Raw genomic sequence first — 70,719 nt, 5'->3', positions numbered from 1 at the left:
CTCCCAGGGATATTTGAGTGTGAAGCTGAGAACGACCAGTTCCGCAGATATGGTCATGGATCAAATAACGTTTTCGCGTCATACTTTTAAGGTGTGTCTGAAGTGTCCCTCCATTGTTTGTTTGTTTCTCTACTGTTGGCATTACATTTCGTTTCGTAGCAACTGCACTGAGCAGAAACCTACAGACAACAATCATTCCAGTTGCGGCACGTTCAAATAAATAAGCACTAAACAACAAAAACGCTGAGTGATGCAGACAGAGTGAGGCAGGCAAACCATGTCAGAGAGGACTTTTTCGATGCGAGTTCACAATTCATTGGCCACATTTTTTTTTATTTGGCTCACTCAGTAAACATCCTGATCTCGTGCAAATGAAAGTTTCGTTTATGTCGCAGCCGATGGTTTTGAATCGCGTCCTTTTTCTGCTTGCTATACCATCGAAATCAAATTCCGCTGCATGGGGATTACTTGCGCTTCAAGGAAGAGAGTAATGACAAATGGACGTAATTATAACGCTCCGAACACATTTACCAAGAGAAGACGTATCGACTAAAGTGAGCTTGACACACAATTAAGAAAGCATTTCCGGTTTTTCTATATTCGTAGTCTTGGCGCACATGTCTTAATTACTTTTGGCTTGATTGCTTTGGGCTCAGAGATTCCTGAGTTCTCCGCAAAATAGCACGAAAAAAGATTGCAAACTGCTACACAGAATACACAAGGTGGTAGAAAAAACTTTTATTTTAAAACCTACGTTAAAATAAAAAGTTTGTCGTTCGTGTCTTCTTATGTCCTCTCCTACTCTGCGCTACATTATCTTGTTAAGAAAAGTTTTTTACCACAACCCTATGTGTTCGGCATAGCTCTTTGCAATCTGTTTTCGTGTTTGTTTTTTTTTTGTTTTTTTTCGGATAACTCAAGAATCTCTGAGCACAAAGCAATCGAGCCAAAAGCAATTATTATTTAGAAAAACAAGGGAAGGATAAAAACAGCGATGTTTATTTCTGCTTTTAGAAAAAGACCAGCAATATAAGTATATGCCAGCTTGACTATTGCATGCGAATTCATTGCTGGTCTCTTTTCTAAAAGCAGAAAAAAAAACATGGATATCTTTATTTTGACTGCGGCGTGCAGCAGTCTTGCCCAGTTCGCGTATTTCTAAAATAGCCGCCGCGGTGGCTCAGTGGTTATGGTGCTCGGCTGCTGACCCGAAAGACGCGGGTTCGATCCCGGAGGAGAAATTCTAGAGGCCCGTGTACTGTGCGATGTCAGTGCACGTTAAAGAACCCCAGGTGGTCGAAATTTCCGGAGCCGTCCACTACGGCGTCTCTCATAGCCTTAGTCGCTTTGGGACGTTAAATCCCATATGCCAAACCAAACCTATTTCTAAAATTGTTCTGTTTATTCTTCCTCGATCTGCTGCACATGGTACAAACAAAAAGCGTGTCATCATCGATCACTGCAAATCTAAATGATGTCAACTACGGAACTGATATTGTTAAGTTATATTACTTCAGAGGTGCTAAAAATGTTTCCAGTGACTTCCCATCCCTAAAGATTTGTACACACACATTTTTAGTCAGTATTGCCCTGTTCGGCTGAAATAGGTAAGTCAGTTAGAATTCACAGCAAGCCTTCCTATATTTGAAATTCCACCCTTCAGCACAGGCGACCACCGAAAAAGTAAACTAGCGAAGCGCCTTTCCTTTTCTCTTTTTCTCAAAGCCGAGAGAGCTTTTACAGCGCAAATAAGATTAGAGTGCCAGGGTAGGAATCCGACCGCGGCAGCAGCGTTTCGATGGAGGTGAAACTTGACAAAAAATTGGCAGTGGCTTACCTGTGGTGAAGCCTGGACATACCGGCGAAAAGGTTCATTTACGCTTGGTTTGGCGTAATGGCTGTCGCAGTCCGCGCACAATGTACTGGGAGCACCACGATAACGGTGGAGGCGTTCGGCCGTCCACACACTGCGTAGGAGGAGGCGCGCGTGTAGTGAATACGGTGCTGTCTGAAAGGTTCCTTTACAGACATGTACTGTGGTGTCCATTCCTTTCGGGTGTACACCACTATATCAGAGACAGGCATTTCCTTTCCTTAAAACCAATTTTCATTTCATTATATTTTCTATAAGGGATCAGACATCGCCCTACTGGAGAAGGCACGAGAAAAATGTTTCGGCGATCACAACCCCCCGCGATATCAAGGAACGTATCGAGGAGCCGAAAACGAGAAACTCGACCGCCCCATAACTGTGGAAGAGGTTTACGCGGCCATAAGAAACACCACCAGAAACACGGCAGCCGGAGCGGACAGAATCGACAACGCCCTAATCCGCAACCTGAGCGACGACCTCATACAAGAGCTCGTCACCTTTCTTAACAAACATTGGGAGGCGGAGACGGTTCCCGAAGATTGGAAACACGCCGAAGTAATAATGATACCTAAACCTGGTAAAAAGCTACAAATTGAAAACCTCAGGCCTATATCACTCACGTCGTGCCTTGGCAAGCTTTACGAACGGGTTGTGACTTTCAGACTGCAAAATTATATGGAAGACAACGACTGTGTACCACATACCATGTTCGGCTTCAGAGCGAAGCTCTCGACGCAGGACGTTCTCCTCCAAATACAAGAAGATGTCCTGCGAAACGTACCTCGGACGGGAGAAAATGTCATAATGGCCCTGGACATCAAGGGGGCATTCGATAACGTCAGCCACGAAGCCATCCTTACGGGCCTAGACAACCTGGATTGCGGACGCAGAATCCACGGCTTCGTCAAAGCCTTCCTGTCCGACAGAACTGCCACCATCGGCGTAGGAGACCTTCGATCGGAAAAAATTCGCACTCCAAACAAAGGAACACCCCAAGGGTCAGTTATCTCACCCCTACTCTTCACTACTCCCAAGTCGAAACACATCATCACCGACTCGCGAGGGGCCTGTCGGAACTATGAGTTGGGCTGGGCTCCCCCGCTTGCCTGGCGCATATTGGAATATAGCTGCCGATGCGAAGATCCAACTCCACGCAACCTGATTTGGGCCCCCGGTCACCAGGGCCTCCAGGGAAACGAACAGGCCGATCAGGCCGCCCGCGCACTCTCTCCCCGGGCTATCTCTCTGTCCTTGGGCGCCTACTCCCAATCAGACAATCTGGCCCTTACATTCAAACACATCACCGATTACTACAAGGAGGAGCACCGGCGCTACCCGGCCCCTTGTAAGGGACTGGATCGCGCTGACGAGCGCCTCCTCATCAAAATTCTTACTAACACTGTACTGTGCCCGGCGGTACTTAAACATTTCAACGCATCCTTTGATGGCACGTGCCAGTTCTGTGGGGAGGTAGCTGACACCTTCCACATGGTTTGGGCGTGTCAATCATAGCCATCCATCCCCCCCAACCCCAACCCCACCAGAGAGGACTGGGAGGCGGCCCTGCTCGGCTGTCAGGACCTAAAGGCCCAAAAGGCCTTGGTTCACCGGACGCGGGCGGCGTTGCTTGCCAATGGGGCCCCGGAATAGGGGCTCCACCTAGTATTGTTAGGGGAAAGGGCCAATAGGGCCTACCCGAATCACCTCTCTGTAAATATTTATTGTATTATAAATGTTTTTCACCACCACCACCACATAGCTATGATAGGCCTAGCTCGAAAACTAGAGAACATCGAAGGCATCAGGCATGCAATGTATGCTGACGATATAACAGTCTGGACAAACACGGGCTATCTCGGAGAGAAGGAAGAAAGGCTACAGCAAGCGGCCTCTTGTGTAGAGCAATACCTCGCAGAAAGAGGACTCTCATGCTCGACCGAGAAATAGGAACTGCTGAGAGTCTGGAGAGGCAAGCAAAACCGGACCGTCCCAACCAACGAGGACCTAAAACTCAACGTCTACATAGAAGGGACGCCCATACCCGAAAAGACAACAATAAGAATTTTGGGCATGTGGGTTCATTCCAACCAGCGCAGTACTCACACTTTTACCCTACTGAAAGCAACAACGCTACAAGTCGCACGCATGATCACCCGAATCACCAACAGGCGACATGGCATGCGTGAAGAAGACACACTAAAACTAGTCAGAAGCCTAGTAGTTAGTCGAATCACGTACAGCCTACCCTACCAGTGCCTCAACAAAAATGAAATACAACAAGCGGATGCCCTGCTACGCAAAGCGTATAAGACAGCGCTCCGACTACCACGCAACACGTCTACAGAAAAACTCATGGCCCTGGGATTACACAACACCTTTGAGGAGCTACGAGAGGCGCAGCTTGAGTCGCAAAAACTCAGGCTGTTGCAAACAACGACAGGAAGAGCGCTCCTGCAGAGGCTCGGATACCGCGAGCAGATGCGAGAAATGTCGAGGACGGCAACGATCCCCGACGAGCTTCGCAAGACCCTCAAGGTAGCGCCAATACCAAAAAACATGGATCCCAACCTCCATCGAGGCAGAAGAGAAGCGAGGGCCGAATTCATCGAGAAAACATACGCTCCTCAAGCCACGACCGTGTATACAGACGCGTCTTGGAGAGGAGGAGATACCAAAATCGCTGTAGCGGCGGTGGTCGATTCGTCTTTACGCGAAATGACCAGCGCGTCTCTCCGAGGCTGCACAGCTGCAGAGTCCGAGGAAGTAGCCGTTGCTCTAGCGGTGGCGGAGGGCTATAGAACCGGGCGATCACTAACAATACTTACGGACTCTCAAACAGCCTGCCGAAATTACATGAATGGAAGGATAGGTCGTCACGCGCTCCGTATACTCCTCGCAGCGAGTGACAGAATTAAAAACCGGGAAGAACAAAACGACAAGATCCGACACAAAATTGTGTGGGTACCGGGGCACACGGGGGTGGCAGGGAACCGAGAGGCCGACAGGATAGCTCGAGGATACATTACTTTCCAAGCTTCCGACGAGACCGAGGAACTCGCGCCAGCACCCAGGGAATACTCGGCCATACTACAAAACTATAGAGGAAGAAGAATGCGATATCCCCCACCGCACAAATCTCTCAGCAGAGAGGAAGCTGTCACTTGGAGACAATTACAAACAGGCTCTTTCCCAAACCTACATATACTAAACAAAATGCACCCTACGATATACACGAACAAATGTCCCTGGTGCGACGAAAAACCTACACTATACCACATCACATGGGCCTGCCAAAACATAGACGTGGTCCCCAAAATACAAAACCCGAGTGCGGAGCAGTGGGAGACTCTGCTGTCCAGCGACCGCTGCGAAGACCAACAAGGTCTGGTACATCGAGCTCAACGGGCGGCAGTGGCCAGCGGAGCCCTGGACTGAGGGCAACCGACCACTGATTAGAGGCGGACGACTTCGACAGAGAAGGCTCCTGGGGGTAGAACCAAGACGTCTCTGAAGATGCCCCCAAACCGCAGGAAAAACCATTAGTGTAAATAAAGTTTTCCCTTCCCTTCCTTCCTTCCTATAAGGCCCTTGCGGCGCGGTTCGGGTATCGACCGAGATATGATACACACAGGCTTTGTTTGCTTTCCTTAAAACCAATTTTCTTTTCATTTTCCTTGCCTTACGGCGTGGTTTGGGTGTCCACCAGATATGAGTGTTTCCTGGCGCACTGTTTGTCTTTTATTAATTTTTATATTTGTGATATTTTATTTCTTTCGATTCTTTTTTTACTTTACTTTCTTACTTATTTTCATTCTTTTTTATTACGGAGTCGGCGGCCACCTGCGCTGCGTGTGACTTCACTCGGTTTCGCGCATGCACAGGATATGGCTTTTTCAGCATACCCGGCATACGCGAAGCTCGGCTCCGACCATCGTAGGGGAGCTTTTCGCTTCAAAAGGCGCTCGTGTGGTGTGCGATGTCACTGCACGTTAAAGATCCCCAGGTGGTCGAAATTATTCTGGAGACCTCCACTACTGCGCCTCTTTCTTCCTTTCTCCTTTCACTCCCTCCTTTATGCCTTCCACCGAGGTATGTGAGACAGTTAATGCGTTAGTTCCTTTCCACAAAACGAGTAAAATTATACTGTCTCATTTGCTTCGTGCAAGCCGTTCCTGCTCTCTCGCTCTTTCTTCATATCGCTCTCCGTGACCTTAGTGCGCGAAGGAGACGGTGGCGACACCGCATCGGTGGTGGTGGTGAAAACTTTTATTTTGTGAAATAGAGTTTGGGAGCCACAGAGTGGCCCCGCTACATGGTCGGCGTCCCTAGTCCGGGACACCGCATGACGAGGCCCCGTCTCTCGCCCGTTTCACCAGAGCCCTTTGGGACTCAACCGAGGAGCAGTTGAGGAGGGCAGTCTCCCATGCCTCTCTGGAAGGGGTAGGGGAAGGGGAGAGGTGGGGATTTTGGGTACATGCCCACACCATGTGGAAGATATTGTTACGCGGCGGCCAGCCGAAGAATGAGGCGTGGTGAACGATGGCTATGAGATGGTTTAATGGCCGCTGGCCTAGCGCGAGCGCTCCGTCCCGCGCCACTGCCAGCTTCGTCTTCGTCACACTACCCGGGGCCTCCGAGCGATCGTCCCGATCGGTGACGAACAGACGGCGAAATGGCGATGGTCTTGAGTAAAGGATCGAACAATATGTAGAAGATGGTGCAGTGCTGGCCGCCACGATGAAAAAGATGAGAGAATGAGTCCCGGTCCACGAAGCATCTGCGCCATAGGGTGCCAGGAGCTGACGGCCGAGGTCTCTGGACGCACCGAACGGCCGGGCCAGGGGGCGGTGTCTTCATGTTTGGGTCTTTGGTCAGTGGGGTCTTGGGTCGGTGGAATCTTGGGTCGGTGGGGTCTTGGGTCGGTGGGGTCTTGGGTCCGTCGGGTCTTGGGTCCGTCGGGTCTTGGGTCGTCGTGTCGTGTGGTCTGGGCGGGGGGCGGGGCTGGGGTGAGCGTCGAGGTCGGTTCAGGTCGGGCGGGCTGGGGCACGGCAGTGCGGCGCTGACCAGGTACTCACAGCCGACGTCCACGGCAGGCCCAGGACGCCGAAGCTCCGTGACCAGGATGGCGATGAAAGGACCCCAGCACCTCACACCAAATGTTACGCGGCGGCCAGCCGAAGAATGAGGCGTGGTGAACGATGGCTATGAGATGGTTTAATGGCCGCTGGCCTAGCGCGAGCGCTCCGTCCCGCGCCACTGCCAGCTTCGTCTTCGTCACAATATCACAGGTCTCCCCAGAGTGTAGACATCGCCCATCCGTGTTAGCATCGTAATGTTTTATGATTGCAGGGAAAGGGTTGTGGCTTCGACAGGCTATTCGCAAAAACGAAACAGATAGCGGGCAAAAACCCTATCGTCATTGTCGGGGCTTTAACGCTCATCATCCCGCATGGGGATACAAATATACGCAAATCAAGGGCAGAGAACTTTGGGACAGCATTCTCCACAATGAGCTCGTCTTGATCACTGACCCCATCAAACCAACAAGAGAGGGCAATAGCGTGAGTAGGGACACTACACCTGACTTAACACTCACCGGAGGCCAAGTCACGGCAAGGTGGTGTAACACGGGGAGGACCTAGGAAGCGACCATAAAATTATTGGGATCGTGGTAGAAGACGGACCGCCCACACCAAAACCCAAAAAGGTCGCAGCGGTAAATTGGGATCTATTCAGGGCGAACCTTCATACCCGAGACGCACTCAGGGACATAGAATCTTGGGGCACAGACATTCTCCAGGCAGTTAAAGTAGCCACCGAAGAGGTGGAAGCAGACGAAACGCAAGAAGAGGTGGACAGGCGTATAATAGGCCTGTGGCGCAAGAAAAGGGGGCTAGAAGAAAAACTTGCTCAAAACAAGGGGAACAGAAACATACGTCAGCTCCTAGCCAAACAGAATAGAGATATCGAGTAGCACACGCTGAACTTAACCAGACAAAACTGGGGTAGTATCTGCGAGCAGATGGACCGCAGAATCAGCAAAGCCAACACGTGGAAAATGCTCAGACATCTCTTAGACCCGGACAAGACAAAGTATGAGGCACGACAACAACTACAGGAACTCGTATATAAATACGAAGGCACTAGCGACCAACTAATCTCTGAAGTGAGGGACAAGTAGTTGAGGTGCACACCACCCACACCCCTCCCCGAGTAAAAGGGCGCAGAGAATCCTCTTCTGGATGGACCCATCACCATCGGAGAGGTTAGGGCGGAGTTGAACATACTCAGAACTAAACCGGCGGCAGGAGCAGACAGAATCAGCAATCGCGTGCTGAGGAATTTGGATGATGCATCAATTAGAAACCTAACAGCGTACATGCAGGAATGTTGGGACAAGGGCCGAATCTCACCTACGTGGAAAGAGGCCAACCTAGTCCTTATTCCAAAACCAGGTAAAAAACTAAGTCTCGAAAACCTGAGGCCCATTTCGCTTACCTCATGTGTAGGTAAGCTAATGGAGCACGTTATTCAAACGAGGCTAAACCGATTCCTAGAAGAACAAAAACTTTACCCCGACACGATGATCGGATTCAGGACACATCTTTCTGCATGCGATGTTATGCTTCAACTTAAAGAACAAGTGCTAGACAACGAAACAGCTGATACCAGAGTAATAGTAGGCCTAGACGTGGCCAAAGCTTTTGACAACGTTGACCACGCAGCCATACTAGAACGCTTAGAAAATCTAAATGTAGGGGGAAGGGTATACAACTACGTGAAGGACTTTCTTTCAAACAGAACAGTTACTATCAGCCTAGGAGGGAAGGAAGAAAAAGGCATAAGGCTAGGCAACAAAGGTACTCCCCAAGGCTCGGTCCTATCACCAACACTCTTCAACATTGCAATGATTGGCTTACCAGAGCAATTGGCGGGTATAGAAGGACTCAAGCACACAATATACGCGGCCGACCTCACCTCCGGGTTACCAGAGGCAGTGACGCGTACATCGAAGGTACCCTCCAAAGAGCGACCGAGGAAATTGAGTCGTACCTAAAACAAGTAGGACTCCAATGTTCTGCCGAGAAATCGGAAGCGCTCTTCCTCGGCCCACAAAAGAGACAAAGAAAGCCCCATGAACATGGGATAACGCTAAAGGTAAACGGTGACAAAATACCCTCAGTGGAGATGATTAGAGCACTGGGTCTTAGGATACAGACAAACGGTAAGAACACCGAAACGATACAAAAACTCGAATCGAGTGTAGGCCAGACGTGTAGGATACTCAAAAGAATAGCAAATAAACACGCGGGAAAGGAGACGAACCTCTTAAGACTAGTTCAATCATTTGTAATCAGCAGAATCACATACGTGGTACCATACCTACGGCTAGCCAAAGCGGAAAAACCAAGATTGAAATCCTAATTAGGAAAGGCGTCAAAACCGCTCTCGGCCTCCCCCCCGTACACATCCAACCAGAAAATTCTGAACATGGGGATTTCAAACACACTAGACAAGCTCATTGAGGCTACCAGAGTAGCGCAACAACAACGACTCCTGCGCAGCCATTCGGGGCTAAAAATACTACAAAAGCTTGGCTTCGAACCTCGAGAGCGGCTGAAACACACGGAGAATATCCCAACAGACATAAGGAACAAAAACAGAATCCCACCACTTTCAAGGAATATGCAACCGGTACACCATGAGGGTAGGCGAAAGGACAGAATGAAAGCTCTGCAGAAAAAAATTAGCCAATAGACAGGACGTGGATTACACGGCCGCGGCGGAATATGAAGGCAGAACGGGTTTCGTATCCCTAGCGACCAAGGAGGGCGGAGACCGAGTCTCGTGCTGCAGCACCCAACAGAGAGATGCAACAGCGGCTGAGGAGGCAGCCATTGCGCTGGCTTTAACTCAACGGAAAGTCAGGGTGATTATAACAGATTCCAAATCGGATATCCGCAACTAAATGCAGGCAAGGTATCCGTCGAAGCAGTGAAAACTCTGACTGCCGGCCCGACACCGGCAGAACTAATTAACCTTGTTTGGACTCCGGCCCACGAGGGCCTCCGGGGAAACGAGACAGCGCACGCATTGGCCCGAGGACTCACACACCAGGACCCCAATGCGGTCTCGTCGAGCAGAGAGCCCCTTCAGAGAGACGAGGAGCTGAACACGTACCAAGATATTCTTAGCCATTACAGATTAGGAAGACAGACACTACCTGGAGGATGCTAAGGCCTCAGCAAAAAGGAAGAGGTCTTATGGAGAAAGTTACAGGCGGGAGTTTTTCCGAACCCACTCGCACTAAGCAGATGGCATCCGGCGATCCAAGACCCGAGGTGTAAACAGTGTAATGAAATAGCAGATATGATCCACGTGATGTGGACATGCCCTAGCCACAACGAACCAGACAGGAATATGGAGTCCTGGGAGGCTTTAATGGCCAGCCAGAAAGAAGAAGAACAAAAAGAAGTCATCCGTCTGGCCCTCGACACCGCTGAATCCCAAGAGATAACAGCCTGCTGAAAGGGGAGGAAGATGACGGCGGTCAAGACTCGTCTTCATCGCCATCTGATTCCTTGACGGGTGCAAATAAAGTTATTTCATCATCATCATGACTGCAGGACAGAGTAGAGTACCTGTCCGCAGGCGCCTTAAAGTTCGCTCCTCCGTCTTACTCAGCCATTTTGCAGGGGCCAGGAAAAGGCGATGGTTGTCGCTATAATGTGTTAATATTTCCCTGAATCGCAGCAGCGACTGGTTAGTCTCCGAGCCAGAAGAGCTGGAATGAGAAGCCCGGTGAGTAAGCGCTCGGGCCGCCGCGTCAGCGGCCTCATTACCTCATCGCGCGTCTTAGCCGATGAGAAAGCGGAGCGCCCTCATAGTGGTCGTCGCCAGGCTAGGGCGGAAGCCTTAGCGCGTCACTATGGCAACAAGCATGGTGCTTACTACGTAGATGTAGCCGGGCCAAACCACGGGGGGTGGTACACGGCCGCGGTCTTACATCAAGAAATGCAGGTGGATGGGCTCTCTTTTCGAGCCCCAGGCACAACACAAGCTGAAGAGGTTGCCATCGCCCTAGCTGCTTCTGATTCAAAATACAAACACATCAGAAGAGGCTCGTGTTCTGCGTATCGCAATTATGAGGCTGTCTTGATAACTTGATAACTTGACTGTCTTGATAAGCTGAACGGATACTAAGGAACTGCAGCCGAGATACCGATCCTCCTTCTCGCTGCATAAGTTGGACTCCGAGCCATCAGGGCCTAGCAGGCAACGAAGCTGCAGAGGCGGCGGCCCGACCACTCATTTACCGGGCGTTCCCATTGGCTCCTGAGCACCTGGAACCTGAAGGTATGCAAAGGAACTGGGGAAAGCAAACGAACGCGCTCTGCTTCGACTATTCACTAATACAATGCTGTGCCGGGCAGTACTAAAACACTTCGATCCCGTGCCCCGTGTTCACTGCCGGGTGCAAACACTGTGGGAGACCTATCGCATGGTTTGGGCTTGCCAGCGCAACTCACCTCTCTCCCCCCACCTGAACCCTTCCAGAGTTGAATGGGTGGTGGCCCTGCTTGGCTGCTCGGACCTGCAGGCCCAAAAGGCTTTGGTCAAGAGGGCTAAGCTGGTGGCTTCGACCAATAGGGTCCCGGAAAAGGAATCCACCCATTGCGCGGCTCTTTAAAAGAGCCTCAACTCTTTTGTTAAATAAAGGCTTTTCGTCATCATCATCATAGTAAAGCGCCGGTGCACCCTGCGCGCTTATAAAAGTCCAGCAGCGGCAAGCAGTGCTAGCGCACATAATTCGCACTTTATTAACTGCGCAAATCGGGTGTAATTTTTTATGCTAGATTCCTTTCAATAACACGAAAACGAATTCCTTCAAGCTGTTGCAGTTTTCAGAGCGAAAAAAATAATTGTTCCAACAATACCTGTTCATGGTTTACGAGAGTTTAACGTCCCAAAGGAACTGAAGGTATGAGGGACGCCGCAGTGAAAAGCTCCGGAAATTTCGACCACCTGAGGTTCCTTAACGTGCATTGACATTGTACCGCACATGGGACTCTAGAATTTAGCCTGCCAGTATTTTAAAAGCACTCTCAGACTAACGGTCGTCAGTTTCAGTCGGCCAACACCATTTCGTTCTAATCTATATTGGTATGCTAAGGTTTAGGTTTAGGGGGTTTTAACATCGCAAAGCGACTCAGGTTGTGAGGGACGCCGTAGTGAAGGGCTTCGGAAATTTCGACCACCTGTGGTTCTTTAATGCGCTGGCATCGCACTTCCGCAAGTGGGTAGGGAGCCAAGTATAGCATTCGGCTGGTTTGCATTGGCCAGCCTCAAAGCGCCTTTGCATCGTAACCTCCCCCCCCACCCCCCCCATGCTTATTAGGTACCCGATGACCCATACGGCCCACCTGATTTCCAATCGTGCGGAGCTTCTTCAGGGTTGCATCAATCTTTCGGTTGCAGTGAATACAGAGTCCCTACAATTTTATCTCATCGCGGTCAGGAATGCGGCCACTGCAAGGGCGAGGGCAATTTAGTGGTACACATTGGGTTGGGCCGGAGCTGTACGAATTCTGATTTGATCGGAGAGCATTCGAGGAAATAGCGATCAGCAGATCCGTTCCACGATAGTAGTCACTTGTTGCAGGTTGGCCTCGATTTGCCATAGCGGCCCGTGCGTTGCCGAGAGCATGATGTCGTCGGCATAAAGGGCATGCCTGATGCCTGAGACATCGTTAAGCAATGGGGAGAGGGGAGCCATAGTGCAATTAAAGAGGGCAGGGATGACCGCTCCCTGTGGAGTTCCTCGCGTACCGAAGGGGTACGGGCCATGTTCCCGGTCGTGAATACGTATATAGGTTTGCAAGTCAGCAAGGAATATTCGGATGTACCTAAACGCGTTGTGTCCGCAGTTCGCTACAAGTGTGTGAGGATGATATTGTGGGTTACATTGTCGAAAGCCCCTTTGAGGTCTAAGGCGACGACCACCTTGTCGCAGCTGGGGTATTTGACTGAAGCCAAGACTTCCTTGTGGAGTTGGAGCTTGACGACCTGCGCGGACAGGTGTGGGCGGAAGGCGCGCATGTTTCTGCAAAACTGTGCTTGAGTTCTAGGTATCGAGAGGGTCTGTCCATGAACATGGTTTCCATAAACTTCCCCACACAAGAGGTCAATAAAATGGGTCAGAAATTTTCAATGTTTACGGCTCTTCCAGATTTTGTGTACTGCATTAAAAATGGAACAGGAATTGCGGGGGCAGTGAGATGCGTCCATAAGGACGCTTATCGGGCTTTATGGTTCTATGATGGTGATACTGACTTATTTTTTCGTGCAAAAAAGTGAGGGGAACCCGCCGCTGTGGTTCATTGGTTAAGGCGCTCGTCTAACGAGCCGGAGCACTCGGGTTCGAACCCCATCATGGCAGCCGCGTTTCGATGGAGACGGAACGCAAAAAAATTCGCTGTGGCTTAGCTTGGTTAAGCCCGGTAGTTGCGAAAGCAATATCCGTACCTACGCCATGGTACAGCTCGTAGTGTAGCTGGTGGTGGTGCTTATGGTTAGACTTGTGGTGATGCATCGGTTATACAATACAATCCAATCCAATCCAATCCAATGTAATCTACTCTAATCTAATGTAATGTAATCTAATCCAATCTAATGCAATCAAGGTCAAATGATGGTCAATGGTGGTCACCGCCGCGGCACGATGGTGGTCACCGTCGCGGCACGGCAAAGGCGTGAAAGTGCAAGTAGTATTGCTTTGGTGGTCACCGCCGTGGCACGATGGTGGTCCCCGCCGCGGCACGGCAAAGGCGTGAAAGTGCAAGTAGTATTGCTTTCGCAATAAAAGGCGTCCATGCGCCGTGCGATGTCAGTGCAGGTTAAAGATCCCCAGTTGGTCGTAATTATTCCGGAGCCCTCTACTACGGCACCTCTTTCTCTGTTTCTTCTTTCAATCCCACCTTCATCCCTTCCCTTACGGTGCCGTTCAGGTGTCCACCGAGATATGTGAGACAGTTAGTGCGTAATTTCCTTTCCTCAAAACCAATTTACCAATGACAAACTTAAGAAAGCAGGAAAAACGGGAATATCCGGAAGGGAAGGGAAAACTTTATTTACACTAATGGTTTTTCCTGCGGTTTGGGGGCATCTTCAGAGACGTCTTGGTTCTACCCCCAGGAGCCTTCTCTGTCGAAGTCGTCCGCCTCTAATCAGTGGTCGGTTGCCCTCAGTCCAGGGCTCCGCTGGCCACTGCCGCCCGTTGAGCTCGCTGTACCAGACCTTGTTGGTCTTCGCAGCGGTCGCTGGACAGCAGAGTCTCCCACTGCTCCGCACTCGGGTTTTGTATTTTGGGGACCACGTCTATGTTTTGGCAGGCCCATGTGATGTGGTATAGTGTAGGTTTTTCGTCGCACCAGGGACATTTGTTCGTGTATATCGTAGGGTGCATTTTGTTTAGTATATGTAGGTTTGGGAAAGAGCCTGTTTGTAATTGTCTCCAAGTGACAGGTATTAAGTTCGTCCTGCTTTTCTCACATAGCCAAACGAACAAGCCAGCAGCCGCCGCTGTAGTCAAGGGGCACTTTCGTTTTGTAGCGACGCTGTCGCCACAGCCTGGGTAGCTGGGTTTCTCTTCATTTCGCCTCAAAACAGGTGGACTTTAGTACTTGCTTAAAATTTCGTGTGCGCGCTAGGTTTCGCATTTCCTGCACAGGTTGCTAACGGCTGTTGCGGGACGCTGCTGGTTCGGACCGGACCGCTCATGTTGGGCTTGTCCCCAAACAGAGGCGAGATTGTGGCATGCCAAGCCCAAGCACATAAAGTAGTAGATAAACCAGTGTTTGGATGGCTGCTGCGTTTACCTATAAACCGCGGAAAGACCCGTTTAGCCTTGAATGTATAAACCATCCTTCATGCGTGCACTGTAGCGACTTCAGCCGTCAAAAAAAAAAAACAGAAGCAAGAAATAGCTTTTGCATCAACCGCTAGCGTTGCTGACCGTGACTGACAAGTTGCTCGGAGCATAGAGAGTCGCAGAGGGCCTCTGTAAATTGTTATGAATTGTGAGCGTAATACACCATGTCGCGATATGTAAAACAACTGTCGATTGGTTTATTGGGGTTTCATGTCCCGAAGCAACTCAGGCTATGAGGGACGCCGTAGTGAAGGGCTCCGGAAATTTTGACCACCTGGGGTTCTTTAACGTGCACTGACATCACACAGCACACGGGCCTCTAGAATTTCGCCTTCATCGAAATTCGGCCGCCGCGGCCGGGATCGAACCCGCGTCTTTCGGGTCAGTAGCCGAGCGCCATAACCACTGAGCCACCGCGGAACTTATTTCGTCTCCACAAATTTGGTGACTCCGAACTTCGCGTCTTCGTTCTCTGCTCCTGCCCTGCGCTTTGCATCAGCCGCTTCGCTAGGCCTACCACTGCCCGGAGCTCGAGACCCCGCCTCCCTTCCAACGTGTAAGCCCTGGCCATGGATCCCTCCACTCCTGTGGCGTCTACGCCGCCTCGCACGCTACCACCTCATGAGTCCGCGGTCTCCGCCCTCAAGCTCCCCGACTTCTGGTCATCGGACTCGGAACTTTGATTCCTCACCATCGAGGCCTTGTTCCGCCGGCACCGAATCATGTCCGGGTCACCAAATTTGTGGAGACGAATCGCAGGCACCAGTCATCGTCGGGTCTCCACAAATATATTCGGCTGAACGCGCTCAGCCAGGCTGGAACGGAACAGCGCTGCGCCGGCCTTGCAGTTAAGCAGCCACGAAATCCAGTCTGCGCGTGCTTGGCAGGCGTACTGGGACAGTCGTCGTCCCAGTACGCCTGCCAAGGACAAATTACGGAAAACAAAAGCTCAAATATCAGATTCCAGTCATTCTCAATAACCCATCTCTAAGTGTCATGTTTGATTTCCCAAAGAACAAGTTTAAAAAAGACATCAAAAGGTTAGTAATTAGCATTGACGCAATATAATTTCGGTTTTACTTAGCTTAGCATCTCTTGTTTTCATGTTAAATTGTTTGTGTGTTTGCGTTTCTTTTTGCGACCTCCTGCCATGTTTATATACTACCTTTGATATGGTGCACTGTCTGTTTTATTTATTATTGAAATACTGCCGCTTGCTGCAATGTTTTTTTGTCCAATATCATATTACTTTAAATTGTTTTTATGTGCTGCACACTGCTGCATGAACTGTTTTGGGGAACTGTGACCTCGTCAGGCCTTACCGCCTTTTGTCACAGTTCCCTCTTTCATGTATTTGAAGGAAAATAAACCTCAAACCTCAAAGCTGTGCTGCCGGACCACGATGGCACGCTACAGGTACTTAGTTCAGACCACTGAGCTGAGGCCATTTTGCTGCCATACAGTACCTTCGGAATGTGTAGCTGTTTCACAAATCTATAGTTGCATGTTTTAATTAATAGGCGAGGTTTTAAATGAACCGTTTTGTTCTACTAAGCACGCAGGTTTAGCCTTATCGTCAATTGTGTATCGAAAACGAGAGGGAAGAAAATGTTTGTATCGCCGGTAATTGGAGGGGGGAATACAGAATACATATATCAATAAATGCTGGTTGTGATTTCAAGATGAAACAGTCGGAAATAAATGTAATGAAAAGCATGCGCAACTAATTGATTGAGGGCCAGTGAATCACACAGTCTGTTCGATCTGCGGGTAATTACTATAATGTGGGCGGCAAGACAGGCTAGGTGCTCGCGCCGTCGGCTCGATTTGACAAACTGAACGGATAAGCAACGGACATCCCTTGCAATAAAAAGAAAACATACCGCCGCATTTATTAGCCGAAAGTTAGGTCAATGTTTGACTTATTCTTTATCGAAGGCGCATTCTGTGAAGCACCGTAGGAGTCCGTTTGCAACGTCCGTGTCTTGGTCTGGTTACGTTTGGATCCTTTGATGCCCTTTTCAGAGCCCGACGACACACACACATTCCTTAGCTTCTCCAAACGTGGGCGCACACGCGGTTTTGTGAAGGATCACCCTCGGGATTGTGAGAGCTCGTTGGTTTAAATCCGTCTTAATGCAGTCAGTGCTTTTATACCTCTATCTATGAATCTGGGGAATTAAGCCGCGTATTGTTTTGGAGATTGTCTGAAAGAAATTGGATGAAAGTTTAGAACTTAAAACCGGTTAACAACGGGAGAAAGTATACGTTCCTTACTTGAGTATCCTTAAACTTGGGCAAATTGAGATGGTAGATTTGCTGCTATTGAGGCCGAATGTGGTCGGTCGCATATGTTTGCACGGACCACATCGTCACGCTAAGGTAACGCTTTGGGGTGCGCTTGTTATGAGCGGCGCCTTCGCCGTGGAAATCCGTTCGCGCTAAAGACTTGTGCGTCCTCCTTTTATCTGTAGCGGACCTCCGTCAAGTTAAGAAAATGTTAAAACTGAGGGAGCTCAAAAATGTGCCGTAGTTTTGTTACCTCGTCGCTACATGCAACGATTGAACTAGGTCTTATTCTGATCGGCGTCAGCTTGAATAGAGAAAGAAAAGAAAATGTGAATAACTGGTTATATACTCCCATCTAACTGCAGGTAATATGTGCCACACTCCTCTTTCTGAGACAGCATGCAGTTCACCTGACTGCAACCATACGACAGCAGAACAGCATATCTTGTGAACTTGTTTGCATATCTAGGTCCGAAGGTTTCCGATGTGTGGCGTTACGCACTGACCTACGCTGTGTAGCGAGTGACCGTTGTTTCTTCCTTACGGCACGCGGATTATTTTCGGCATTCTCGTATTTTGTCTCGTTGATTAAATTTTTTGTGCGGGGTAATTCATCATCATCATCATCATCAGCCTGACTACACCCACTGCAGGGCAAAGGCCTCTGCCATGTCTCTCCCATGTGGGTTAATTACCTGTTTTCATCTTCAGACAGCGCATCCATATTGTCTGTAGTCAGAACTGATGATTCGCGCTTACGGTTAGTACGCACACACGGCGCATTCAGGCGTAGGAGAATTAGAATAAAATAAATAGAGGCGGGTGATAAAGCAGCAAACCAAATCGTGTGCAGCCGTAAATTTCTTTTCGATTGTCGCCGGGAAGCATATGAGAAGGCTTTGTCTTCATCGTCGTTATCGATACTAATCAAGTGTCGTTTTTGCTCGGGAATCACCAAACGATGTTTGTTTACGGCAGACGTTTCGTAGGTGTAAAGGGGCTGCCGTAAACGAAGCTGTGCGAATGCATTCTGCTAGCGAGTAGAATGCATTCGTACCCGTTATTCAGATTATTCACCTCACCATTTAACGGCAAGTAGCATTATTCTTTGACGCACCGCTGCCAAAATTCAGTTCCTATTTGTTATTTATCCATTTATTATTAGTTTTCTTTCTTCTTTTTCTTTCTTAATCATTTTCTACGCCTTTCTCCTTCCATGTTTCTATCCACAATTCCATTCTCTACACAGAGTAGCATGTGCGCGAATTTTTCATGCCCGCTCAATATTGTACTTATCAATAAAAGGGTTTCTGTCTGCCTCTGTCTCACCAGTTATTCGTGTAATTAATCGTAACTTTACCTTGTGTGGGAGGTATTCCGTCAACTCCAGTGCTTCGTAACCTCTCTTCGTTCGAGCGACAATAAGATTATGAAATCTCTTGAGCCATCTAGAAGCAGCTATAAATTACCGCTGGTACACACACTAGCATCATCGTTTTCATTGCTTTCTTTCGTTTTAGTTTTTTTTTTCTGCGGTCCCCTCTTTCGCGTATAATGCTGCTGGGCATTCGATCAGCGTAATGCAGTTGCTGACCAGGGCTAGCGTCTGTTGATGGTTACTTTTCTTACGGTTGCAGTCCTGCGCCTGTTTGCGTGTTTAATCGGGCCTCTACATCCGTGGCCTCCAGGAGTTAGCATAGTGTGCAAGTACAGGAACTGCAGGAGTCCACAAGCTGCACATATCGCATGTATTGCTTTACATTGCACTGCACTTAATCGCATTGCATTGCATCACATTTTATTTAGTGTCGTCGTGCGTTTATGTGAGCCCTTTTTTACGGCGTGCACTGCTTTTTTACGGCCCTGCTTATGGGGATTTAGCATTGCACACACCCCTGGACTATAGTGACAGTATCGTCTTCTACGAGCATTCAGAATAACGGTGATGATTCAGCTTGCTTTGATTGTGTATTGTGTGAGAGAGATGACAAATAGCACTCGGAATTGCGCCGTCATGAACGGCCCTTATCTCGATCGAGTCGACTTGTGGAGAAAACACACCGGACATTCCGTATATGTTGCGCCTCAGATGCTGCCTCTCTGTACTGGGGAGGCGGGCGCCGAGGGAGGACGTCCGAAAACCTCTCTCTCTCTCTCTCTGTTTTGTCCACGTATGCTTGGCCTTCCTCCAGAAGCAGCGGTGATGACAAACCTGTTAGGTTGCCCAATGCGAGGCGGAGGACAGGTTGCGGGGCCGGCGTGATTTAATGATTCTATTCTGTTGCAGCGCCTTATTATTCTTTTTGCACTTCATCACTGGCCCCCAAGAGACGACACGCGCACCCTCTCTCTCACTTCTGTTCGTTGCTGTGATGCGTTAGTTCACTTTATAGGCTCGTAATCACCTTGTGGAATTTTAATTGACGGTACCAATTCTGAGCTTTAAGGCTAGAAACTGTAAATAAATGAGAAGGAAAAGGAGCTGAGTTGTCGGTTTGGGAGAAAAATTGGAGCACCATGCGAGAATGAAACCAGCGTACCCCGCATGAGGTCAGTTTTCTTTAGTGAAAGTCTAAGAAAGATTATGTGATTCTTGCAGGAGAGCGATGTAGGAGTGTGGCTTAGTAGATGAGAAAGAAATTGGCAGAGTAAATTAGAAGATAAGTTTTGAATAATTAGCTAAATGACACATCACCGGCATTTTATGAGGGAAATGCAACTAGTAATCTGAAAATGCAATAAAAATAACCGGTTTGTTATACCGCGGGGACCTACATTTTACTACGCCCCCGGTAAACCAGCTAATGGCCTGCAGTATACTCCAAAAAGAAGACATATGCGAGCGAAATAAATTACAATGTTCTAGCATAGAGTGAACTGCATTTTGCTTGTTGCAGAATTCAAGTACGTACAACCCACCACATCTAAACTCTCCTCGGACCCGAAATAGTTTCAGATCGCTCAGAATCGCCTCTCTTTTTATTTTTGCGCGGAGATACGTCGAATCGCTTTCTTGGAGAACAACGAATAGGCGGGCTGCCGATCTAATAGCCCTCATTTTCAGGTTGGCGCACTTCGTTAGTACACGTATACAATTACCTTCCACGGCGTAGCGCAGGTCTCTCCAAAGCCCGAGGCCCGCCGCAGTGGTGCAGTTGTTGTTGGCGTTCGATTGTCTAGCCCGAGGTCCATCCCGGCCGCGGCGGCCGCATTTCGGTAGGGGCGAAACTCAAAAGACACCCGTGTGCTGTGCGGTGTCAGTCTCAGCTGTGCGTATTGTCGTTTGCGGGACGCCTGCAGCTTGTTGCATTTCCTTGCGGACGAAGTCCGCTGTTCCACGGGGTGTAAGGCTGGGAGATCGCAGCGATGGCGTAGAGGTAGAGCATCCGCCTCGAGTGCAAGAGGACCGCGGTTCGGATCCCGGTGCCGCACAATTCTCCACCGGAAAAAAAAAAAGATCCGCGTCTCACACGAGTTGAATAATCGAGGTGCGGCCTGATCTCGATGACCACAGGCGACAGCGTACTCCTTCACCATAACAGGATTCGATCATCCTGGTTTAGTATTTGGCGACAACCTCCTATATGAACAAAGCTAGCATAGGTTTATAGTTTGATGGGCGTTAACGTCCTAAAGCGACTCAGGCTATGAGGGTCGCCGTAGTGAAGGGGTCCGAAAATTTCGACCACCTGGGGTTCTTTAACGTGCACTGACACTACACAATACACGGGCGTCTAGAATTTTGCCTCGATCGAAATTCGACCGTCTCGGCCGGGATTGAACCCGCGTCTTTCGGGTAAGCTGCCGAGTCCCATAACCAGTGAACCACCGCGTTGGTCGAGGAACTAGCGTGGTTATGATGGGATGTTATGCGAAGACAATATGACCGATGGCCGTTCAGGGTAACAGACGGGATTCGAAGAGAAGGCATGCGTAGCAGGGGGCGCCAGGAAGTTGGGTTGCCGATATGAGATTTACGAAGTTTGAAGAGATGAGATGGCCGTGGCTGGCACAGGCCAGGGTTAACGGGTGAGATACGGCAGAGGCCTTTGCCCTGCAGCCTACCTCGGCTTGCGAAAATGCGGTGAGAACGCCCTAGATGTTACCCTTTACAAAATCTATAAGCGCACGTCCAATCAAAGGCTCATTGCTCTAGGAATGACCAATATGTTTGAGGAGTGGCAGGAGGCGCACTTAAACAACCAGTACCTACGCTTGAGCAGATCGTCCACAGGCAAACCCCTCCTAAATCGCCTGTACATTGCTTGCAATGCGTAAAACAGGGGAGCGGACCGAAGCTGCAGAGGACTGGTGCTACGCGCTCAAAGTTCGACCCCCGCCACAAAACATGACAAGTCGCATCGCGCATCGCAACAGAACACTGTATGGATCTAAAGTAAGCCAGTAACAGAATCATTACTGTATAAGTTTACACGACTGCTAAGCCATTTGTACCAGACGTGTTGCATTATGGTAGGATAATAAAATAAGTCAGATTTATTTGCATCGCAATGATGTTCGGCGGCCCCCGAACAACGAACGCTATGGCTCTCGTTACGGAGTCTTCTACAAGGATGCTGCTGGCCCATACCACGGAGGTTGGTACACGGCCGCGGTCATCCACCAGAACTCATACATCCAGGGACTCGCCGCGCCCCAAACATCACACACGCAAAGGAGGTCGCCGTAGCGCTCGCCGCTGCACAACCTGATTCCAGGGTTATTATCACCGACTCCCGGGGAGCTTGCCGAAATCTAGAACAAGGGCGAATTTCTAAACGTGCCGCCGAAATCCTCTACGGATGCGAGTACCGGGATTTACCGGACAACTGTATCACCATCTGGGCCCCAGCACATGCGGGACTAGAGGGGAACGAGGCCGCAGACGCCTCAGCCCACGCTTTAACCACCGGCCATTGCCTCGACCGCCGCCGCTTGAAGAACCAGAACCCAATCCAGCCCTTACTTACAAAGAAATTGCTAACTAGTGCAAAACACAATACAGCCTTTTTCTTCTTCGTTTGTACACCAATAGAGTACTGAGCCCGGAAGTACTGCTGTATTTCAATCCCGCTTTTAGCGGAGAATGCCCGCACTGTGGGTGCACCTCTTCGGATGCGTAGAATGTGGTATGGTCTCGCCCCTCCAACCCCGCCTACCGCCCTTTCCCTTAACCCTCCGAGAAAGCTTGGAGGCTGCTCTGCTCGGCTGGTCTACCTTAGAGAGTCGACGTTCTCTCGTGGCAACGTCCAGAGCTGCCACTGAAGTCACAGGGGTCCCAGGACTAGGAACCCCTCCTAGCCTTTGTAAAGGGCTGGCCCTTAAGGTTTGCCTCACCTATTCTCGCGCATGTAAATAATATCAAATAAATATTTTTCACCGCCACCACCTGGAATTGCACAGTACACCGGCCTCCAGTACACGACGCACTCATATGTTACACCGCATCCAATCGAGCAGTAGGCTGACAGTGGCCGTCGCGATGTGTCGCTCGAAAACAGGCTGTTGGTCATCGGTCTACCAACTTCATTCTCACACCAACGAGACAACCTGCGCGTCCTCCCGTCAATTCGCTCTCGCTCCCTCTCCTGTTGTTGCACTTGAGAGCCAACTCCAGCGTTCTAGAGACCAGTAGTGCTGTGTCATTCGTGACTAACAGCCCAGAGTGCCCTCACAATCGGGTGATAAGGGTCGCCAGAGCAATTCAGCAAGGCGAAAAGACTTAAACAGTCTCGCCTACATAAGAAGCAGCAAAGAATAAAAGAAGCTATGAAAAGGAAACTTCACAGCAGCCTAATCTGATACAGAAAGCTTCGGTTTGGGTACGCACTGCTTCAGCCACTGTGTTACGTATTCTGTGTGTTTCTTAAGATGTAAATATTACAGTGAAGTTATGTCCTGCGCACAATAAATACTACGAAGTCTCTTGCAGCAATATGAAATCCACGACAGAACAAGTCGTGCGCCGGCAGTGAAGTTCTGGAACCAACAGCAACTGGACAGTTTATGAAATCTCTAAAAAGAATTCACTTCCACGCAAAAACAAGGCGCGCACAAGCAAAAAAAAAACTCTAGAATGTACGCAAGGCCAAGCACATCACCAAGATGGAGCAGCAGTCCGTTTCGAAGTCTGCCTGGGCATACCCTTCCCTGAAATGAAGAGTGATTTGGCTGAAATCGGATTTTCTAGAAAGACAAGACTCATAACGGCGGTCTACCATACGACTATTCTATCGGGGCGAGTCCAGTGTGCAAGGATTTGTCAAAATATTCGTGGAATTATAGCACAGCTGTAATATTTCGAAGATAATTAGAAGCTCAATTATTCATTTTTTTTTTCAATGTCCGCTCTAGGACGTCTGAGAGCAGTATTGAGCTTTTAAAGTGATGAAGCGATATAATTGTTTAAAGATCATCACAGAGGTGACAATTAAGCGCGGAAACTGAAATACCTTTTTACTCTAACCCTGTTTTAAAGAGCATTGTCTTAGAGTGTATCTGATTGAAGAAATAATTTCTACATGTCCAGAGGTGAATGTCATAGATTGCCATTCTTTGTACACCTCGAGAGGTCAATTTTACGTTCTCTTTAAAGTAAGTCGCGTCAAAATACGCCGAAGTGTGCAGAACAATCTATAAGCGTAGTATTGAGCCTAGGCATAAACTGTTTCTACAACCGTTTTCTAAAAACTCTAAACAAGAACTCAGTAAAAAAAACATTAAAAAATGACCAGGTTATCACACGATGTGATGTGACAAATCTGCGTTTGCTATAATAGTTGTAGATTTCGTTTTTGCATTGAAAGCCATCCCAATTCGTCTTTGAATTTGACTACTCCAGAGCACATTCGCAGAGTACTATGCACCGGGGCTTCACGTGGCGACACAGCGCATGCAAGCCATAATTGTGCCTCGGGCTGGCTTCGCAGTCACTGGGCACAGAAGCATCGGAAGCATGCAGAGCGATATTTTCTTCGTCTACATTGCGGACTTTTACATATAATGCTTTCGCATTCCCACCCGTTCCTAGTTCAGTCACTTTCTTACACTGTGTTCTGACTCTCATTACATTCTGGAATTCTCTCCTTTTTAAATGTTGCGCATGTAAACTTGAAGCCTACCTTTGCCATTAGTTATGCGCCACCATTTTCTCTGTTACTAATCACCAATCCGTGGCATCTGGGGGTATGTGCCATTTCAGAACATGCGAGTAAGAGCAACACGGGAGCTAGCGAAAGAGGCCCAGACATTCAAACAACTGTTTTTTTTTTCACTGTACCTACTATTTAATCCGCGTCTTCGTTATCATTTTCGGGCTCTCTCTAATACACTGTTCGACCTATGGACACATTTTAACATACGCCATATTTAGTCATACCCACGCTGTACGTTTATGGTGACAAAAACATCGGTCCTTTTTTTTTTGGTATCAACTTTAGGTGTCTATCTGACGAAAGACGGGCGCAAGATATATGTAAGCACGGCAAAGTAATAATGTAGGTGCATTATGCCTCTCTGACGAAAACAATGTTTTTCCGTCCAATGCATCTTTGTATTTATATTTCGAGGGCTCCTAGTGCCAGAGCATTTCATGCCCCCAAACGAATGCGCTAGTTGTCAAGCGCTGGGTGCCTAGATGCAGGCCAAGTATCGTTCCCTGCCAGATCGCCCTTTCTTCAGATAATCGATGAAATTGGCTTTAAGTTAATGACACCGTTTGGCCCTTTCCGTATCAGCGTCATCATCGGATTGGGTACTGGTGAGAAAATGCGAGAGACAGACAGAAGAAAGCCGCAGCGGATACGAAAGTTCTCAGAATGGTTCAGCGCAAACTCGGTACTGGGAATTAATCAAGCCTATTTGAACAAGAGGAGTCAGTGGTACCTCCAGAAAAATCAGTCAGTGAGTAATTAAAGGTTCCAACGAACGGGAGAGTGGCATTCGTCTGCGGCTGTAAATATTCTACAAGTATTGTTTTTCTATCCTTGGATACTGTTGTTTCAAGAAATTTATGCCGCTGCTCATTGAAAAGCGTCTATGAATGAAAAGGCTCTTTGTAGTTTGGACAGTTGGGGCTTACAAAGGCCGGTTAGTTTCGGTAATGGCACCGTGAATAACAAAGACCATTATGTCTATGAATCGGAGTTCTGAAGCCAGTGGCCCACCCTGTGAGGCAAACTCCTTTTAATTCCCCTCGCTCAGCATTATCTTAATTCATCAAGAACCAGCTTACTTTGAAAGTACACATAAATTTTAAATGATATTAAAGCCAGAGGTCAATTTTTTTTTCAACCAGGTCATGCATTTGTTGCTAGAGGTGTCGGTCGACATCACAAGACTAAGAAGACGCATTTCGCCGCCCTCAGTACTTCACATCTTTATGAAGGAAAGAGTTCAGGACGGTTGTTTCCCGCCAACTGCACCGGCACAGGTAAGTGCTTGTCTATTATTTTCTCGAGGCCCCGTTTAAGTACAAGCAGCACAGGTAATCTGCCCACTTTTTGAAATGAATGGTCTAACTCTGGATGGGCCTTATCCAAAGCATTTCCCATATTGGGTCGATTTTCTGTGCTGCTGGGGATATATTCTGCTAGTTTCAAGTACACAGATGACCAAAAGACAAGTGTAAACACTGGATGCTTTGAAGTTCCCGCATCTTTTGCTTTTTTTGCTTTACGATAAAGCATATACTGCTGTACTTTTTTATAGTACACTCTGTCTTCCTGTATGCGCTATGCTGCCTATCTATTCCAGTTCTCTGATCTCATGGCTCCATGAAAGAAATCCCTTTGTCTGCTCGACAAAGCCTTAGAGGCTGCTGCACTTGTCTCATCGATGCTGAAGAAGAGGTTGATGTTTTTAATTAGTTATGATAAACTTTGGGGTATAGGAACAAGATGTTCTGCAGTGCGGATGGTTGCTGTTATGCATTTTACACCTGCTGCGGAATATTCTTCATTTCGGAAAAGAAACCTTGGAAGCGCGCGTTGTCGACTTTTTGCTCGAGCAATTTCAATGCGTAGTGACCATACCGTCTTGTTCATCCATTTGTTTCGCCACAACTTTCTTGTAACGCTCCAACGGGTGAGATTTCTGGAGCCGTTTGCTAAAACTGGCTCAGGAAGTCTCCACAAGTCCGAAGAAAGAAATGGAAAGAAACAGCAATGAGAAATTGGTTCTTGTTTCAGGCACGTAGGTTACATACTTTTACTGGAATGTGAGGACAACATTGTAGTCATTATGGCCAGAAACTATGACAGCACTGAGCTAACATGTTTTGTAAAGTGCTGGTCGTTCTAGAGCGCACGCAATGCCAGAGTTTTTCTGCCAAAACACTTTTCCGTTTACATCGGTGGCATAGTATTGGTCTACATTTTGATTGAAGCTGTCACCTACTATGAAAATTCTATCACGGACAAAAAGCGGGGGTGGCCGTATTTAGCACAATCGGTCAAATGTGCTGTTTTTAACACCTGGACAATCCAACAAAATGCTGGAGACAAGCGCACACGTGCTAACCGCTTTTTTTTTTCGTGAGTTGTCGGTACCTGCTTCTCAACACGCAGCAAACAGCTATGCGCAGACTCTCAGCCTTACTCGTGTCTGTTGTTTCTTTGACAAAGGAGAAAACATCGCGCAGAAATAGAGAAGCAACCGAGGCGCCAGTACTGCCATAGAGATTCATGTAAGTATGCGAGAACTCTAATGTCACCCACTGCGAAAATAACGGTCTTTTTAGCAATGCACGCCACCAAGTAGGAGCGGAGAGAAGTATCCACTTGTGCTATGAGGAGGACTGAACGTCCTATAAAAAGTACACCAATGTAACTTTTTAGCGAAAAGAGCAGTCTTTACAATATTTCAGCAATATGTTTCTTGTTTTAGGAATACATTATGAGCCAAAACTAACAACACTCCGCTGTTAGATTTTTCCTGGTCCCTAATGGGTTAACGGTTACATGCCAAGGGGCAGAGGAGGTGGATGGCGAGAAATTTGTGGTAAGCACATCGTACGCAAAGGGCCGCGGAAAGCCACAGCAGTCCAAATTACCAGTATTTCTAACAGGTGTCTCTCAAGGCTCATGTGTTTTGAAATAATAATGTCACGAAATGCCTTATTTTCCAAGAAAGCATCCGGGAAGATATGATCTCGGAGACGCAGGCGCACAATGCTCGTGCGTGTGGCAGTTAAAGAAAGCCTTTGCGCGTTGAACGCTTGGCAGTGGCAGAGCATGAGGTCGAGAGGGTAATCCGGAGCTACCAGCAAGAGGCCGCGGTGAGAGAGGCAGAAACTCGTTCACGAGCAGCCTGCTCTAAAGGAGTGGAGAAGAGATTTTTCTTGGCTCGGAAGTCACCGCCTGGAAGTGACTGAGTTCATTCAGTTCGGCATACATCGGTCAGGATGTTCCACCAGCCAATTGCGCTGGGTAATGGCGTGGCCTAAGTAAGGTGGCGTAACTGCGAAGCTCTGTGGCGTTTGTAGCGCGTGGCCCACTTTCGCTAGCGCATTTTCGCGAGCATTCTTATTTCCTTGACCTAGCGCCACGACGTAAACGCGAATCCAGGTCAGTGAATGGAGTAGTTTCTTGAGATGTCGGGCTTGGCGGCAAAAGCCCGACGACAGACGTGCCAAGGATTGCGGTGAGAATTAGGAAGGTTCGGCTGAGGACTGCTACTCTGTGAAGACGGCAGTCTGTGCACGCGGTCTGAGCTCGGATCGCCAGTATTCTTCAAATGTGTCTTTTGCCAGATGGAAGCTGCAATTTCTGCTATGACACAGGTGGCAACGATGAGAAGCCGGCTGGGCACCATAGAGAGAGATCGCTTTATTATTTTGGCGGGCCACCTGAATCATCACCGAGCGGATGGGTCATATTAAGCTTGCAACACGTAATCGCATTCGTTGTTTCTTTTGTTTTCGTTGTTTGTTGGGCGAAAGCGCTATTGGCCTCCTGACCTGGATAATTATGTTGTGTGGTGATGCCTCTGAAGATACTTTCGTAATGCGGGCAATTGCGGGAAATAAAGGAGGCTTTGAAAGAGGGTGGGTGACCTTTGCAAACCAAGAAAAAAAATGGCTGAGGCTGAGCTAAGGTTAAGCCTAGTCAGATGCGAATCATATTGATGGCTAGGCTTGGTAATACATGGCTTTCCTTGGTTGAATACTTGGTCATTTTAATACAACCACTAGAAATGTAGCAAGGATTGCCGTGGCAGCTATATACGGGATCATCGGTGAATTCAATGCAGAGTGTACAACCGCTGCCCCAGCACCGGCTACAACAGCATTCTTGGCACCCATGGAAAGTACATTGGAAACACCCTTAGTTATTCCACCACCGCCACCATTCCCTAAGACTGTATTGATGTACCCCCAGCAGCAGCAGGCAGCGCCTTTGATGTGGAGCCTCCACCGCCGCGGCCGACCACGCGGGCCGGCAGCCCATCTCTCCGCTGCTGTGACGTCATGTTGTCACGTGGTCAGCCTCCGTGCCTCTGATGTGGAGCCTCCACCGCCGCGGCCGACCGCGCGAGCCGGCAGCCCATCTCTCCTCTGCTGTGACGTCATGTTGTCACGTGGTGTCACGTGGTCACGCTAAAGGTCAATGGTAGCTCCACCGCCGCGCTCGACGGGCTGTAGTGTAGCTCTAGTAATACGCTTCGCATAAAAATATTTCAGCGATTGGTTTTCGAATCTACACTGGCGCGAATACTTCAGCTTCGCTCGCAACAATTTTTTTCATCATGGTGTTTATTGGACGCTTTTATGTGTAGGAAAGAGCTATGACAGCACCATGCTTACTCAATGTCACGCTGTGAATTGCCCGTCGTCGTCTTAACTTCCATCTGAGCGCAAGTCACGAAAGGAAACGAAACGCACTTTCACTCGCACATCGAAGCAGGTAGCTTCTGTCTCCACCTACAGAAACCTGCTTTTGCGCCATATTTCTTGGTCACCAATGCTAAACTGCCCATTTTTATACTTCGCCCTCCGGAGCCCATTGTCATGTCCACGACAGCTTCTGTTTTCCATTGTAGGGTTGCAAAATCGCTAAAATTGCAAGGACGCAGAAACTAGGACAAGTGAGTTTCTTTTACCGTTCACCTTGGCGGAAAATGGCAGTCTGCCTGCGCAGACGCAAAATGAATTCTTCGAGCACACGTTTTCTTTAACATCACTGGCAAAATGGGATCGTTACTTTCGCAGCCTTTTTTTTTAACAACATTTGGATTTCTGGTCCTGCCCTTTGTTTTTAGCTATATGAAGATTTCCGTAGTTACTACCTTGCGTGGCATAGAAGAGCCACGAGTTGAAATACGCTGACCCCAAGTACAGTTCTCTAGTATCATTCATTCAGCGACCGACTGTCATTCAAAGTATCATTCAAAAAATCACCCAGGTAAGTATAAATGCTGCACATTTACTTTGCGGCCTTTTATTTCTCTGCCTTTGAGCCACTCCACTTTCAAGTTTCAGTGCTCTTAGCAGGAAATAATACTTCACTCACTGATCTTACTCAGGAAGTTCGCGGTGCATCGAATGAAATTGACCAACAAAAGCCGAACTGAAACAACTTAGGTATCGAAAGACTAATGAGAAAAAGAAAAAGCTGGCAGATAGAAAAGTTCGAAAAGAGCACGGCCGTAAACAAAACTGACAATTAAGCAAAGTGGAAGACAAATAGTTTGCAAGGAGCTGTGAAGGTAGTATTGTGGATAAATCAATACCGACAATAGTGTTGCAAAACGTGGAAGTGGTGAATGGCTTGGTTAAAGGGTGGTAAAAACGAAAGGAGTGAAAAGCCTCGGCCTGCGTTTATGATTGCAATTTTCTGGCTAATTGCAATTTTTGTAGGAGCTTACCTGATTGCTTTGCCAATTCCGGTAATGTCAACGAATCAATGAAACTAGAATGATATCCGAAAAGAGAGGGATAATTGGTTAGAGAGAGGGCGCAAGATTGAGACGCCGAATAGAGGAACCAAGCACAGAATGAGTGGTAGAGTTGTGGCCATGCTCTACGACAACTAACAAACGGAAAACAATGCCGTAGTCCTGGGCTCTTAGAAAACTGCATTTGTGACTCTAGGCTTGTCCAGTGACAGTATTTTTCCACAGAGTTCGACTTAACCGAACAGTTTCTTTAAGCTGCGCAGAACATTTTTCTCTCAGGTCTTTTTCCTCCCTTCGGCATGGAGAATTGAAAGGCTATTCGAGATTTTGGTATTGAGCGCTTTGTATTCTTTGCTGTACACAAAAGAAAACGCTGCGCAAAGGAAAGACTCAAAAAAAGATTGAAGGAAACATCTTCTACTTATGTGAAAAATCACACTATCATCAAGCGCTGCAGATCAAAGTTAGGCAAGAGAGAGAGAGAGGACTTTTAATGAGGGAAAGGTGGAGAGGTCGGCCGGTGGTAACATGGCCCTGGCCTGCTACTCCACACAGGGGAAAGGGAAGAGGAGGAAAAGGAAAGTGCGAATGAAGGCTGATGATGGCATAATACAATGAGTTTCACGGGTGAAGGCTACACACACACACCACACACACCACACTGGCTGGCACTCGCATCGCGGTTAGTAGACGCACATAAAACTCATAAAACTGGTGTCTGCGACAAAAACACCGACACATGTCATTAACCATGTAGGTTGTGCACAGGCGGTCACAGACGAGTATCGAGGCCTGTTTCACACAAAAAGTTGAGCAGGGCCTTTGTCACACGGCACCAATCAGAACGTCTCGTCCTGGCGCCTAGAAGAGTTTCCTCAGAGAGACGGCGAGAGTCCAGTTCTTTCACGGTCGCCTCCAATGTTCTTCTTTCAGCAGTATAGTTCGGGCACTCGTAAAGAAGGTGTCCAATAGTCTCTGGAGTGTGGCACTGTGCGCAATTTGGGTTAATTTCGATGCCGATCTTGTGAAGATAGTGTTTGGTGTAGGCAACGCCAAGGCGTAGCCGGTGGAGTAAAGTCCCATGACGTCGCACCACCATAGATGGCAAATGTAATCGGGAGCCAGCGTCAAGCTTACAGACGCGGTCCTGTTGATGACTCGAATCATGCCAGTGCGACTGCATTGCCACTTGCATTAAATGCGCCAACAAGGCTCCAATGTCTGATCTAGAAAAGGCTATCTCAATGAAAGCACCATCACTATGTGCCATCCGAGCCTCGGCGTCAGCACGCTCGTTTCCCGCTATGCCGCAAAGACTCGGTATCCATTGAAACTTTATAATATGGCCGCGGTGGAAAGCTTCGGCTAACAAAACCACAATTTGTTGAACCAGCTGCTCGCATGCCCTTGGTTTTATATAAGTTTGTACGACCTGCAATGCCGATCTTGAGTCGCAGAATATAGTCCATTGCTGCGCTGGCTGGTGACCAATATAAAGGACGGCTTCTCGTATGGCTGCCAATTCGGTTGCCGTAGAGGACGTTTTGTGCATGAGCCTGAAACGGTGACATGAGGCATTTCCTGGCACTATCACCGCTGCAGCTGAAGAAGTGGTCGTCAAGGATCCGTCCACGAAAACATGCTAACATGCTGGGTGTTAGTATACATAGATGTAATGTATGACAGCGCCAGCTGTTTCAGTCCGACTGTTGGAATGTGCGTCTTCTTTGTTATCCCTGGGATTGTTGTCCGTATAGATGGTTTTGGTACTGCCCAAAGTGGCACCTCCGCAATCTGGTGTGGCGCGTAGTTCGAAGGCACCGCATTGCGCTGCATCCAAAGGGCTCTGGAAAAGGCTGCATCTGGACGCGCCGCACTAATGTTGGTCAGGGGGTGATGGCGATGCGTGGTCAGATGACGCAAATGCACACGAAGTGGCTCCTGTTGAAAATAAATTCGTGCTGGGCAGGCGCGGGCCTCATAAAATATGCCCCATGTAGAAGTTTTACATGGCAAACCCAAGCATACTCTTAAAGCACGAGCCTGCGCGCTTTCAAGCACATGCAGGCCTGATAGTCTGACTCCCGAGAGAACGGGTGCACTGTATCTGAGAAGACCGACTACCAGCGCCTGGTACACGTGTAGTAAAAATCGCTCAGAGGGACCCCAACATTTTCCTGCCATACACCGCACAATGCTTGCAAAGCTGTCGAGCTTTTTCTTGAGCACACAAATGTGCTTCGTCCAGGACAGGTCACGGTCTATCGTAACACCTAAGAATTTGTGATGTGTTACGTATGGAACAATTTGCCCGTCGATTGTGACCGGATACCACGCCATTAACTTGCGTGTGAAAGCTAATGTTACGCTTTTTGTTGGCGAAAGTTCAAGCCCCTGACGGCGCAAGTACGCAGACGTAATGGAAACAGAACGCTGCAATCTTGCTTGCACTTGGGGACGCGTGACACTTGATGTCCATATGCAAATGTCTGCGTAGGCAGATATCGAAACAGTCTTCGGTAGTTGCTTGAAAAGGCCAATGAGCACGAGATTGAACAACGTTGGACTAAGCAATCCTCCCTGAGGAACACCACAAGCAACATGATGATCTGCTGTGTCTCCTTCAAGAGTCTCCATGTAGACTGTCCGGTTTGTCAAATAGCTTGCAATCCAATTGTGTAGACGTCCGCCTATAGCACATTCATCGAGTGCATTTAGTACTGCATCATGCTGAACATTATCGAATACGCCCTTGATGTCAAGGAAAAGAGCAGCAGTCAACCTGTGACGGCGTTTTTCATGTTCTACCGTTGACACGAGATCAATTACACTGTCGATGGCAGACCGGCCTTTGCGGAAACCCGTCATTGTGGAAGGGTATAGTCCACGTTTTTCAAGGAACCATTCTAGACGGGTTAGCACCATACGCTCCATCGTCTTGCCAACACAACTTGCCAGAGCTACTGGTCTGTAGGATGCTAAGTCGAGTGGCGATTTCCCTGGTTTGAGCAAGGCCACAATGCGGCTTCTTTTCCACTGCTGTGGAACAGTGGAAGAGGCCCAAGGGTGGTTGAACAATGTTAAGAGGGCTTCCATTACCTGTGGGCCTAGATGACGAAGCGCATTGTATGTTATTCCATCAGGTCCTGGGGACGAAGGATGCGTACAAGCAGAAAGAGCTGCTTTCAGTTCTTGAATTGTGAAGGGGATGTCCAGTCGATCGTCCATCGTGGGGGGAGCACATCGATGCTGCCGAGGTGAAGAAGCGCTTCCGGCAATTCTCGAACAGAAATCCTCTGCCACCTCTAGTTCTTGCCGTCTTTCATAAAGTGCCAATGCACGGAAAGGGTGTTTCTGCTGGGGAAATGTCGGCAGTGCTCGAACGACGTGCCAGATTTTGGAGAGTGGTTTGCGGGGATCCAATCTGCTGCAAAATGACCGCCACCGTTGTTTGCCTAGGTTCTCCAAATAGCGCTGTATTTGCTTCTGGGCACGTCGAGAGGCCCGGAGATCCGAGACATCCTTTGTCCTCCGGTATTTTCTTTCTGCGCGCCGACGAATCGCCCGAAGCTGCGCGTAGATTACATCCACTGGAGCTGTGGAATTGGGCGCTGAGATGTTGCGCGTTGTATCTTGCATGGCCGAAATAATACGCTGTTCCACATCTGTTGGATCAGCGAGGTTCCCACAGGTTTCTTCTAGAGCAAAGCGGAAAGCACTCCAGTCGGTGCAACGTATTTTCGCATTTGGAAGACGGTGAAACCACCGTAGCTGCACATACGTTGGTATGTGGTCACTTCCATAAGTTTCAATATCAGCACACCACGTTGCGAACGATGAGAGACGCCTGGATACAAATGCAAGGTCCAGGCAGCTGCTGTAGGTAGTCCCTCGTAGAAATGTCGGCGCGCCATCATTGAGCAAAACAAGACCTGCATTGTCCATGAACGTGGCGATATCCCGTCCTCGAACGTTCCTAATGGCGCTTCCCCAGCCGTGGTGATGCGCATTGAAATCTCCTACTATTATATGGGGCTCCGAAACGCTGTCGGGTAGCGATTGTAGTCGTAGGGCATCAAATCGACCCCTTGGTGGTATGTAGCCACCTATAATAGAGATTGTGCGCCCATTCAAAGTCACAGTGATTGCTACATACTCGTTGCTACTGCCCCCAGGAATTTGATGCCGAATGTAAGTGAGGTCACGACGGACGCATAGTAGTACCTTGCTCAAATGCCCAGCCGCTTCAGAGAGGAAACTTTCATAACCGGACAGTCGAAAAGGAGATGTGATATTAGGCTCACATATTACAAGCACTGGAAATCGGTACTTGAAAATCCTCTGCCTGAAATCTGCTAGGCGGCCTCGCAGACCTCGAGCATTCCATTGTAATACTGCCGATCGAGAGATTCTCTCCTGTAGTGAGGGTGCTGACGACGGCAGAGCCATAATTTTTGACTGCTATTAAACGGTGGCAAGCACCGGTTCAATAGCGTCTAAAATTTGGACAGCAGCCTTAGCAATTGGCGTGTCCACTCCAGCAATTATCAGCCGTAAGGTGCCTATCAGCTGTTTCAGCATCGCCCTGATTTGATCATCTGTTGTAGACACATCCGGCGGACGCGCAGGCGGACGTGTCACAGAGCTTACAGTACGCGATGGTAGAGGTGGCCACTCTGCGGAGTCCTCCTAGGTGGTTGACAGTCTTGGCTCTTGCGGAGCTGGAGGCGGTGGCTTCTGCGCGGCAGAGCGGTCTCGGTCCTCCTGATGTATTGACACTTCATTTACTGAGTTCAATTTCTTCTGCCGGTTTCGTGTCCTCCTCCTGGAGCGACGTACCGCGATTGCTGCTTCTGGGTGAGTAGAATGGTCTCTCACCATTTTCTTCAAGATCTTCATCTCTGTTTTCACCTTCAGACATTCCCTAGACGTTGCCTCCTGAGGACCTTTGCAGTTGGCACAAACTGGAGGCTCAATCGCACATGTAGGTCCCTCGTGCACGCCACCACAACGCGGACATGCTTTAGTGCTCGTACACGCAGCACTTACATGTCCAATCTTCTGCCATTTTCGGCACTGCACCGGTCGGGGCGCATAAGGACGCACTGGGTGCCTCACAAAACCCACTTTCACATGGGATGGTAAAGTAGTACCCTCAAACACTAGTTTGACACACCGTGATTGGCCGAAACGGTAGATGTCAGTTATGCGAACAGAACTTGATAGCAGTTGCACCAAGTCCATATCCTTGATCTCTATGTCCACGTCAAAAATCACACCAGCAGTAGTGTTAAGTCCATGAGCGAAGCACGAGCGGACTCGTATGTTGCCAAGGACAGACACTGTCTTCAACTTCTCCAGGGTGGCCTGGCTAGAGACATCAACAGAGAGGATATTCCTTCTTGCATTAATACGCACTGCTTTTAATTGGCCCGGAACCAGCCGTTCAAGAAGAAGAGTCAAAGTCTGCCTGTTGATGGAGTTGAGGTTCTCTAAATCCTCAACAGGCATGTATGAAATTGTGTAAGTGAGAGATTGCTCACTTACATTGGCCTCGTTAGCAGTCTTCTTGCTCACACTGTGTTGGTTAGGCATCTTCGTGGTCACAATGGACTTGTTAGCCCGCTTCGTACGCACACTGGGCCCACACTCAGTCGGGGTTTTGGTAAGCTTCCTCTTCAGGCGCCGACTCACAATCTCGGTATAGCCACCGTCGAACTCCATGTCATCCGAGTCGGAGAAACTAGACGACCCCGGGAGCTCTGAGGGGAGATCCATACTGCATCCAGGTTGATCTGTGCGGTTCACACTGCTAACCACAGAAGGCAGCAGAGGCGGCGGGTCATCCGCCATCGCCTGGGACGGCGAGGTTGCCTTGAAGGCCACAGAAGCACAAATTATTTTGAAAAAGCAGGAGCTCGATCAAGAGAAGCTGCCCATTTTATTGGGTATTGCACCGAGTATATGATAAGATGCGGAATCAGCTCCGAAGTCTTAGCCTGGCTGCCTACCCTCTCAACATCGGAGTCCTCCTCCCTATCTTTGCAGTCTTCTTATCGAGATATAATGTTCATCTGCGTCATTGTCGAAATTCACTGCCTTTTTCCCGCGCTTCGATCACATCGCAACGGTGTTATATTCGTCAGCTCCTTTACTATATTTTTCGTTGCTCTGGTGTGTCTCTTCGCACACCAGGCGTGAAGAACGCAAAATTCGGTGGGCAACTGCTTCCGAAATCATTTGCACGAAAACACAAAACATGGGCATTTAGAATTCAGTCGATGAAATCCTTTTATTTCTTTATTAATAGCTCGTTGATCCCGATGTAGATCTTCACATCAGGGTTAAAGTTTACAGGCAGTTTTGCAGCAATTATTTCTCACGACATTGCGGGAGAGGCAATTCTTTTCCAGCAAGAGTTTCGTAACTTCTGTGCGTGCGTGCGTGCGTGCGTGCGTGTGCGTGTGCGTGTGCGTGCGTGTGTGTGCGTGTGTGTGCGTGTGTGTGTGTGTGTGTGTGTGTGTGTGTGTGTGTGTGTGTGTGTGTGTGTGTGTGTGTGTGTATGTGTGTGTGTGTGTGTGTGTGTGTGTGTGTGTGTGTGTGTGTGTGTGTGTGTGTGTGTGTGTGTGTGTGTGTGTGTGTGTGTGTGTGTGTGTGTGTGTGAGTGTGTGTTTGCGCGCGCGCGCGTGTGCGCGCGCGCGCGTGTGCGCGTGCGTGAACATGCTGTCCATGCACAGCATGCCTTGAGCAAGAATTATAGGGCAGCCTGGAGGAAAGGGGTGAAACTGGATAAAAGTTTCATATAGAATAGTTCCATATAGAAGTTTCATATGTTCACGGGCCCGGCATGTCGTACTGGAGTTAATTGCAGGTCTGATGGAGTTTGACTGGAAAGATGTTAGGTGGTTCATGTTTTGCACTCCACAAAATATTCGAAGGCTGCATAAGACTTGCCGCCTCACCGAGTAATTGTCATCTCTGCTCCAAATGCAAGGTGGAAGCTAGGGCGCAGACCATATTCAGCTCATTGAATCTCCTTACGGACACTAGCGTCCTCTCCTCGCCTTTGGGGGCGCATTTGGTGACGCATTGCTCTACCGAGCAGCCGCACCAGCCGAAGCAACATAACAGAAACAGAAAATCGTGCTTCATATTGCCTTTATCATAACAACATATCAAACGCTTCAGCTCATTTCTTGAACGTGTCACTTCTTGCGTGAACCCTAATATCTGTAGCTTTCCAATGAGATCGGCAACTTCTTTCTAAGCCTGCTGAACTACTTTCTCAATCGAGAAGTCTGCAATTGAAGTTAAAATTATTTATTTCTGTTGTAAGAAGTTAAATCTCTGACACAGAGGTCCATACATATATCTGCCAGCAAAGATTTTTTTGCCGAAGTCTGAAGCAGAGAAAAAAAAAACCAAGTCTAAACTCCCCGGCTCATTGCTTTCCTTGAGATATACGAACGAACAGCAACTGTACCACATCACCTCCCTTTACATGCAACTGAGTTTCAGGAGACCATGCAAATAATATTTTCAAAAGCCTGTAAACTGTCCCAGCTGCAAGTATGAGAATATCTGCTCTCTTCCCCACATGATCGTACTGTAAATGCACGCTTACTAAAGGCAGAATCTTGAGAATGTGTGATCAGTTTCCTCCCGGGTGAATTACCAGACTAATTAAGAACGAATAACATATTATCGTGCTCCCCTCCACAATGGTAGATAAACGAGCTGGCTGGAGAGCGTATTTACTGCCTTCTACGTGAAGGAAGGTTTCGGTTTCGTCGTGCATCAAGATCCTTATGCACGTGCAGCTTTAAATCCGTAAAGACATACAAAAGCCGGTAGTGAGCTTTCACGAAGTGCGCAGAAGCAAGAACTCACGACATTGAAGAGAAGAACAAGGAAGCGTGTGCAGGGAGGTAGACGAAAATTAGCTACTTGAAAAGAACCAGGTTCAGTGCGTCGGGACACATGGATGGGCGAATCCGGAGCCACCAGGGAACTTGGGAGCCCGCTTCGGTTCATTTCTTGTTCGGCCTGCGGAACTCCTTCTCCAAGTAGTTTCTCTCAGCTCTCTTTCGGCCGACGGCGGCTTAGGACGAGCAAGACTAAGGCCGACACCTTTTTGCTGTCATCGGGCAGAGTGGTCAGGCGCCCCACACAAGCGGCTTGCAGTGGGACAGTGGGAGAGTTCAGAGGAGATCTGCCATCCTCCTGTCTTCTCTACCTTACAAGACCCTACATGCTTCTTTCATCAACCCGGCCGATCTTGCCTACTGCTGCATCGCCGACATACGCCGTCTACCAAAGCCACTCCCCGCTATGCCGCGCTCTCACTCCCAGTACTCTCCTGTGCCTTCTCTCCTTCAGTCGGCTTGTGCGTTGAGCCCTCTGGTGACATTTGTGGGATCCCAGGAGGATCAACGATGCAGCCAAAGAAAGTTGTTTCAATGATCTAGTCGCTGTTCGTGCAGCTGGCTCTGCTTGGATGAGAAAGCCCCTTGCGACGAACGTAAGAACGACAAGGCGAGCAGAAGGCAGAGCGACCGTCCTAATAGGAAAATTTTCTTTTCCTTGTCACGCTACCCCTATCAGTTTCAGATAGGGGTTTCTACCCCTATCAGTTTGAAGAAAATTCTGCGCATGAAGTTTCTCCTTGTTGGTCAAATGTTTAGGGGAATCCCCCAAGGTGGAGTAAGTTTGTAATAAGGGAGTAATTACTCATTGGCATCCACCCAAGCGCAGCCATACGGCTACAAAGGAAAGCTATACAGCTTTCTCAGAAACTTCGTAGTTAAAGAAAAATTCGTCCTGGTCCGGGGTTCGAACCCGGGACCACCGCTTCATCGGAGCAGTCGCTCTACCAACTGAGCTAACCGGGACGGCAAGCTTATGGTAGGGCGAGAGCGAACTGATCATTAACTCGAAGTGGGAACAGTGTTGGTCAAATGTTTAGGGGAAGCCCCCATGGTGGAGTAAATTTGTAATAAGGGAGTAATTACTCATTGACATCCACCCAAGCGCAGCCATACGGCTACAAAGGAAAGCTATACAGCTTTCTCAGAAACTTCGTAGTTAAAGAAAAATTCGTCCTGGTCCGGGGTTCGAACCCGGGACCACCGCTTCATCGGAGCAGTCGCTCTACCAACTGAGCTAACCGGGACGGCAAGCTTATGGTAGGGCGAGAGCGAACTGATCATTAACTCGAAGTGGGAACAGTGTTGGTCAAATGTTTAGGGGAAGCCCCCATGGTGGAGTAAATTTGTAATAAGGGAGTAATTACTCATTGACATCCACCCAAGCGCAGCCATACGGCTACAAAGGAAAGCTATACAGCTTTCTCAGAAACTTCGTAGTTAAAGAAAAATTCGTCCTGGTCCGGGGTTCGAACCCGGGACCACCGCTTCATCGGAGCAGTCGCTCTACCAACTGAGCTAACCGGGACGGCAAGCTTATGGTAGGGCGAGAGCGAACTGATCATTAACTCGAAGTGGGAACAGTGTTGGTCAAATGTTTAGGGGAAGCCCCCATGGTGGAGTAAATTTGTAATAAGGGAGTAATTACTCATTGACATCCACCCAAGCGCAGCCATACGGCTACAAAGGAAAGCTATACAGCTTTCTCAGAAACTTCGTAGTTAAAGAAAAATTCGTCCTGGTCCGGGGTTCGAACCCGGGACCACCGCTTCATCGGAGCAGTCGCTCTACCAACTGAGCTAACCGGGACGGCAAGCTTATGGTAGGGCGAGAGCGAACTGATCATTAACTCGAAGTGGGAACAGTGTTGGTCAAATGTTTAGGGGAAGCCCCCATGGTGGAGTAAATTTGTAATAAGGGAGTAATTACTCATTGGCATCCACCCAAGCGCAGCCATACGGCTACAAAGGAAAGCTATACAGCTTTCTCAGAAACTTCGTAGTTAAAGAAAAATTCGTCCTGGTCCGGGGTTCGAACCCGGGACCACCACTTCATCGGAGCAGTCGCTCTACCAACTGAGCTAACCGGGACGGCAAGCTTATGGTAGGGCGAGAGCGAACTGATCATTAACTCGAAGTGGGAACAGTGTTGGTCAAATGTTTAGGGGAAGCCCCCATGGTGGAGTAAATTTGTAATAAGGGAGTAATTACTCATTGACATCCACCCAAGCGCAGCCATACGGCTACAAAGGAAAGCTATACAGCTTTCTCAGAAACTTCGTAGTTAAAGAAAAATTCGTCCTGGTCCGGGGTTCGAACCCGGGACCACCGCTTCATCGGAGCAGTCGCTCTACCAACTGAGCTAACCGGGACGGCAAGCTTATGGTAGGGCGAGAGCGAACTGATCATTAACTCGAAGTGGGAACAGTGTTGGTCAAATGTTTAGGGGAAGCCCCCATGGTGGAGTAAATTTGTAATAAGGGAGTAATTACTCATTGGCATCCACCCAAGCGCAGCCATACGGCTACAAAGGAAATCTATACAGCTTTCTCAGAAACTTCGTAGTTAAAGAAAAATTCGTCCTGGTCCGGGGTTCGAACCCGGGACCACCGCTTCATCGGAGCAGTCGCTCTACCAACTGAGCTAACCGGGACGGCAAGCTTATGGTAGGGCGAGAGCGAACTGATCATTAACTCGAAGTGGGAACAGTGTTTGTCAAATGTTTAGGGGAAGCCCCCATGGTGGAGTAAATTTGTAATAAGGGAGTAATTACTCATTGGCATCCACCCAAGCGCAGCCATACGGCTACAAAGGAAAGCTATACAGCTTTCTCAGAAACTTCGTAGTTAAAGAAAAATTCGTCCTGGTCCGGGGTTCGAACCCGGGACCACCGCTTCATCGGAGCAGTCGCTCTACCAACTGAGCTAACCGGGACGGCAAGCTTATGGTAGGGCGAGAGCGAACTGATCATTAACTCGAAGTGGGAACAGTGTTGGTCAAATGTTTAGGGGAAGCCCCCATGGTGGAGTAAATTTGTAATAAGGGAGTAATTACTCATTGACATCCACCCAAGCGCAGCCATACGGCTACAAAGGAAAGCTATACAGCTTTCTCAGAAACTTCGTAGTTAAAGAAAAATTCGTCCTGGTCCGGGGTTCGAACCCGGGACCACCGCTTCATCGGAGCAGTCGCTCTACCAACTAAGCTAACCGGGACGGCAAGCTTATGGTAGGGCGAGAGCGAACTGATCATTAACTCGAAGTGGGAACAGTGTTGGTCAAATGTTTAGGGGAAGCCCCCATGGTGGAGTAAATTTGTAATAAGGGGGTAATTACTCATTGGCATCCACCCAAGCGCAGCCATACGGCTACAAAGGAAAGCTATACAGCTTTCTCAGAAACTTCGTAGTTAAAGAAAAATTCGTCCTGGTCCGGGGTTCGAACCCGGGACCACCGCTTCATCGGAGCAGTCGCTCTACCAACTGAGCTAACCGGGACGGCAAGCTTATGGTAGGGCGAGAGCGAACTGATCATTAACTCGAAGTGGGAACAGTGTTGGTCAAATGTTTAGGGGAAGCCCCCATGGTGGAGTAAATTTGTAATAAGGGAGTAATTACTCATTGACATCCACCCAAGCGCAGCCATACGGCTACAAAGGAAAGCTATACAGCTTTCTCAGAAACTTCGTAGTTAAAGAAAAATTCGTCCTGGTCCGGGGTTCGAACCCGGGACCACCGCTTCATCGGAGCAGTCGCTCTACCAACTGAGCTAACCGGGACGGCAAGCTTATGGTAGGGCGAGAGCGAACTGATCATTAACTCGAAGTGGGAACAGTGTTGGTCAAATGTTTAGGGGAAGCCCCCATGGTGGAGTAAATTTGTAATAAGGGAGTAATTACTCATTGGCATCCACCCAAGCGCAGCCATACGGCTACAAAGGAAAGCTATACAGCTTTCTCAGAAACTTCGTAGTTAAAGAAAAATTCGTCCTGGTCCGGGGTTCGAACCCGGGACCACCGCTTCATCGGAGCAGTCGCTCTACCAACTGAGCTAACCGGGACGGCAAGCTTATGGTAGGGCGAGAGCGAACTGATCATTAACTCGAAGTGGGAACAGTGTTGGTCAAATGTTTAGGGGAAGCCCCCATGGTGGAGTAAATTTGTAATAAGGGAGTAATTACTCATTGACATCCACCCAAGCGCAGCCATACGGCTACAAAGGAAAGCTACACAACTTTCTCAGAAACTTCGTAGTTAAAGAAACTTCGTAGAAGAAGAAAGTTCGCTCTCGCCCTACCATAAGCTTGCCGTCCCGGTTAGCTCAGTTGGTAGAGCGACTGCTTCGGTGAAGCGGTGGTCCCGGGTTCGAACCCCGGACCAGGACGAATTTTTCTTTAACTACGAAGTTTCTGAGAAAGCTGTATAGCTTTCCTTTGTAGCCGTATGGCTGCGCTTGGGTGTATGCCAATGAGTAATTACTCCCTTATTACAACTTTCTCCTTGGTGCTATAATCGCTTGTAACAATATAAAACTGCACCGGTAGTCCTCTGGACACAAATATTATTATTCACGTAAGCCATAGAGTTTATGCTGTCAGCAGGCGTACTGCTAACGTGCATTGAAGGTGCACAGGACACATTAAGTTTTGGATGGAGTACTTTCACGTATAAATGTTGAGCAAGGCGCAACAATAACCATGGCTTTCTCGGGGAGTCTTTTTTAGAGCGCAGCTCTTAGGCGCCCGTTTCTGCGTTTCGCTGCGTCGCCGTCGCCATTGCCGTCACCGTTGTCAGTAGTAACCAGCAGTGGACACACTTTAAGGTGCGAAAGCAATGGAGCGGGAACTTGTAAAGGAGAAAATAAAAGCGCAACCTCCTCCCCTCCTTAGCAAGCAGCGCGCAGTGGGGGGTGCAGCTGTGCATAGCAACCGTGACGCCACACAGTAGCGCTGGAACGAGACCGCGCGCGTTGGCGGTGCAGCTACACCGCCGCTGCTTCGCCAGACATCTCGTTGCAGTCGAGTGAGTGAGTCGCATGACTCCGAAGCGGCCCAGTGATTCCGCGCCAAGCGGTTCGGCAAAGCGGCAGTGGGTGGATCACCAGGCTTTTGTCAAGCACACCTTAGAATTTCCAAAGTGTCTTCAGTATGTTTTGAGGAAAGGAGATACGCAGTACTTGCCTCTCACAGCTGCGAAACCACTAGAGCGGGAGTCGGAAAGTAGAAGGTAAAATTTGTAAATTGGTTTTTGAGGCAAGGAAATGCACAGTATCTGCCTCACACATCTCGGTGGACACCTGAACCAGAGGGAAGGCGCATAACTGCCATCCTAGAACAGTGGACACCTCATTCGTGCTTAAGGTACGTGGTAGTAGTGGTAGTGACAGATGGGCATTGCGAGAGAGAGAGAAAGGAATTTTAATGAGGGATGGATGGATGGAAACAACTTTATTACACAAAAAAAAATCTTCCAGGGTGGAAAGATGGGCATTGCATGCTTTCGCATTGGCAACGTTGTGGTGGTGGTGGTGGAACTTTATTTCCAGCGGATATAGAGGAGCGACCCGAAGTCGCCCCCCGCTTAAACGGCGGCCGCTATCCCTTGGGCAGCGGCGGCGTCTTCAGCCAGCTGGAGGAGCTTGATCTGTGTCCCCGGGTCGGGGCTGAGCAATAGAGCCTCCCAATGATCAGAGTCGGTAATGAAGCGACTCGCGGGTAGGGACTGCGGGCAGTTCCAGATCATATGATTTAGATCGGCTTTGGCATCACAATTTTTGCATTTGTCTGAGTACAGTCCATCCGAATAGAAGCTACACAATTGGGGATTTGGATAGGTTTTAGTTTGAAGTTTACGCCAGGCTTTCGCCTGTTGCTTGGAAAGAGTTTTATCTGCTGGGGGAAATCTGAGTCTTGCAAGCCTGTAGTGCTGCAGGATTTCTCTGTAAGAAAACAACCTTGCAACGTTGTGCCAGAAAGGCTGCCAAGGTGGCAGGGTGGGTGGGGACTTTAATGTAGATATATCAACAAGCGGGAATTTCTTACCACTTATACGGGAAAACAACTTGTTCCTCACGCTCGTAACGGCTCCCACAGCTGTGACAACCTCGCGAAATACTTGCGCTGTCCAAGTCCTTAAGAATCAGGCTTTGGTGCAGCAAGTCGAGCATATATCCATCTATTTCTCCGACCACAAATCTTCCTTCATAACAATCAAGAACTGTTAGTGAAGTGTTTCTTGAAGAAAGAATATGTGTGAAAAATAACAACTTGTCTGTAATTATACATACATCTCTTGCTCGAATTCTTTGCCTCAATCGATCGAAAAGCGGAATCAACTGATAAGCAGCGCTCAAATTTCGCATTAGGAAGTAACGTGATAGCCGGCAATTTGTTTTCTCTCTGTTCTTGTTAGTTTGTCATTTCAAAGTCATGCACACTTGCCTCTACGTTTTAGTTCACATCGCAGTTAATCTAGGTGTTGATACGGTAATTTTGAAGCGTAAAGCTTCACTAGGCTTGTCAAAACAGTGCTTCGCGTGAGCCGGAGGTCAGATTTGGCACTTCTGCGCATGCGCGAAACTGAGCTACGTCACGAGCAGCGCAGGTGGCCGCGGACTCCGTAATAAGAAAGGAATAAAAATAAGCTCAGAAACAAGAATAAAAAATAAATGAAATAAATAAATATCAGAAATAAAAAAATACTATTAGGGCACCTGGAAACTCTCATATCTCGGTGGACACCCGAACCGCGACGTAAGGCAAAGAAAATGAAAAGTAAATTCTTTTTAAGAAAAGGAAACGACGCCTCTCTCTCTGATATCTCGGTGGATACCCGAACCTCGCCATATGCGCCTTAAGGAAAGTGAAATTGAATGAAAATTGTTTTAAGTAAAGGAAATGCCTGTCTCTCATACCTTGATGTACACCCGAAAGGAATGGACACCACAGTACTTACCTCTAAAGCAACCTTCTAAGACTGCACCGTATTCACTACACGCGCGTCTCGTCCTGTGCCTCCGTACAGGCAGTGTGTGGACGGCCGAACGCCACCACCGTTATCGTGGTGCTCCCAGCGCATTGTGCGCGAACTGCGACAGCCATGAAGTCAAACCAAGCGTAACTGAACATTATCGCTTGTATATCCAAGCTTAACCACAGCTAAGCCACTGCCAATTTTTTTGTCAAGTATGCAATCTATGATGGATGCTCGTGCAAGACACATCATGGAGTATGGTGGCAGGTTGAAAAGAAAAGCGATAAGAGGAGAAACAGTTAAGGTCGATCTTAATAGATATGCTGGATGTTTGGCGGAGTGAATTGTCTCCATCGACTACTCATATAATGCGCATCGTGCAGTACGCCGTCAGGCTGAAAGTTGCATCGACTTCAGTTTGCGCCTCATGTGCACTGATCAGTGGTGACCTCTACGCGCTGATCACTTGTCATGTGAATACTGTTCAGTAGATTTGCAATGATATGTGTTCCTCCAGAGTCTCAAAGTTGCTTCCAGGCCAGTGTTTCTTTAATGCGTGTTCGCTTACCGTATAAACATACACTTGCTCTTGTACACTGATGAACTCCTGAAGGCTATACAAAATTTCTTGCGTTGAAAGCAAACAGAGAGGAATAATTTCTTTCCTTCTCTAAGAGGAAAATTAATTGTCCAGGGCTATAAGAATTAACATTATTTAGAAAATGCATTCGAAGAGACAGTTATTACCTTACTTAAAACTTTTCTAATCCTAATATAGAAACAAAAATATTTCCCCATTTGCTATATTCATTGTTGGATTTTATCTCTCTGTTCGTGTGTTTGAATAAGCACATGCGCCACATCCAAGTAACGCAAGTGTATAACCCACCGATGAATTGCCATTCATCTCTTTTCATTGTTTACCGCAGTTATTTGGGTAAGAGCCGGAATATTTTTCCGAATTTTGTGAGGGAAGCAGTGCAGCATGATACGACTTCTGCCAGAATAATGCAAGAACTTAGAAAAGCTATTGTTTTTTTTTCCAGAAGTCTGCCATAAGACGTTGAGAAAGGGGAGTGGAATGCAGGATATAGAATGGAGGCCAGTTTAGGCGAGGTAGTCGCATAGACTGCTGGTGAACTGACTGTTCATAATCCACTTCGAATAGCCTCCTTCGGGGTTCCACAGCATGTCCACCTCCCTGAGAAGCCGCTTTCTAACAGGGGTCGTCGCTGCGCAAGTCCACAACAGGTGTCGAACATCACAAATGTCTGATGCAGTGCCGCAGTGAGGGCACCTGTCAGTTGCCGGCAGATTGTTATCACGCCACCGATGACGGACAGGTGGGGTCAGAGCCGCCCCTGCCCGAATCTTGCGCACGGATACTTCCTCCTGCCGAGTAAGGCTACGGGGAGAGGGCATGTGATCGGAGGCATGGGATTTCGGGGAAGAGCGCAAAATGGCGGGTCGTTGTGTCAAGGTGAGTCGTAGCATCTGCTTGGATGTTATTTGGATCGTGAGCATGGCCGCGAATCCAGTGTATGCGCACAGTACATGAGTACTTTTTGAATTGAATTGAATTGAATTGGCTTTTTATTTGCAGGAAACAATACAGATGAATCCCTGCGGGTGGCGTAAGGCTAAAGGCTTGGAAGCCTGACGAGGCCTTAGCCCCCTCACATCAGTTACAGCCTGCAGCAGCAGCAGACACACATTTTCTGAATTTAAGCATGTACGCGGTTGCAATAGGATAACATGTTCACGCTTTTCAATTACAACACAATGAATACGAGAAATACACAGTACAATGCAGCAATATAACTAAAATGCAGTTCAGAAGTTTTGAGCAAGAATGAAGGTACATAGGCATTCATGTACAAATGAAAAGAAACTAAGCCATAACTTGCGTACGTTGCGTACAAACTGCAAGTTTCTAATAACACAATTGAACAGAAGTGAGTATTAGCGTATATCACAGTCTAACAAAGAGCAGAGCAGATGAATTGATTGTGTGATCTGAATGTGCGTCAAACACCCTTAAGCTCTTTAACGGCAGCAAGGGAGTCGGTGTAAAGATGAACTGTATTCAACGTGGAAACTAGCGGAAGGGAAGCAAAGGCACTGCAAACGGCTTGAAGTTCTAAAGCCAGCGGGGTGCATGTATCTGTGGTGTACGTCGCACAAGAGTTGAGATGCGGATGGAAGGGACTGTATACAGCAGTAACTCCTCGCTCTAAAGATTTATAAGCTATAAAGGCTTTGATCCATCTATTCCCAACCGGTTTAAATCTCGTTCTAGTCCGATAACCTCACGTCACCAGCACACTCGCATGTGATGCGAGTGTGCTCGCCCCTCTTCCCGCAGTCTTACTCGGCAGGAGAAAGTATCCGTGTGCAAGATTCGGGCAGGGGCGGCTCTGACCCCACCTGTCCTTCATCGGTGGCGTGATAACAATCTGCCGGCAACTGACAGGTGGCCTCACTGCGGCGCTGCCTCAGACATTTGTGAGGTGCGGCACCTGTTGTGCCCTCCATAGCGCTACAAATATTGGCGATGTTAAAGCTCTTTGACTCGTGATTCGCGGACCGAGAAGCAGCGACATTAGTGATTATAGATGGCGTCAACGTCACTAGCGCCATCCAGTAGCGCAATGATAATCTCGGTCGTGGTGGATTCGGTTTTCTATTTTTCTCCCAATTTCAGCACCTATAATGTGGTGAGTGGGCCTTTGATAGACCCGGTTTTGCAGAAATAAATTCGGTAGCACAGATCTCTCTTACAGCAGCCGTTATGAAATTCATAGATAATAAAATGAAAGATGACTGATTCCTCAAATATTTCTATGCAACTGCATTCGAGATTAGAATAACCATGCCTTTAATACTGGAGTGCTGCACACAGGTTACAAAGAAGTGCAAGAGACAGCGGCAAGCTTGTCCAAAGTCGTTAGGCAAGGACAGGTCATGCAACATTTCGCTTCGAAGACGAGAGATGAGCGCGCCTTTTGGAGCCTTGCCCTGCAAGTCATAAAGAGGAAAAATAGTATTCATGCGTCGTTAACCACGCCGGTGGGACCGCAAAATTTAGCGCCCTGTGCACAAATCGATTTCTAATTAATGCGAGCGTGCGCGAACGCATTCAAAGGAACATCAACACAAACAGACAATATTCCTGCGCCTTGATAATCTGGACTGTTCCGAGCGAGCTCCTCGCACTTCCCTCTCCTGTTGTGCCTTCTATCGGGATTACGACTCTTAACGCGCAGCGTGGGTTCTCGAATTCCTTGTTCTGCATGACGCACTTCCACATAGTCTTTGCAAGTGCGTGTTAGCGTAAGGGCTGTTAACGAGCTTGGGGTCGTTGAAATATTTTTGGAAGTCATTTTAATCGGCCACAAAACAAGACTTGAGGAGAAAATGATCAGACGCAACATTGCACGCATTGCACATGACGAAGCCTTTCTGCTAGGGACAGAAAACAGTTCTAAGGTCGATGACACATTTTCGCACACTAGGCTTGTGGCGCCTCAGATAAGGCTAAACGCCATTGTAAAATGGGGCAGAACCATCTACAACATGAAGCATAGTTAAGCTGTAATGTCACAGACAGCAATGGGAAACATTTCTGAGCTAGCCTAATGGTTTTAGTATCAAGTATACTAGTATTACGTCAGCAAACCTGAAGTATGAGCGACCAGGACGGTATATAACTGTCCAGAAGATTTTCTGCACCATATACAAAAAAGGCTTAAACTAACTGAAGACTATGAGGGATCAGGGCAGCATATTGCTGCGTGGCGACCTTCCGAAGAATAAGACTCTATGGACGATGAGCAAGAGTTGATTGATAGGCCACTGGCTTAGCGCGAGCGTGTTGTTCCGCGCCACTCTCCGCGTCACTGTTTATTTATGAAGAAAAAGACTTTTTCATGCAAATGACAACTACAACCCTTTCCTTCCTTCGTTTATCCTTCTAGAGATCCCTGGGTATACCTCCAATCTATGAGCTGATTCCTCAACATCTACATCTCCTGACTCTAATGGCATTGTACGCTAGCTATGTATGCACTGCCTATCTACCATTGAGTAAACAAAAAAATTACCGACGATTACGTTACTTCCTAATGCGAAATTTGAGCGCAGCAAATAAGCTGTTTCACCTTTTCGATAGATTGAGGCAAAGAAATCGAGCAACACATGTATGCGCTATCACAGAATTTTTTTTTTATTTTTCACACGTATTCCTTTAACAAAGACTCCACTAACAGTTCTTGACAGTCATGAAGGAAGCTTTGTGGTCGGAGAAATAGACTGATATATGTTCGACTTGGTACACCAATGCTTGAATCTCAAAGACGAGATCTATACAAGTGCCTCGCGAGGTTGTCACAGCCGTGGGACGCGTTACGAGCGAGAGGAACGGGATGTTCTCCCACATAAGTGTTAGGAAATTGCTGTTTGTCTTTATGTCAACATTAAAGTCCCCCACTACTAACATCGGTGTGGATCGATGGACGGTTAATGCGAGTTGCAGGAAGTGCGCGACGTCTTTCGTGAGTGCGGTAGGGGCGAAGTAGGCAGCTACTACCAGCAAGCCGTTGGGCAACTTTGCGGCGCACAGTTCGCCAACTTCATGTGACGTGGCAAACATTTCGACTGGTATTGCAGAGAGACCTGTGCGCAAGTAGATAGCGACTCCCGCCGCTCTGTTGTGGTCTCTGCGAGCACCACAGCAGTATAGGAAATCTATGATTTCGAGAGGCTCTTCGGGATCCATCCAGGTTTCAGCAAAGCAAAGTACACAGGAATGGCGCAGAATGTGATCGTGGTGTACGTCCTTGGCATGTGCGGCAAGGGAGCGTACGTTAAGAATGTGGTTCTGAATGATGAATCAAGTGCTGCCAGCGAATGACGCGTCCATTGGCTGTCTGCGTGTGTTACTGATGTGTGGTTAACATGTTAAGCTTCGCCTGTAAGAGTGGAACGCGACAGCGTCTTGCAACGCTGCCAGGGAGTCCACAGAACGCCATCGCCAATTCGGCTGTACGCCTTGCTGGACGGTAAATTTATTTTTTGAGGAAAGGAAATGTATCTCTCTCGCATATCTGGGTGGACACCTGCACCTCGCCGTAAGGGAAAGGGGGAAGATGGGAGTGAACGAAGACGCCGTATTAGCTTGACGCGCCTTTGTTCATTCCAAACCATTCAGCTGGCATTACGGAGTGGCTAGCGTGCTCGTATCGCACTCCGGAGACCCTGGTTCGATTCCCCAACTCGACCAATTTCGTTGTCGGTTTTATTGATTTATGCGGTCTAACTAGAAAGGCTAATTAGGCTATTTCATATTTATATTATTGTATTTCTATCCATCGTGTTCTGTCATTAACCTGTCAATTGTTGGAACTGTCTAGGATGTTCGACACAACGTATATGAAACGAGCAACGTCTTACTGAGTGGGGAAGTGCGTGGTGGTGGAGGGAGCGCGGCTTCGTACTTATCTGTTTTTTTCAGCAGCGTCTTTTTCCGCGGACGCTGTTGTCGCTGCGGCGCGCGTCTTTCTTTTCTTTTCTTCTGACCTCTTCATTCTCCTCTATATTAATTAGGCTAATTGATTAATTAAGCAATTAACTAAACTCAGTCCAACTTAGTTGCAGCATCACTATACAATCCCTTTGATTGGTTGCATGGTTACTAGCCAAAGTACAATTGGCCCCATTTGAAATTCGCGCACTGTGACGTCACGAGCATTTCGACCAATTGAAAAGCGTGACATTGGGGGCGGAGCTGGTTACGAGGCCGACGACGACGCGAAACCCAGGAACGGACGCCAAAGAGCTGCGCTCTAAAATGTGCAAGCACTGCTGTAAGCAATCACTTCAAAGGTGCCCTCAGTACATGATCAGCGACCCTAATAAAATGCTGTCTGAAGAAGGCGCGCCGTTCAGAGCACTTTACGAGGCCTCCTATAGGAGCCACCGGGATGGCGTAATCTCAACCACAAGGTCGAAGTTCAATCTCTCTTCAGCTATTGTCAGAGAGCTATAAAATGGCCTTTGTGCCCGACAAGAGCCATTCAAAAGTTCTGTGGCATGTCATAAAGCCTCTCGAAGGTCTTACACTGCGCCACCTTACTACTTATCGAGCGCCATCAAAATTTATTGAACAAGTGAGTTCGCTGTATAGGTTGATTCCACACGAAGTCAAGGAATATGGTGCAAGTGCTTGACAGCACACACATGCATATGGTATCGGGTGCTTATGGCAAGAGATGTAGAGAAGTTTTCCTGCTTTATAGAGTTAAGCAAGCTAAAAAAAATAAGTAGGGTGTGCACTGGTTTTCTTCAAAGAGGTCCTTAGAAGCGTTTGCATTGCTAAGTTGCGTTAGTAGTCTGATCTGCAACATTCGTGAGCCCCATAGCGTTTAATATTACAGAAACTAAAATAAAAACTAAGGTAATGCAATGCGATTGCGCACTTCTCTGCAGTCAACACTGTAACATAAAATGCAAGCTCTACGTGAAGTCATTTCTGCAATAGACTATAAAACATGGCTAATTTCAATGAGTTCAAAAATATTTGCGTGATTAATAGCACAGGGCTGCAGTGGTTGAACAAACCAATAAACTTACGTATTCAAATATGGTCTGCCTGACTTCTAGCACAGTTTGGTGGCCAGACAGCAATAAAGTGCAATCATATACAATAAAACACCTAATTTCCGAAGGATGGCTGTAAATATGGCTCTCAATACTCTAATACTTTACGCTCAACTAGGCTCTCACTCTGATTTATGATTTAAAGCTTGTTCGTTCAGCATGTGACGAGTGTGGTATTTGCGATGAAAGGCATGGCTGCTTGCTCAATTTTTGTTTGCCTGCGCTTTTTCGAGTTGCTGCACAAGCAGGAAACAAAGGTGCTATATATTTTCCTTTCTGCAACCTACGAAAGCCACGAACGTACTGTTAACTGGATAAGCTGGTTAGCTAGCACCAGCTTATTTTTTAGTACCTTCCGTTTGTTGTTTATTCATGGAAACGAAAAACAAATTTGTTCACAAAAAATACTATTTGTATACGAGTTATAACATAAAATATCCAGTACAAAAACTTAATTTTATTTTGCGCTGTGTAAGACGTGGCCAGGTTGTATAATTTCACCTTTTGAAATTACAATGTTCTACAGAGAAAGAAACCAGAAAGCGAAACACATAACAGCATTTTTATTTCACAAGTTACAGAAGTAATAGGGTGGTACTACAGCAACGATGTCGTTCATGAAAGTTCGCTTTTTCTTTTCTTCTTCTTCAAACAAAGCACCGTTGCGTCTTACTACCAACCTGCTAAGTAATTGCCTAGAAGACCGTTTAGGTCTGAAAGTCTGAAAGATAAGCTTCGAGCTTTAATGCAGCTTAAAGACATCGGCGACAACTTTATTCACTTCTGATCAATATGTCGAAAACAATAAAGCCCCGCATAACAACAGCACGAAGCTGCACTAGACAAAATTATACACCGTGTTTCCAGGACCAGCCGGGAAGCCCGGCGGATGGACGAGATCGTGCGCGGTATGCACCACGCATATTTTAAACCGAAAGCTTTACTACTTGCACTTTGAAGCCTTTGCCGTGCGACGGCGGTGCACATGAAATGACCTTTCGCATGACCTCTTTGTGACGTCACGCCGAAGAGCTGGGCGACCATCTCGCGCCGTCTGCGAGTAGTGGCGGGGCCACCACCGGCGGCCTTAGATTAGATTTTATTAGATTGGATTAGATTACATTACATTACATTACATTACATTAGGTTACATTAGATTAGATTAGATTAGATTACATTACATTAGATTACATCACATTAGATTAGATTAAATTAGATTGGATTGTATTGAATGAAATTGGTTTAAATTAGATTAGATTAGATTAGATTACATTAGACTAGATTAGATTAAATTACATTACATTACATTATACTAGATTACATTAGATGAGATTAGATTACATTAGATTACTTTACATTACATTACATTACATTACATTACATTACATTGGATTGGATTGGATTGTATAACCGATGCATCACCACAAGCCTAACCACAAGCACCACCACCAGCTACACTACCAGCTGAACCATGGCGTAGGTACGGATATTGCTTTCGCAATTACCGGGCTTAACCAAGCTAAGCCACAGCGAATTTTTTTTCTTTCTGCATTCTCTTTGCCGGCTTCGGATACTTACCACTGCTTTTTTTTAACGATAACTTTATCTTCCTCTTGCTATTTATCCCCAACACTGCCTGCGCACGCAGTTGCGTATTTAAGGAATGGTGTTGAGAGACCAGTGACATCTTACAATGCCATCGATGGCTGCACACTTTTTGATCGTGAGGCATTTTTCTCAAAGATTAAATAAATTTTCTAACTCTTTCAGTGCTAAAACCGAATACGCAGTATCAATGACGGGAAAGATTTCTCCGGTTCGTTAATTTTTTCGCGTTTTTTTTTCCTTCTAGTGCTGAGGCTTCGGCAGTTCTAGAGGAGTAGCAAAGGACGGTTTTTTTTTTCTTTAACCAAAAAAGGAATACTTGTCTTTTCGGAGTCCTGGTACTCTCCAGGCAGCCAGCAATCATGATGAAGTTTAGCGCCAAAAACGAGGACAAAGAAGGAGTGAAGACACAACACGAGCGCTTCAAGTTTTCAGCCAGCAAGTTTTCTGCACTAATACCAGACGCAGATGGGTCAACTAGCCCGATATCTTTGTGCAGTGAAGCAAAGGAGGGTGTCCTTTGGTAATTACAGTTCTAGGTTTCTCTGTGCGTTTTTTTGTACTTTTTCTTTTTCTTCCACTGTCCTTTCTATAACCTAAGACGTAACAGCATTTCTACCCTAAATTTTGCCACCATTACTCGATTAGTATCAAGGGCACTGTCTCTTCTACACTGCGCCGCATTATGCATTAGTCGCAACTTAGGGGAAAAATTTTGGCTACACAATCCTAGTTAAACTACATAAAAATGTATCAAATTGTTGAAAAAACGCGCAGACGTCCTGTTGTCTTTCCCATATGCCTTCATGAATATTGATTTTGTTGGTGTTATTTGCGCGTGGGAGCCATGCCTTAAGCCGGAGATAGTGTCAATCAAGCCCGGGCCTTGTTCGGTTTTCCAACCTCTTGTCGCTACTATTTTGGGTGTTGTCTTCTCTGGTTGTTTCTTACTTTCAGTATTCGATTTTTTTTTTCGCACCCTACATTCCTAATCTTAGTTTCTTCCCTTCCTACGTTTCAAGATTGTACCGCTATTCCACCGCCATCCGCCTTTCCAGTGGGCAGTTGAGCCACATTGCACAATGTGCCTAGCACACTGCATGGACACATTGCTCCTGGGTGTGTAAAACAGCACGCTTTATTATTTCTATGTTACTAGCTAACCGGTGGTGCGAAAACCCGGCGGCTTGCCCACATGCGCTCCCCTGTCACCGCGGCTGACAAGCCACACGTAATAGCCTTTATTAATTAGTACTTTATCGTCAAACATTGCTACATCGTTTTACTGCTTGCACAAAACAATATTTTTTTACAGGCTACAAGTTTTGTACGCCCTCCGCATGTGTGCAACTTACTATACCGGAGATTGCGAAGAAAGCAGAACTAGCGACAATTGCCCTCAAGCAGATATAATTGCCCTTACTAGACGCAGATTATACTCACAGTACAAACGCATACACAGATGGCTCGCTTACACCATTTAGTTCAGCATGCGCCATTGTTACTCTGGTCAGACAGGTCACTAAACAACAGGTCTAACGAATGATGGTTTGAGCGCACGACGGTCTCACAACGGTCTGAACTGGCCGAACTTAGTGCGGTTGCTTATACATAGATCAGGAAACCGCCCAAATATGGGCTCTATTCTCTGATTTGAAAGTTGCCCTTATGTGTGAAAGCAGCCGTATGCCACGGCGATCAACAGCAGCTAGTGGCCGCTGAGATCAGAGAAATTCAGCACCAAGCATGCAATCATGGTCATGAGGTCATGATATCATCTTCTATTGGCTACCAGGACACGGTAGTAGGCTGGCCCCGACTTCTCTGGCCGCGCTGCTCCAGCAGTCGAGCAGCCAACGGGAGAGCGCATATTGTCCATATTCGGGTGGCAAGAGCAGGCGCCACTGGACATATGCGAGTGCTTTCCTGCAGCCCGACTTTGGTGGTTTGGACTATCCGCGCAGGCTGAGGAAACTCTTCGTGCAGCTTCGAAGTGTTGCTGCGGCTAAAGCTAGCATCAAATCTCCTTCGCTGTGATTCAACGCTCTTGCGTCGCCTTTAGTTGGAAGTAACGTTTACAAATACTTAATCCCAATTCCTCGGCTGAAAGCCAGTCGAGCATGTCAGCCCTAAGGAAGCGAAGAATTAGTTCCGCCCCTACTTTTCGATTGCCTTTCGTTTGGGTATGAACAAGAATCCCAATATTCAACACTCCGGTAAATGCATATTCTTCCCTGACCAAAAGCTAAAATAATCTGTCAGGGGCCAAAACCTTCTGGGAAGAAAGGATCATCATTATCATCATCAGCCTGACTATGCCCACTGCAGGACAAAGACCTCTCCCATATCTCTCCAGTTAACCGTGTCCTGTGGGAAGAAAGCAATCAAGGCACTATTCAAGTACTTAAGGAACACAAGCTTGCGCACCGGGCTCAAGGCTCTCTGCGCGCTCTTGTGTTCTCATTAATAATGGCTCTGTCAGACATTTTATTCTGTGCTCTGATATTGCATTGATTTTGTCTCTTATCTTTGTTTCTTATGATTCATGCCCACAAATGGGCTTGCAAACCAGCAACTGTTCAGTTAACCTTCCTGTCTTGTAAGTATTCTCGTTTAGTTTTTTTTGTTATTTTATTTTAACGTCTGAAAACGACTCAGGCTAGGAGGGGCGCCGTTGTAGAGGCCTCCGGACAGTTTTAACTATATGATGTTTTTTAAAGTGCACCGAAATTTCCAAAGTACACAGGCCTCTAACTTTTAGCTTCCATTGTTATGCAAAAGTCTGATTGAGCCCACGACTTTCGGGTGATCAGCCGAGCACTATCATCACTGAGCAACCTCTGCGATGGCTTGCGGTATTCTCTTTCTCTCTTTGTCAACTGGCACTTGATTATTGATAGCAGATAAACCTTTAAACGCACGCCAAGTGCGGTGCAAAAAATTGTCGACAGATATGCACTTGTCAAGTCACAAAACTGTGTAACATGGACAACGAGATGACACAGCCAGCGTAATCTAGAACATTCTCAACAGTAAACCATAATCTAGAGTAGCGCTAGGTAATGCACTAATTCTCTGATCCAGCTAAACAAAATTCATGCTAAAAATCAAGGAAAGACGACGGGGTTACGCATCTAGCACTATACAGCGATGGCTACAGCGACGTTGATATTAAAAGCAGAACCGTTTTCTTTTATAGAACGCCTCATATGGAGCTGCCGATGACAAACAAATTGAGGAAAGACGGCTTAAACACGCGCGGACGAAAGGAAAATGTGGACAGAGGCAATGCATGGAATAACAAGATGCGACCTCATCACTATTCCCACTTTTGTTTTTTTTTTTCAATAAACCAAGGAAAGAGAAAGAAAAAAAGCCCTTACCCACGAATGGGTCGAACTGGGGTCGCTCGCTGGCCGTTACGAAAACAGCGGCCAACTAGGTGCGCACTTGAGCGAGGCAGAAGACTTGTGCCTCACCGAAGAGGGCTCCTGAGCACGCCGTTCGAATGCCTAATCAAGTCGAAAGGGGTCGAGAGCCGCCGAGCATACAACACCAAACGGGCGGGGACGACCACGCTCCTGACGCTCATTTCCATTTCAGGCTTCTATTCCGGTCGAGATGCGGCTGCGTGGGTAAACACTGACCTTAGGACAACAGCTTTTGGGAGGTAGGTGGCGAGTTATGGTACAGGGTACTGGGTCAATGCTCTCACTGGGTAGCAGCAGATATTCTGTCAGAGTTGTACATGAGGAAGATTCCTACAGCTGTGAGGTAAGTTTAATTATTTCAAATAGAATGTGCCCAAAAGTTTAGTTTGTGATAAATTAAACATTTTATACTCGTGTTGGGGACTGTGATTCGATGGAGCGCCTTGAAGCAAAGGCAGAATCGAAGACACCTTTTTTCACATTCTTTCTGCAAACCCTAAAACTTTATGATTGGGCTTATTTATAAGAACCTCTTTCCTCATTTTAAGAAAAGCGAGGCACCTTTTCTTTTATATTTCTACACTTAAACATTTCCACTTTACTGCGCGCATTACAAACGTGTGCCACAGATAATTTTCGCGCCTATGTTCTCCGGGGATAATTTAGCCGCGAGATGCTCTTTTGGGTTCATTACCGTTCCCGCGCTTCGCCTTGTTTTCTGTGTATTATCGTGTCACTGCTGTTCAGTATTACAGACAAGGTTATCTGGCTGCCTTTTTCAGAAAATACAGAGAGAACGCCTCTAACAGAACACCCAAATCCGGTGTTGTTAGCCTAGTACAGCTACGTTGTACTCAAGCAGAATAAAGCAAAAATATGTTAAGGCATGACTGAGAAGTAATATCGATAATAGGTGAAAAAGTTCAAAATGCTCATTTCGATCATAAGATGGGTCGAAAGATGGGTCTCCCTACTCCCGGGAGGGCGGGAGGCAGCCGCGCGCGGTGCGTAAGGGTGGCGCTTCTGCGCATTGACGGAGGATCTGCGCAGGCCCTCCACTGCTGGCGCTCCTACAAAAGTCGAAGATTGAGGCTTCACAGACACTCCGCTTTTTCAGCTTTGCTAGGGAAGTAGTGCTTTTCGCTCTAAATGCGACAGAACGGTTGACTTGAGGGGAAACGCAGTGCCGTTAAAGGCGTCAGCGGTGGCAGCAGTTGAATCTATTTCTCGACGAAGTAGGCCTCAGAAGTAGGCCAGTGGTAAAAACAATTGAAAAGAGAAGGCAAGTTATAAACGACTGAAAGGTGAACTGTATCCCTTGATATACGTATACCGACTGTACAGACAGCAGTTGCCACACCTATAGAAGGTGATTAAAATTAATATTTACAATTTTCTTCAAGTTAGGCACTGACGGGAACGTTAAATCTATCTCTGCGCATAAGATATGTTGCCAGAGGGACACAAATTGAGACGACCGAATCGTCGTCAGGAGTCAGGTTAACAAATATGCATCAAATACCCTTTTCGCCAGTGCGTCTCGTGCGAATACTTATATTGGAAACAGTGCAGTGTTCGCAATTACAGTCTGCTTCATTTTGAAGAATTCAAGAGTTCACGTGTTCCGAGGTATTCGGCCCCCCCCTGAGATTCCAAATGTTTGGCGTAATTACGCAAACAAAGGTGGTGGCAGGCGATGCGAAGCTCCTCGCTACTGTGACGCAGCTCTTGCCTCGGGCATTCCTTCCATTTCGATAGCCAATAGTGAAAGGGAAGCAGTTATCAGCTTCACCGGTCACTCAAAGGAATTACGGAATTCGAACTAATAGGCGGCTTTATCTACCTTATACATATGTACCAAGAGCAACTGGTCGAGAGAGCACGGGCAGCAGCTACAGCCAGTGAATACCAGACTAGGACTCCAACCACATCAATCCCTGTCCCAAGTTGTTGAACTGGCATTATCAGCACAACCTACGCCAGGAGGTGTTTCAATCTGATAGTCACCGCCTTGCATAAACAATTAGGCGGATTGAGCTGAAAAGCTGGAGCTATTTTCTCAGAACACGCAAGTTCTAGGATAATTCTACCGAATGAAAGTGTAGGAATATGGTTGCGCCTAAGGTTCAACATAAAATGCGACCACTCAAGGAAGTAAAAAAAAAGTCCTTTACTCGATTCTTGCTAACTGAGTGCCGGACAGCGGCGATTATCACGCAAGTTTTTCCCCCTGTCCTCATGGCCTGTGCGCCGAGGAGGAATAACATACATCTTAGCACCTTACTTTAAAAATACAGAAAGCTTTTAATCTCCGTATATGTCCTGCCATTGAGGAAATATTAAAATGCAAATTTATATGTGAAATGTGGGATGAAATCTCCAAACTACGATGAGCAAAAATTAAAAACACAAGGCAAGAAATACTCCGAAGAAAGGCAGGAGAGGGGCTGGGGGAGAACAGTAAACACTAAAGGAAATTTTATTTAGGATGTTTCAAGTTTTCATGTTTACGCTACGAAGGAATGGTCTGAATGTTTGAGAAATATAATTTGGCAGTAATCTATAAGCAGTATGTTGCGCAGTAGTCTCGCTTTTACTCAATACCTCTTAGTTCCACAAAATCGGTGTGTGGGAGTAGTCGTCTGTGTGCCTTGGCTCGAGTCCCAGGAAAGGTTAGCTACAATGCGGGGGGGGGGGGGGGGGGGGGGGGGGGGTGTTTGGTAAGAACTTTATGTTTATGTATTGCCATTTGTTGTGGGGGTTCATGGTTAATGGGCGTAGGTTACGTGACTAGTCAAACCTGAGCACGAGATAAGTTTATAATTCTGAGCCTGATGGTCCCTAAAGTGGTCACCTCCGCATCCTTTTCAAAGCTTGCCCTTTAGACCGTCACTGTAGACACCTCAGGATAGCCGTGCTTTTAACGTTACTTTAAACGTTGTTATACCTGTTGCGCAAGTTATCTCAAGTCATTTGTCCGAATTAGATTCGGGAGGCGCTGGGTTCGATCCTCCGAGTCGCCGATGCCAGCCGGTTTTCTAATGAATGTAAGAGTTTCTCCGCCTTGTGGTCGACTCTTCTGGCGGGAAAGAGCGGAAAAGGGCCTTTAGCCAATATGTAAATAGTTCTGATTCATTCTGTATTGCAGTCGTTGTAGTTCTAAACAGAGTTGCTTTTGTCTTCCCTGCATTTGGCGTTTTTGAATAAATTGTGTTCCATTTATGCAATTCTTTCTATCGAGCTTATCTATCTAACATTCAGTATAACTTTTAAATAGTGGGAGCAATGGTATACTAACTAATGTCGTTGGTGTACGTGAAGAATTTTAAGTGCGTTGACCACGTCATTTATTGACGTTATTTTTTTCGAAATAAATTTTCAAACTGCAAAATTTTTCTTAAAGCATTTTTTAACATTTTATAGCGTCAATCACTATGCTTCAACCAGTACTTACTCAGAAATAACAACTTCTCACGACGACGGGCAGTGCTTTACTCAGACGACTAGGCAACCCTGACAGCCACAACAAGCTCCGAGAGATTGAGGACGTAGCAGATGACATCAGCTAGGCCTGCACAGTACTGCCCATCTCTAAGCACGTGCACCCAAACTGCACCAAGGGAGGAGGGCAACAAGGACTCAGGGGTTATAAAAGCGCATCGCTGAGAAAAAGGAGTCTGTCTTCGTAGACGTAGCCAGTTACCAAAGACAGAGAGCGATGGTGGCAGCGGCATTTGACTACGCTCACAACCAGATAGCCAGCGCCTCCATTAGGAATTGTATCTCTACTGAAGCAGAGGAGACTGCAATTACTCTTGCCGAGGCCGACCGCAAGACACGAGGCGAATCCTTGGTAATCATCGCGGACTCGCAAACTGTCTGTCTGATTTTATTGAGGCAGATTGACAAGGAAGCGGTCCGTTGAAGGAGGGCAGAAAGTTGGGCAAGTTGGTAAACATTCATGATGGGTTTCAAAGCGCGACAAGACGGAGACGAAAGGCAGAAACACACTAGCGCTTGTCGTGTGTGTTTCTTCCTTTCGTCTCTGTCTTGTCGCGCTTTGAAACCCATCATGAAGGTCGGTGTTCCAATCAAAGGTGCCTCAAGCGAAGGAAAACATTTCATCAGGCGGGCAAGCGCACACATTGTCTGGCCGTGAACCATGCATCGGACGCCATCGCTCGAGGACATGCTAACCGAGAAACGGCTGTTGCATTGAATCTAGAACTAGCTACTCAGACGTACGGCGACATATTGGAGCATCTTTGGAGACTAAGGAGGGTCTATCTCCCACAACATAGCGAAATCATTAAAGAGCAGACTGTAAGTTAGAGACAGCTCAAACAAATGTATGTTCTTTCTTATTTATCCTAAATAAGATGCACCCCACCACATACAGGCTCTCATGGCCATGGTGCGGAGAGAGCTACACTATGCCACACAACATAGGAATGCCAACACAACCTTGCAGTCCCAGTCGTCCACAATGTCACGCCGGAGCACTGGGAGGTAGCGCTCTCCTGCTGGGAACTCAGAGATCAGCTTTCACAGGTTGAATAGGCCCAAGCTGCCGCAGCGCCGCAGGAGTCTTGAACAAGGGACTCCCCCCATGAAGACTCCCAAGACTACAAGCAGTGCATAAACGTTTTATCTCCCTCTCTCTGTACTCATCTGCGCTAGACCTGTCTGGCTTTGTTTCTACAAATGCTAAACTTTGATTCAAAGCCACAACATCAATTTACCATCCATTTTAAACGCACGGCGGTCTTCAAGCAAGCGTCTTTAATGTGGCCAGTGGCTCACACACTGATGCCAATCAGCCTTCCGGTCAGTGCCCTTTTGCTCGCCTATCGCCTCTGTGATTTGGTTTAATAGGGTTTAACGCCCCAAAGCGACTCAGGCTATGAGGGACGACGTAGTGAGAGGCTTCGAAAATTGCGACCTTCTGGGGTTCGTTAACGTCCACTGACATTGCACAGTACACTTGCCCCTAGAATTTCGCCGCCATCGAAATTCCGCCACCGCGGCCGGGATCAAACCCGCTTCTTTTTATGTCAAGCTTAACTTCAGAATATGCTATGCAGTAGACATCAAGCGTTAAAACATAATTAAAATCATAGATAACTAGCAGAAAACACAACTCTATAATAAATCAAATACATCTCGTCAGTTTGCTTTTAACTTTATGGACCGAGAACCTACATTTTCTTGAATTCGGGTTCGACGTTATCTATACCAGAAAATGACCCTCAAAATGTAGCCTTCGATTAGGCATGGTTAACTGGTATGTGCTATCTCCTGGGGGGGGGGGTGGGGGGGGGGGGGGCGAAAATTGGGTGAAGTTCAGGTCTTTGGAGGGAAACAAACAACATTTGATACTATCTTTTCAAAGTTTTAAAAGCTCGTTTAACTCTGACAATTCTGCTTTAAGAAACGCTGCATACCATTTCTTAGTAGTAACGAGTTTCAGCAGTGTAACATCGAAGTTAGCGCTTTTGTAGCCGAAGCGTGGGACCGCAAAAGTAGCAAATTGAATCGCATTGCTATCAAATGCTGAGTCAGCACAGGTTTATGTTTGAAGGCCAATAGACTTTCAAAGAAAACCTTACTCGTCGACACTGTCGGTAGTGAATTAAACTTTGGATTAGTGTTTGGGAAATCTTGGCGTAGAAATTCCGCTTGCACGCTCTGTTGCAGGATCCGGGATCTCCTTGATAATCACCCAGAAATGAAATTTAGAGGGTGCCCCTGCTCAGTATCTTCCAAGTAATCACATTTGCGTCCGGACTGGCACGCAGAGGGTACAGGCACATCCTACCTCGTTATTCCGAGCCTCAGCTGGTCTTCCGCTGTGCACCCTTTATTTTTTTGGATTCTCCGGCGCTGGTACGTTGAACTGAGCTTCGGTAAGTTCGGTAATTGAACGGCTAAGTTTTCTCGGCCATTCTTCAAAGGCTCAAATCTCGTGCAGGTGTTTCGAACGGTCGCGGCCAAGCGCTCGGTGTTTAAATTTCGAGGATGCATTGAGCAGGAACTACTAACAGGAAGAAGTTCGTCGATGTCACTGGCGGACGTGTGTTCAATTAAAACATCAGTCGTCTGTGAAACTGTTGACGACTACTGAGGCGCGACACTAATGCAATATGTGGCAAAATAGTTGGTACGCCACATCATCCTCAAAGAGGAGTTCTCATCAAGCTCACTATCAGGTGCAAAAGTCGGTAATTAGAGAGTTACCAGTTGGTCCTGAAAAATTGGTGTAAAATAAGTGAATTCCCTTTTTTATTAAATAAAGAAGGAGCTATTTCGCATTGTTAAAAGAATTGCTTTCGAAACATTTCTACAGGCGGCCGAATGAAACCACTTTTGTGAGCGAATGGAAGGCCGCAGCTTCCTAGTGAAAAAAGCAGAAACCATTCACAACCTCAAATTGGAAGTAAGGTCTGTAGTAACAGAGAAGAATTTCATTTAAAAGCACAGATTCAGCGCTCAAAAAATCTTACTCGTGGCTGTTTAATGCGTGGTGGTCTGTCTTCTTCCATCTGAACCGACGACAGCCAACCTCTCCAGGGGGAGGGAAGCAGGAAGGGGAAGCCTAACATGGTATTTTTTTTTATTTCTGAAGTAAATGGCGACAGCATTAAGCACAGTATTTCCTAAACCCGACAGAGCATATCAAGGCTTGTAGCTGCTAGCCATAGTTTAATCACTTCGATAATTACGCTGCCGTCATGCGCAGTCAAGCCGTGAGATCGAGGGTTCAAGGTAAACTAACAGTTTAGTCCTTTCAAAAGAATAGCTGTTCCAGATATTTTTCTTAACATTTGTTCTTACCCCTCACTGCGGTTCATCATCGTCCTAGTTGTAAACAGACACAACAAGACCAACAACACATAACCACTCTTGCTGTTTCTTTTTTTCTTCGTCTGGACAGGACATTTCGCAGCATTTTTGTTGTTGTTAGCTTTTTAGACTAAGAAAAATGCTTTGCTCTCTCCTCTCTCTTGAATAACGTTTTTATCTTGAAGAGTAGTAATTAGGGTTTGCTGGCCAGTCATAGCGCACTCTGTCAAATGGAGTATTCTAGTTTTCAGATATACATTTGTTTTAATATTATACAGACAAGGACGACTCGCCAGTCTAGTATAATAACACAGTCCTTTGTTGTATGTCTAAGCGAACGCGATATCGCTCAGTGCAGCTGTTGTTCAGTGCTCATGATACAGTGCAGCTAAAGGAGAGCAGTAGCTTTCTTTATTCATTTGAGCGCTCAATGATTTCGGAACAAATATGATTAGTAAGTGGGTAAGTTGAGTAAGCTACTTAAGTAACGTGCTTAAGTTTTAAAATCAGCATAATTCCGGATGAAAAGGCTCAGTGCATGCGCGGTTCTCTCACTACGATCTGAAAATGAATCTATGGCTGAAAGTTAACGCTCATGTCGTCCACTTCTCTCATGTGGTCCTTGTGCCTTTGCTCGTTTGCATCATCAAAACATTATTCTGCTAGTGTCATATAATACTAAACTTTCGGCATTGGTCATGCGTTAATATGAAGGCAGCTGCCAGTGCAGGCCCCCGCGCAAAAGCCTCGCCGCTAATGTGCACTCGTGCAAAAGGTTTATCACATCTCTTCAATAGCATGCCACTTGAATGAAAGCATTTCGCGGCTCTGTGATGCGGTGCTTGTGTGCGTGGAGGGTGCTGAGGAAGTTTCGCGCAACATTCTCGAATATTTGCGAAGTTGCACGTAAACACATGAATAAATAATGAGAAAATAATGATTCACGACTTTCAAGAGCGAGAAACAAAACGACGTAGGAACATAAGTCTCAGCAAAACAGCAAGAATTCATACACTTCAACCCAACACATTTGTGCGGACCCTGATGGACTGTAAAGTAGGTGAAGAATGCCGCAAAACTCGAGCGGCATCTATTGTCAAAAGAAACACTATGTCGGGACTGTTAGCCGGAAGCGTCTGCATTGAAAAACAAAACTGATCGAGCGGAGCGTTCTCCAAGCTCCGCGACAAGACAGCTCAAACACGAGGAAGATGGAAAGTGCGTCGGGAGGCAGGCCTGTGAGGCAGAGAAGGCGAACTCTTCCTAGAACACGCTAGGGACCGGCCAGGTAGACAAGTCACGCGGGTTAGGAGGCAGACGAGCGACAAGAAGGCCCAAATAAAGAGCTTCGCCTCGCATGCAGCCCTGATTCCCTAAGGCCCCGTCCTATTTGGACGCGGCGTTGAGCAAAGGCTGCTGCCGCTTTTCTAACGCGAGCAAAGCTAGCGCTTTATGTTCAGAGGGTTCCCTACAGGGCGCTACTTTATTTCGATTTCGGCTTTCTCATAACGTAACTTTCCTCCATGCCGACTAGCCAAGCCACTTAAGACAGCAAAGAGCAAAGGTAAAGCATGACGTACTATGAGGACCACAACAAGAACATGCAGAACTGATTTAATTGCAAGAAAGTCACAGGTGTTGAGCTTGTTACTGCTCATTTCTTTAGGACGATACGTAACGCGAACTACAAATTTATGCCGAATTTACTACATAAATTTTTTGCTGAAAGGCAACTGCTCATTCAGAGTGAGGTGGACTCTGAGATTTATTCATCGACCTCTGACCTTCTCTAGGCTGTATGCGTTTACTGATTTCTCTTCAGCGACACATCACCTCCGCGACTGATACTCAGAAATGGCATCTGATTCCACAGACAATCCAAGCAGTGATTTCTGTCAGAATTCGGAAGCGCACCTGTGCGCATTCTTTCAGTGATCTTTTTCTTAAAAGAAACGTGTACGCTTGCGTAGCATTCCGGCAAATGAATATAAAGCACCGGTCTGAACTCAAACCACACTCATCGGTGCAGCAGCATGCAGACAACACCAGTAAACGTCCACTGTTTCGGTGTGCCGAGCATCTAGCCCAGTATTGTTGGCGCCAAAAAACCGACTACGCAGCAACATTCACCACGTCACTATTACCACCGAGAGCCCTGATAACTGTAGCCCTTCATCATTATCAGTCTGAATACGCTCACTGCAGGACAAGGGCCCCTCCCATATGTCTCCAATTAAACCTCTCTTGTGCAAGTAGTGACCACCCTATTCGTGCATGCTTCCTATTGTCATTTGTCCAACTAAATTTCTGCGGCCCTCTTGCTACGCGTACCTTAACTTGTAATCCACTCCATTAGCCGTAAAGAACACCGGTTATATTGCCCTAGAAGTACATGCCCTCCCCAAGCCTTTTTCTTCCAACTGATTTCGACTAGGATGTCATTAATCTGTGTTTCATTGGAGACCAACTCTGCCATCTTCCTCTCTATTAACGCTACACCTATCATTTTTTCTTTCCATAGCATGCTGCGCAGTCTTTAACTTAATTTTAACCCTTTTTGTTAGCCTCCACGTTTCTGTTCCATACGTGAGTACCAGAAAGATGAAGCTATTATGTACTTTTCTATTGAGGTATTCTGGTAAAGTGACGTTCATGAGCAGAGAGAACATGTCAAATCCGCTCTACCCGATTCTTATTCTTCTAGTTATTTGATTCTTGTTATCCTTATCTGCCGTAAATAATTGCCCTAGGCAGACGTATTTTCTTACCACTTGCAGCACCTCGCTACCATGTGTACACTGCTGTTCCCTTCCGTGACTCATGACTACTACTTTGGGTTTCTGCCTATCATTTTTATTCCCACCGTTCTGCTCTGTCCGTCTAAGCATAGATCATGTTTTCCCGTTAATCTGCTGGGTGCCTTAGCAGGACAATGCCATCAGCGACTCGCATATTGCTAAGATATTGTCTATTAACTCTTATCTCCAGCTGTTCTCAATCCAGGCCTTTAAATGAATCCAGTAGAGAGGCGGTGAATAGCATTGGTGCAATTGTGCCTCTCTTCGTGACACAGTTTTCTAAAGAAATTTTATTGCTGACTTTTTCGAGGACTATTGCACCTGTGCACCGCTGTATTACATAAGGCTGTTCTACAACCTGATTCTACCCTGTAGAAAAGCCCTTGCCTGGCACTTAATGCAAACAATTCTGCCTTCTGAAGCTTCATTAGAAGGATACGTCTTTCATCAGGAAAGATACGTGAATGGAGAAGTAAAAAAGTTTTGTGCTGGTATTATGATCGGCAATTCAGAAGTAATATTATCGTCTTCTCTTCTAGTTTCTAATTTCTCAACATGAATATTAGCCTAAATAAGATATTAGTGAAAATATTTCTGGTACCTTGGGACATCCTGCAAAAAAGACCGGCGACAAGCGATGTGCTGCAGGCTGTGCTGCACAGAGATTACGCCCAGACACACTGTCGGTGCACAAACTCCAGCATTATTTCGAATTAATTTCCGCACAATATAGATACTGCGAATAGTATAAAATGAAGTTATTCGCTAAATAGATGCACCTTACACTGCCAAGGTCATTAAAAAATTTGTTTCGAGAACAGGAAATGGCGTAGTATCGTCTCACATTCCGATGGACGCCTGAACCGCACCGTAAGAGAAGGGATAAAGGAGGGAGCGAGAGAAGAGAGGAGTCTCGAAGTGGAGGGGTCCTGACTAATTTCGACCACCTGGGTATATTTAACAGCAGTGACATCTTACAGCACACGGGCGACTTTTTTTGTGTTTCACTTCCAGTGAAATGCGGCCCCCGCGGCAGGTTTCAACCAGGGCACTCCGGCTCAGTAGCCAAGCTCCCTAACCACTGAGTCACAGACTATTGAATAAATTCAACACTGTGCAGGTGTTCTGAGTTTCTTTCATGACAGCGTCCAAAAAGCCTTTTGTCCGGTAACTGTTGTCTCGATAGACACATGGGGAGAGAAAATAATGTGAATGTAGCGAGGTCAACTAGGCAGTGCCCTGCTCCTACTCCAAGCGTGGGGCAGGAGAATGAAGGAGAAAAGAAGAGAAAGGCGAGGAATGTAGGACAATATGAAATGCGTCTTTGAAAGCCGTTATTACTTCAGGACAGACAATTTTTCATGAGAGTTAGTAGTCTGGCGCTGAAAGAAGTGCCTTTAAATATTTTAAGAAACACTTGATAGCTTTTTTTTCACACATGAACTTTTTTTGGCGGGAGATCCGGGGTTTTTTGGGCGATTAACATGCTCAGAGTTTGTTCTACTCTTTCGGCCATTTCTGCATGGTCGAAACACAGTAGAACATGGCAAAAATGGCATATGCATTTTTTCTGTGTTCTACTGTCTTGTTACTTGCCATTATGCATCAGTTTGGCTGTTGCGTCACACTTTCAGCCTCTCGACCAATGCAGCTCTTTTTTCGTCAACATATAGCGCACGAAGACTGGCGTTTTTCTGCTGCTTTGTTGACTATACTCAGGAGTAACTGCTAGCTTCAGTCCGCTTGCCGTTGGTGGAGACTTGTTCCTCAGCTTCTAGCAGCGTTTCGTTGGCACTGTGGCTTCATTCCGACTGCGGCTTCATACTTTCTCCGAAATGCATACACATGCGGATGCTACAAGAAGCACACCCGTGGCGTACCTCATGTCCGAAGAAGTGAAATCCAATTCACCCAAGCACATTGCGCACACCATTACCAACCCTTCATAGCTACCGTTGGTTTCGCCATTGCGTATGTTCTCCTTATAATTTTTATGCCTCGGCTCAGTAGAATCTTGAGGTCGCGAGATATTGCAGCCATTCTACTCGGAATTTTCTTAATGCCTGCTCGCAACTTGCTTAGAACCTTCTACTGCCTATGTTTCTTTTTTGTTTTTTGGAAAGAAAGCTAAAAAACGCATGAACAAGGCCATGGCCTCACGCGAGATGGAGTTACGTCTTTTCCTCTCTTTGTCTGTGCCGTTTTTATTTTTTTTCCTCCTCAGCATCTTCCGTGCCCTCTCCGCACCAAACTGCCAAACGCATATTTCTCTCCTTCCAATTCATGCCTCTCCCTTCCCATGTCCCAAACATGATCACGCCAGCACATGCACGTGTGTTGGATTTCCCCGTCAGCAACGGTTACCGCAATAAAAGAAAACAGTGAACACATATGAATACTGGGCATTGTATTCTCTCCTCTTAGTCCACTAAATCCGCAACAAAACACAAAGAAAGCAAAGAAACAGCAAGAAATTGCCAAGCCTTTTTTGTTATCCTGGTTACGTTTCTGCACCGTGATCTTGTTATTCTCAAAAGTATCTGGACTCGATGTTTGTAAGAGCGGAAGTACCGATTTTGTAGGAATAATCGTCATGAGACAACAACACGTCAGTATCCTAGCCACTGGCTCCAAGCTCACACGCACTCTCGAAGACTCCTTGTGTTTTGCCTTCCTCGCTTGTGCCACACCGAAACAGGCTTGGCGGCTGTTACATAAAGCACTCGGCTGCAAAGAACTTAATGCAGTTTACCTGCGCACGATTCCATTATCGCAGTTAACGCATGCTGCCTACGTGTGCCACTCCTTTGACCTGTCACACCCTCCGAACTTGTCGATCAATCAACAAGTCTACCGCTGTAAGCCTGAAGCGAAATATGGTGCAAAAAAAATGATGCCCGCAGACCAACGAACGCTGGTTTACGCTTCTGAAAAGTTCGCCCTTACCAAGTTGCTCTAGCTTCAACTCTGATTTGCAACCATTACCTCTCATTATCTGTATATACTGCGGCATCTTGTCCTTTCAAAAGAATGGAAAGATTGGCTAGTTGTAGGTTGTTCATGATGAAATTTGTGGGCACGAACAAACAAAACACAGAGAAGAAACCACAGGACAAGCGCCTTTTTCACAACTAGTTTAATCGGAAGGCAACAAGCACTTAAATATGAAAAGATATCACAGGCAGGTGTAGATAAAAACAGTTAAGATTTCTAGTTATGACTAAAAAAACTCAAAATTTACGCAGATAACCTATTTCCTTCTTCGTAAGTGATACTGACGGCTTATTCACGCAATTACCGTGCGATTCAATGTGGAAAGCTTCCATCACCTCCCTGGGTCTTTCTTCAGGGTGACGGAATAGAACCTGTGTTGCCACAAAGATAGGCCGGTAATTATTACATTCTTGGAGGTGTTCCCTCACCCCTGAAGCACTTCCGTTGTTGTGCTCTTTAAGGCGAATGTTCAAACAACGCCCAGTCTGCCCTATGTACACCAGACCACAGAGAAAAGTGATCTTGTACACCACTCCTGTTTCACAACGCACAAACGTATCCCCTTGTTTGACTGTGCATGCGCGGGAAATACGGTCAACCTTTTCCGCCGTTTTTCGCACAAGGCGGCCGGCGTAGTCTACCTAATTTCAAAGGGGCGGATAAGGCTATTTTATATCGTATCTCTTTTTGCCACGTGTCTTAACCCATGTGATAAGCGGTGGATGTAGGGAATGACCGCATGCTTCTTCAAGTTCCCTTCAGCGGGGGGTGAACTGCCTTTGACCAGTTTCATTAACTTTATGTAGTACTGAACAATGACATTATCAGGGTAGCCGACGCCTACTAATCAGGAAACTTGGGCTTTGAAACTCTCATTGAGAACATGTAGACACGATTTCGCCAGGCTGGATCTGAGACATGAAATAGCTTTTCCATTCTTCCCCAGTTTCGAATGTTCAGAGCTGTATCTGAGTAGGGTTTTTTTTGACCTAGGGCAATATTGCCAGCAGATATGTGCGGGATCGAAATGCAAGTTGAGGTCCATGAACTGCAATGAATTATTTTCGGGAACCTCTAGAGTGCATTAAGGCCTTGTCCACACTCTTTGAAGGTTTTAAAAATATTCACCATACGGTTATTAAAATCCCCCTTATCAACTACGACAAAAAATCATTAACATACATAAAGATCCATTTTGTGCAGTCTTTCTAATCTCTGGCTGAGTACGCGATCCATTTCACTAAAAAAAATGCTACTCAAAATGGACGCTACAGGTAATCCGATGCAAATGCCCGACTTTTGTAGGTAAATCTTGTCGCCCCACCCTACAATGGTGGACCGCAGGTACACCGTCAAAAGTTCCAAAAACCCTTCTAAGGGCACACCCTATTCATTCACAAACATCATTTTATCGTTGTCTTCAGAGGTACACGATGTATTACTCTTTACCACATGACCGGTTATTTGTCTGCTGTGAAGTCGTGTATCTCTTAAGACAACAATGAAATGAT

General features: G+C 47.1%; 1 protein-coding gene and 12 non-coding genes across 13 annotated transcripts; all 13 read right to left on the bottom strand.

Moving 5' to 3' along the window:
• Positions 1 to 34,676: 34,676 nt before the first annotated feature.
• On the bottom strand, positions 34,677 to 35,902 carry LOC149371109 (uncharacterized). Its single transcript, XM_089579280.1, has 2 exons — positions 35,595 to 35,902; positions 34,677 to 35,525 (listed from the first exon to the last, which is right to left on the bottom strand). The coding sequence occupies exons 1-2, from the start codon at positions 35,838 to 35,840 to the stop codon at positions 34,677 to 34,679; spliced, it is 1,095 nt and encodes a 364-aa protein (XP_089435406.1). The 5' UTR covers positions 35,841 to 35,902.
• A 2,902-nt stretch (positions 35,903 to 38,804) lies between these two features.
• On the bottom strand, positions 38,805 to 38,878 carry TRNAI-GAU (transfer RNA isoleucine (anticodon GAU)). The gene has a single exon. It is a non-coding gene; the product is annotated as a tRNA-Ile (tRNA).
• A 207-nt stretch (positions 38,879 to 39,085) lies between these two features.
• On the bottom strand, positions 39,086 to 39,159 carry TRNAI-GAU (transfer RNA isoleucine (anticodon GAU)). The gene has a single exon. It is a non-coding gene; the product is annotated as a tRNA-Ile (tRNA).
• Positions 39,160 to 39,366: 207 nt separating this feature from the next.
• Positions 39,367 to 39,440, bottom strand: TRNAI-GAU (transfer RNA isoleucine (anticodon GAU)). The gene has a single exon. It is a non-coding gene; the product is annotated as a tRNA-Ile (tRNA).
• A 207-nt stretch (positions 39,441 to 39,647) lies between these two features.
• On the bottom strand, positions 39,648 to 39,721 carry TRNAI-GAU (transfer RNA isoleucine (anticodon GAU)). The gene has a single exon. It is a non-coding gene; the product is annotated as a tRNA-Ile (tRNA).
• Positions 39,722 to 39,928: 207 nt separating this feature from the next.
• On the bottom strand, positions 39,929 to 40,002 carry TRNAI-GAU (transfer RNA isoleucine (anticodon GAU)). Its single transcript has one exon. It is a non-coding gene; the product is annotated as a tRNA-Ile (tRNA).
• A 207-nt stretch (positions 40,003 to 40,209) lies between these two features.
• TRNAI-GAU (transfer RNA isoleucine (anticodon GAU)) lies at positions 40,210 to 40,283 on the bottom strand. Its single transcript has one exon. It is a non-coding gene; the product is annotated as a tRNA-Ile (tRNA).
• Positions 40,284 to 40,490: 207 nt separating this feature from the next.
• Positions 40,491 to 40,564, bottom strand: TRNAI-GAU (transfer RNA isoleucine (anticodon GAU)). Its single transcript has one exon. It is a non-coding gene; the product is annotated as a tRNA-Ile (tRNA).
• A 207-nt stretch (positions 40,565 to 40,771) lies between these two features.
• On the bottom strand, positions 40,772 to 40,845 carry TRNAI-GAU (transfer RNA isoleucine (anticodon GAU)). Its single transcript has one exon. It is a non-coding gene; the product is annotated as a tRNA-Ile (tRNA).
• A 207-nt stretch (positions 40,846 to 41,052) lies between these two features.
• Positions 41,053 to 41,126, bottom strand: TRNAI-GAU (transfer RNA isoleucine (anticodon GAU)). The gene has a single exon. It is a non-coding gene; the product is annotated as a tRNA-Ile (tRNA).
• Positions 41,127 to 41,333: 207 nt separating this feature from the next.
• TRNAI-GAU (transfer RNA isoleucine (anticodon GAU)) lies at positions 41,334 to 41,407 on the bottom strand. Its single transcript has one exon. It is a non-coding gene; the product is annotated as a tRNA-Ile (tRNA).
• A 207-nt stretch (positions 41,408 to 41,614) lies between these two features.
• TRNAI-GAU (transfer RNA isoleucine (anticodon GAU)) lies at positions 41,615 to 41,688 on the bottom strand. The gene has a single exon. It is a non-coding gene; the product is annotated as a tRNA-Ile (tRNA).
• Positions 41,689 to 41,895: 207 nt separating this feature from the next.
• TRNAI-GAU (transfer RNA isoleucine (anticodon GAU)) lies at positions 41,896 to 41,969 on the bottom strand. Its single transcript has one exon. It is a non-coding gene; the product is annotated as a tRNA-Ile (tRNA).
• Between the last annotated feature and the right edge of the window lie 28,750 nt (positions 41,970 to 70,719).

This window comes from Amblyomma mixtum, chromosome 1, assembly GCF_055824585.1.
Source record: "Amblyomma mixtum isolate Tamu chromosome 1, ASM5582458v1, whole genome shotgun sequence".
Taxonomy (NCBI): Eukaryota; Metazoa; Arthropoda; class Arachnida; order Ixodida; family Ixodidae; genus Amblyomma; species Amblyomma mixtum.
This window is presented reverse-complemented; position numbering and strand designations above follow the sequence as displayed.

Coding starts and splice junctions, on each gene's coding strand:
- LOC149371109 (XM_089579280.1), bottom strand. CDS start 35,840: ATGGCGGATGACCCGCCGCCTCTGCTGCCTTCTGTGGTTAGCAGTGTG. Junction 35,526..35,594: donor AGCGGGCTAACAAGTCCATT/GTGACCACGAAG, acceptor AATGTAAGTGAG/CAATCTCTCACTTACACAAT.